Raw genomic sequence first — 61,874 nt, forward strand, 5'->3', positions numbered from 1 at the left:
TGAATTCTGGGCCCCCTGAAAGAAATGTGATCTGTTCCTTTTTTTATTAACTAAAGGTACTGCAGTTATGTCTTTAGCAGTTGGGTGCACTACGATGACAACCTTTCGCTGAAAAAATTTCAGCCTTAAGAAAAGGATTACTGCGATGCAATTTAATTAACCTCATTGACAAAACACTGATAAATTAAAATGCATGAGTTATTATATGTGCACTTTCCTCTGCTGCCTGATTCCCAAGCAACACCCAGAGGATTTTTAAATGATTTTTTTAACACTTAAACACTAAAATAGAACTATTGATTTTGTTATGGTGCCAAGTAGCACCCAGCTCACTGATGATATTTTGAAATTCAGCTGTGAAATGTGTTGAGCTGTGAGAAAAGTTTGGGATAGGGGTCGGTGCAATAAACCCTCAATCATTACAACTTTTGCCATTAAACAGAAAGTGTAACATTATAAATGGATAGAAAGGGTGACTGTGGATGGATTGTCTTGTGACAAGAGAGCAAACATTGTGGTTTCCTTTTTACAAGCTCAGTCTGCATTTGTGAACTACACAATTGTGTAACAAACTAGAAATAAGAGAAATCCATCAAATCTGTTATAAGGGGAGGATTGGGAAAATACACATTCTGAATATGAAATTCATTCTTCATTAGTGTGAAAGCAGAATTTACAGTAAACCTCATTTGACCTGAAAAGCCTCAAATCTCCCTTCATATCATATTGAGCATATTTTCATCCCAGGGAAACCACAAATTCAAGCTGCAACAGTTTCTAGCTTCAGTTTAAGTATTGACTAAACTGTCATGGTTCAGAAAATGTATTGACCGAGTAGTTTTGGGAGACAAAACTCTAAAACTCTACTTTATAAACCTCAAATTTCATAACATCGATCAAGAAATTGTAAAGAAAAAAAAAACATTACAGGACCAACAGACACCATGTTTATTTCAAATATTTATTTTCCAAGTCCAACTTTGAAGTGCTCTTTACATTTATTAAAAAAAACAAAATGTCTTATTATGCAAAAAATGGTATATACACACACACAATGCTTTTAACCAGAAAGGCACCATAACAACGTAAAAAAACAGGACATGGAGCGACTTGAGAAGTTGTGAAGTAATTCCAAAAAACATCAGCGACATAGTCAAAGACGTTTAAATTTCTCTCACAATGTAACAACCTTTATTTGAATGGTTAAAAAAGGCTAATAAGACAATAGTGGTGTTGTGATAGCTAATATATATATATATTATTTGTTACATAAATACAATAGTCATAATGTAGCACATTTTAAGTGTGCATTATGTACTCCCTTTTGTGGCTACAGACGGTCCACTACATGTGCAAGGGGAACAATGTGAGAACATCCTTAGTACAAAGTACAACTTCTGTCAAACTTGAAAAATGTATTCATAGAACATACACATTTGTAATAAATAAGTTTTAGTAAAACGTTCAGGTTTTATGTATAAGAAAACAGCTACATCCTTGTTACTGCTATAGATTCAAAATTGACTTAAAAAGGTGATATGGCTGTGATTGTCTGAGCATTAAGAGTATTTGTATGCTTGTGATTCACCATGATGGCAGGGCATTTGGTCTCTCACATACACTGCTAAAAACCAAAAGTGAAGCACGTTTCTCCAAACCTCACTCATTCCCTGGGGACACTCAGGATCCTAAGTCCAACCATGAGCAAAGTGACGGTGCCATACATCTTCACGAGTGCTGGTAAAGCTAGAAAGTGGCACTTGTGAGACGAATGAGAACTACCGGTCAGTTTTGAACTGGAAAAAAGGTAAACAGGCGAGGTAACTTCCTCCTAGGTTTTACTGGTATAAACACTCAGTGTAAAGATGGCAGCAGCACTCACCTTCCTCCTCTACTTCTTCTTCCTCTCACATTCAGAAGCTAATGCCCCATTAGGCTGTTGAATGAGGCGTGCACTTGTACCTTAGATCCATGCAACATTTTCTAACCAAAACCAAAAAATTATTGTGACATGATATCAAAAAGTTAAATAACCTTGTGGTTTAGGTGGCTTGGTCAACTGGGATTACAATATTGTAATCTTACTTATGTAAGCCATAAGGAACCTAGTGTCACCACCATTCTTCTGCCCATTTGGGGCACCTCTCTCAAGAAAAATCAAAGCACCTTATTTGGATCTCCTTCTGGATTCACCAACGGTCCCGCCCACAGTGCTGTAGGCTTTCTTTATGAGGTCCCATGGGAAGAACTGCATACAGTTTGGAGTTTGAAGTGATCATTTTCTTTTTCTCTTGTTCCTCATATGTCTGTCATTTGTTTAGGTCTATAGTGACATAAGATGTAGGTATGTAGCCTTCCTCCCCATTGTTCCTACGGACACGGGTCCAGCCGTCCCCTTTGTCCTCCTCTACCACAGCCAGCACCTCCCCCTCCTGCATAGCGATGGTCCCTTCACTGGCACCTAAAAGAGACACAAGCTTAATGGTAACAAATATCCCATTACTAGTGTTTGCATGCAAGACTAAACAGGACCACAGAAAATAAACCTTTGTCTCATGATACAGTACGATATTCCTTCCCTGCCTATTTGCTACACTTGTGTATTATAATATTGACATAACTACATGTAGTATTTGCTAATAAGAAGGCAAGCTGCTATATTTGAACTTTTGTGCATCAACAAATGACAAACTTGTTGACATATGCTCATATTCAGGTTAATTTCTACTAGAACATGTTTACATGCTTTTATGTTCAAAAACACAATGGCCCTCATTTATCAAACTAACGTAGGGCAGAAAAACGTGCGTACGACCATTTCCTGGCAAACTTCGGCATTTATCAATTTGGACGTGAGCGGGAGCTACGATCAAATCTCACGTCAGGTCTGAGATCGTGTACGCAAATTTCAGCCTGTGGATTTGAGGTGCAGCAAAATCTGGCTGAAAAATAGTTAACAAACCTCAGCTGCCATTAAGCATAAGCAGTCACATATTAAGAACCGATCAAAACAGATTCTTAAAACGAATGAAAAAAAATAAAAATTGTGGTTGGAGCAATTGATTGTAATCATGTGCGTCTGAAGGTACCATCCATGAATGATTACGCATTCATCAATCGCCAAAACTGCCACTCGATAAATGTACGGGTGATTTGTGATGCCAAGCTATCGCTTTTAAATGAATGAATGAATGAATGAATGAATGAATGAATGAATGTGTTGGCGCGCGGCTGCAGGAAGGCGCACTGCAGAGCCAAATTCATCTCCTCGGTTCGTGGCTACCCTCGATAAATTGCATTAAATCAAACAAGGTATCAGATGATTAACATTTTGGTATGGTTCTTCTAGGTGACAAAGGTTATCCTCTCACGGAATACCTAATAACCCCGCAGGCAAACCCTGCTACAGAGCGCAGGTTCAACAGTGCGCACACACGCACACGGGTCACAGTGGAGCGCTGCTTCGGGTTGACTGCCTCCGTTATTTTTTTCCATACAGCGTTTTCATGGGCCCCTTTTATTCCACTCTTAAGACTGACAAAAAGCACATCTTTATTTTGCTACATCTCAGATGTCAGGATGCCGATCTGTGTGTCGGAAAAGTTTCTTTTCGTACCAACATTTCTCCTCTCCATGTTTGACCTCAGTGGGCGAGGCCTCCGAACCAGGAATATTTAAGGGCGTAACATGTTAATGACGATCAAATTCAGCCACCGCATTTATCAAGGCCCGCTCATTCATACGCTAAGATTGGTCAGATACGAATGTTTCATAAATCACACGTGTGTCCTGTCCTACGACCAATTCTGCGCTCAGATCTTTTCACGCAAGATTGATAAATGAGGGCCATTATGTTTCTCATATTGTCTGTCTGGATATACCTGTGTTCACCCTCTGACAAATCAGAGCTGAATGTTTTTTTTCAGTGTTTATGTGGTCTTCAGCATCTGCGTTCTCTGCGTCTCTGCACTGCCATTGCAGTCAATTGCATAACTATATATATATATATATATATAGTATAGTTGTGACGTCACAACTGTACGGATATCCTGACAGCTCAGTTAAAAAGGCACAGTTTCTGAATATGGGCTGTGTGCATTTTTCTGTGGATTGAGCATTTTGATACTTTCACAGTATTTATATAGCACCTCGACCTGCTTTAAAAGTTTTAAAAAAAAGAAGAAAAAAAGACATGTAAATCTCACCTTTCAAAGTACGCTATGTTGTTACTGCCAAATAGCAGTCCCTAATCTAAGTGAACTAAAAAATAGTGTACACTTCTCCCACCGTGGGAATACAAAGATTCTTGAACTAAATAACATCATCAATACACCAACAGCAGTAAAGAACACTTCATAAGTCAAATTAAGAAAAGGCCACTTATTTTCAAAGTGATAGCTAAAGATTAGAGGAAACTGATGTCCTTTCATTAGACATATGATCAAGGACAATTTCTCACATATTCCAGTCAGCTAAGAAAGCCTGTGACATACCGGGGAAGGTGTACATGGCTGTGCATTTCCCAATAGGAGTAGTTAGTTCCTCGTCCTCAAAGTCATCATCAAACTCCGCGTAGATGGCCTGTGAGGCATCGGGAGTGCTTTCATCTGAGTGAGCTCCATCAGGGCTGGAGAGAAAAACATAGGTAACCTGTGCACAGCAGACAACACACGGTTGTGCCAAACACTGTCTATGAGTAGAGTTTAGTGTTACCTGAGTACATCAAGAGCTCCGTTGTTGTTGAATGTGTGAGTTTTAAAGCGCAACGTTTCCCCTCGACCTCCTGCCTCAGCCAGCCAAGTCTACATCAGAGCGCCCAAGTGAATGAGAGAAGGAGACAAAATATATTCAATACTGTTTAATTATGATGCATTTAATGGTAGATGAACCAAGTAGGGTTCATTTGTTAAGCCCAATATCACACAAAATGCCTCAATGGGCTCACCTCATAATGGTAAATGATGACCTTATAATATGAATAAACAACAAGGGTCTGGATTACCTCATACTTGTTGAGCTCTCCTCTGAGCCGCTCTATATTCTGGGACGTCTGGCTGATTTGGGATGCCAGACTAGCAGGGTCTCCCATTTGAGGATTTTTCTCATAAACATCTTTCATTTTCCCCAGGGCCTCACTGTAGAGAGGAGGGAGAGAGGGGAGGGGGGGAGACAAGGGAGGAAGGGGGGTGACTTTCAGTAGAACTAGGTTCCCTGCAGAGCTCAGGGCTGAGTAAACAATTCAAACACTCACACAGACACCAAAGAGTTATACACATTGTTGTGCACTGCATGAATATTATATCCACATTTCCACCAGAGGAGTTCTAACAGAGATGGTTATTAATACGCAGAAGGATAACCACATATACACACAAACACACACACCTCTGATCTACTTCCTTCTGCAGCTCTTTGCAAATTTCCTCTAGTTTCTGTTGTAACCTCTTTCTACGCTGCTCTGGAGGAAGATGGGCGAAGTCCTCTGTCACCGTAGGCTGCAAGAGTTCACAGGAAGGGGTGTGTTAACACTGAACTTAGCCTTAACAGTTTCATAACGACAGTAACCATGGGAAAAGAAACAGACAACTCAGGAAGAAACACAAGCCTGCGGTTTGAGTTCAGCTCAACGGGCAGTGTTTAACCGACCAAACGATACTTTCAAATCTCCTAGTGACACATTTGTTAGGCTTATTAATGTGAAGCCAGCTCACGTACACCAGTGAGCTGAACCCAAAACCAACAATATGAAGTAAAAACTTGTAAAAACTACAAGTTCAAGAAATAAAATCTTGGATGGAAAATTGTGACCCAAGTAAATGCAGCGATAATTAAGGCTATTCAGAAATTAATTTGCTTTTGTGCTACCAAGCATTCCTCCCTTATTCCACCACCAGGTGGCCACCTCTTCAATACAAACTCAGGAGGACAAGCCTTTTGCCACATAACATGATCATGGATGCTGCATGTTCAGTAGTTTAACAGAACTTTGTGATAGGAGATTATAATGAGATAAGCTCTTGTAATGGAAAGGTGGCCATTTGTATGTGTCAGGCAACTGAGACCCCCACACCAGCTTTGTTATCTATATTACCATGATCCTCTCTGGAGTTAACTTCTGAGGGAAGAAGAAACAGCATGTATATAGAAAAATCTCATTATATCTTTAAAAAGTGCTTCTTAATTTTCCACACTTCCAAATCTTTATAACATGTATACATATTAAGAACAGCAAAGGAGCCATTGTGAGATGTAAGATATGGAACACAGGATGATGAGTGGAGGTCTCCTGGAGCTCAAACCTTCTCCTCTGACTCACCGATCTCCTGAGTGTCCGGAAGGAAGAGATTCTCGGTTTGACTGTCTTATTGATCTCCTTCAAACAGTACGACAGGGGGTCCCGGCCAAACTTGGGGGAAGGGGGTCCATTAGCGGGCGAGGGGGCGGGGGGTGTGGAGAAAGGTGGCAGCGTGGAGGGAGAGAGCTGTGGTGGGGCGAGACCAAAGTACCAGCACCCGAGCATGAGGTATGCAGGCGGCGTACAGGATCGGGGAGAGGGGGATGGAAGGGCAGAAAAAGAGGGAAGACGGGGAAGACAAAGACAACAAGGTGACAAGGGAAAGAAAAAGACACCATCAACACCTTAAAGCACACCACAAAGCCAGGAAGACAACACTGGAGCAAACCCAGCACACAAGCCCAGAGAGCATGAGAGCGCAGACACATATCTGTCTCTTTGGCTCTCATCAACACACAGGTAAAAAAAAATAATACAAAATACAAAATGAAGACGGCAAAGAACCACAGCAGCCCGGCACCTGCAGTCCAACTGGTTATAAGGGGTAGAGTAAGCCTCAGTGAGGAACCGGGGAAGGCCAACTACACTAAACCAAGTTTTAACTGCTTAAAGAAAATGTTATATTTTACAGTCTGGCTCATGGTTGTTTTCATAGTTCTACCCATCATGGGTTATTATCATCAACAACTGTATAAAATATGGATGTAGTCTCTGTGACGTCACCCATATTCTGAAGAGCCATTGTAAAGTTCAATGTGGGTGGCTCTGGCCGTTGTCATCTTGGCAGCCCCTGACGCTTCCTAACTCCCAGCCAATCCAAAAAAGGGCAAAGACTTGGAGCATGGATGGAGCTGAGGCGGGCTGAAATAAGCCTACATTCTATGCTAGACAATTATGCAGAACTTTAATCCTTGACGTAATTTAAACAGGAGAGTGCAGATGTCATAAACTGGGAAATTAGATATAGAGGATAGCTATAGAGACCAAACCTGTTTAAAGGCTGTAAAGTTGGGTATTTTAACATGGGGTTCTATGGAGACCTAATCGCTCTTGGAGCCAGCCTCAGTTGGCCATTTGAGGAACCAAACTTCCATTTCAGCTTTTTAAGCCCCTCAGGATGCCGCTTGGTTATTAGATTTTTATCCCCAGCCTCATTGTAGATACATGGTGACACTGCAAACACACAACTTTACAGCTAATTTAATAAGGCATCACATCACATTCCAATCTTTAAACTACTTACTTGGGGGCGTGAGTTTCTACTCCCCAAATGGCTAAAGCTGCGTTCATTAATACTGACTGCCTATTAGTTAATGTATTTGCTATGCTCTAATGAGCTCGCTAGTTTATCATAAGAATCAGATTATTTTTCTATAGGTTGCAGCATTACTGTGTCTACAGTCATTTCTTTCCCCATATAATGACAATTTTAATGGCCAAAACTATGAAAATAAGACCCATTTTATAAAGAAAAAAATCTTTGAGCCAAATTGCATGTTCAACCTGTGTCATCATTTCAGTCTGACCTACAGTATATACACGTAGAGTGTTATTTGTGCATATAGATTTTTGTGGCTTAATGAATGCCCATATGACCTCTTAGAAAGAGGTTAACTTGAAACCATGCTGGAGTAAACTGAAGTCAAAGCTCTCAGTGTCAGCGGTATGTCTGTGTGAAAAGGTGGGCGTGGGATCTATTAGCTAAATTACACAGGAGGCTGATGTCTTCTAGTCTTCAATAGTAAATGTCTAAAACAGTCCTACAACCAGGTCCCTTGTGTAAATCCTGAGAACTGGACGTAGAGAACTATGATTATGTGAGCATCTACTGGGCATGTGCTACTTTTCTTGGGAGTTATGGGAATCTAAGTACAGGAGAGCAGCTAAGAGTGGGAATGTTTAGGGGCCAGACATAAACCAAATGTTCACTCAAGCCAATATAGTCAGCCTCCTATTCATACAGTTCTGCTGGCCTAATTGGGAGAGCATGACTGATGACACAGAGCAGTGTGCCACACACACACACACACAGAACAGGAAGAGTGCACAGCAGAGCACAGCCAGTAAGACATGCAGAGAGAAGCGAGGCGCTGAACAAGCAAACACTGTAGGGAAGAAAGAAGGGATCGTTTAATGCTGAGGCAAGGCAGGAGGAGGGTGGGGGGGGGGGCGTGAGCTGGTTAGTGCTCAGCTACTCATATCACCAGGTCAATTTTGGACCTGAGCAAGAATGCTCCTTTGAGATAAGATCGGTTCTATGCAATGTGGTGAGACTCTCTTGACCCAAATAGATTCTCTAAAATGTTGACATATAGATGTGTGGATGAACCTGATCCTATTTTTCTGACCTGACAAACCCTTTGTTATCCTGGTTGTTGATACAGAGATTTTATTGTGGCAAGAGACATAATGCTAGGTTCTGGGCAGTATAATAGAAGCCGTGTGTTTGTGGATGCCTGTAGAGGAAAATGCAATGTTGTTTGGGCCCCGTGCTGATGAAAGCACAAGCACAGCAGAATGCTGACTGCCAGCTGAACTATTGGAAACCACGCTGCAGGAGGAGGGAGTGTGTGTGTGTGTGTGTGTGTGGGGGGGGGGGGGGGGGGGGGTGCTTATTCATGCACAGTCAGGGGCAGAGTCATGCAAAGGACCTGTTCTAGAAGTGTCGAGGTGTGCGTGAGTTAACATATAATATAATGAAAGAGGTTCATGCTTCAGCTTTAGAGATGAGAAGGTTGAGTGTGTGTGTGTGTGTGTGTGTGTGTGTGTGTGTGTGTGTGTGTGTGTGTGTGTGTGTGTGTGTGTGTGTGTGTGTGTGTGTGTGTGTGTGTGTGTGTGTGTGTGTGTGTGTGTGTGTGTGTGTGTGTGTGTGTGTGTGTGTGTGTGTTTGTGTGTGTTTATGACCACAGATCCATCATGAATGCAGAGGGGATTTCCTGGCTGCTTCCTGCTGGCTCTCTGACTCTAACATTGAGGGTGTGCAAGGAGCTGCCCACTAATCTAACTGCCTGCCCACCTGCAGACTATCAAATCTACTGTAGTTGATCATTGATAGAAGGGGTGGCTAGTGCATTCAATGCACAATTACCCCAATGCAAATATTTTAGTGAGGGCATGTCTAATGTGGACTGTCTTACCTTACTCTTTTTGCTGAAAAGCCAAAAGTTTTTGCTCCTGTTCTTTCCCAGAAGTTCCATGGGGCCTTTAGGCGTGCCCAGGCTGCTGTCAGATGAGGCTCGGTTGATGCCCTGACTGTAGTCTTCAAACTCCACATCTCCAGGTCGTTCAAAGCCTGACTTATTCTGCTCTATTACAACCATGGAGTCCTACATTAAAAGGAATTATGAATGAGAGCAATCTAGAGTTATTTTCAAGCAGATGCACAGTTAAAACAAATGGGCTACATAAAGTCCTGCTGCACATTAAAATCCAATCCAGCATTTTTTTTTGAGACCAACTCACATTCTTCTCATTAACATTAGTCCCAGCTTTAGTCATGCCTTCTAGGCACTTGCCAATGATAGGCATCACATGCTTCTCTGTGTCTGAGAACAAAATGTAGCCTTGTGCCAACTTCCGCACTCTCCTCTCATCCAGATCCTGCAATTTCTAGTGAACACACAACAACAGTTGCTCAGACACTGCCATTATAGGGTGTAGGTAACAGGGTTGAGATCATACATAATACATAGTCCATAATACAATGTGTATCTCAATATCAAGCAAGAAGTTTAGTTATTTAGCAGTACTGATTGTATTTGTTAATGCTCTGATGAAAGCTTCGAAGACCAAAACTTAAGCATGTGAATGGGAAACTAAATGAACTGATTTGACTGTGGAGTTTATCTCTGGCTTTGAATCAATATAAATGCAACTTTTATTTCTGCTATTCAGAAATATAAGAATCTAAATGATCAGCAGAAATCTAAAATCAGTATGAATCGGATACGTGCAAGTTTTCCATTGTGCATGTAAAATAAAAAGTACTAAACATGATCAGAGTTCATTCACAAAATGTTAACAACACGGTTATATTTTTGCAAAAAACAGATATTATGACTGTACTGTATGTAACAACTCCAATAAACTTTGAGGGCAGTAACAGTGTCATGTTATTATAATTCACTTACATTGAAAATGAGTGGCATATCATTAAAATAGAACTGGTTTTGCTCCTTGTTGTACTTCTGAAGCTGAGCAGCGTAGTCATTCTTACACTCCTCTGCTACATGTGCTCTCATGTGAGCCTGCTGTTTGGCCTGGAAGCACAAAAACAGCAAATAGGTTAGACTAATGCATCCAATTTGACTTTTGATCATGGTTCATCATCATGGACTATCATTAAATAATCCTTAAAATAAAGATTATGTTACTTTTTCAACGTCTGCCTTCGTGGCATTGATGTCTTGATCAGTCTTCTCGGCATACTGTGCTGCACGCTCCGCTTCTCTCCATTCCCTTTCAAAGCGCTTTTTACTCTGGTGTGCAGAAAGAAAAGACAGATAGTGAGAAAAGGAGAGAGACCATGTACGGTTCAATCAACTCACTGATGCCTTTGCCTGAATGAAATATGGGGAGGTTTTACTAATTTGAGTAAAGCATTTATCATTGTCTTTCTCAAAAGACAGATAGTGAAGGGAACATCTCCGATTATAACTTAATGGGTCTTGAATTCATGATAGGACTCTAAAATGGGGAACTGCTTTACACTCTGTGCATTATTTTTTACTATGGAATAATGCATACCATATTGACCATTTGCTGATGTGTGTTTGTTTTTTTTCATATCTTTTCACATGTACACACAGGGATATATTTTTTTAACGGCTTTACTTATAACAATGTAATGAAACATGAGTAATGATGGATGCCTCTTCAGAAAAAATGTGTTATGGAAAATTCTGTGTCTAGGCTTACACCGTCGAGCTGCTTGTAGGTGCTCTCCAAACTCTGCTGGGCCTTCTTGGCCTCCATCAGATACTGCGGACATTCATAAAAATAGACCGAGTCAGAGGAGGGGAGGCGGGTCAGATGACAGAAAGAGAGACAGACACGTGCAGGGGGCAGACACTGAATCAGCAATGCACTCCAAAAAGCAACAAAACATAACAGACAAGAAAACAAATATCACTGTGTCTGTTTTGAGACATCACGTCTACAGCGAGAGCCTGTACACGGCTGCAGGGTTTTGCAATCCAATGGGACAGAGCCAATGCATTCCTCATAGAGAAATGGCACACCGCCGCTCAGACCGTGCCTCCCCCTGGAGACACTAAGGCTTCCTTCCTGCCACAACAGTGAGATCTCCACATCTCCACTACTTCTTTAAATCTCCCTCTCTTCTCCTCCCACCCTTCACACTCCTCCTCAGTAATGTGTGCCGTAGACTCCAAGCGCAACGATTCTTTGACGATTATTCGACTAGTCGATCGACAGAAGGTTAATCTGCAACTACTTTGATAATTGGCTAATCATTTAAGTTAGATTAATCAAATATTGTTGGGTTTTGAACTGCTAGTCAGACAAAAAAAGAACAGCTGAAGCCACCGTGGGCATTTATTTTCTAATGTTTTATAGACCAAAGGGATATAACAATATGTATGATAATTGGTAGATAAATCGATAATAAAAATAATATTAAGTAGCAGCCCTAATATACTCAATCACTGTAAAAAAGTGGTTGACAAGCTACAGATGAAAATGCTAAATAAAGAGTAGACAACTGTTGCAAAAGGAGCCTGAATGTAGTGTGTTTAAAGGAGACATGTCATGGTCATTTTCAGGTTCATACTTGTATTTTATAATTCTACTAGAACATGTTTAGAAGCTTTAATGTTCAAAAAAACACATTTGTTTTCTCATCCTCTGTCTGAAACGCTCCATTTTAGCACCTGTCTCGTGAAGCCCCCCTCCTGCCCTGATTGGTTGGCATGTCCTAGTCTTCTACATCTGCGCTCTTAGCATCTCTTCACCATCATTGCAGCCAGGAAATGACTGTCACAGCACTGTAGAAGCACTTTATACCTATATATGGTTAAGTTGTGACATCACAACCATACAAAAGTCCTGACAACTCTTTTTTAAAGGCACAATTTCTGAATACGGCTGTGTGCATTTCTCTGGATTGAGCATTTTGACTTTCACAGTATTAAAATAGCACCTCAACCTAAACCTGCTTTATGATTAATATATACCGTAAATAAGTATACACACGTGGAAATATCACTTTTTACAATATGGTACCTTTAAAGCTCAGTTTTTTAACTTCAACCAGCCTGACACAATGAACTTCTGGTCCGCTCACCGTCTTTCGTTCCTGCTTGAGCTCTTGCAGGTACTTGGTGAGATCGATGCAAATGTTCATCATCATGTTCTCAGCAATAAGCTCTCTCTGCCCCGCGTAGTCGTTCATCTCATTCAGCATGTCCAAAAAAGACTGGTAGCTGGACAACCTAACATTAAAGAAGAGAGAGGAAAGGGTGGAGAAAAAAAGAACACAGTGATGGGACCACTGATAAGATCGTGCACACACAGGCTCACAGAGAAGTCAGCAGTGGGCCAAGTCATAATAAGAAGCTCATGACTTCCTTATTCCTGCTTGCTTCTAGGGGAATTTAAATGGCTCCAACAGCAGTCCCTGAACTACACCACTACAACATGAATGACACTAATGTCAAGGTGATTCCTAACAGTTTGATATTATTTGCAGGTCAGCTCTGTTTTTGTTTGTTACTTCCCCTTAGTGGGAGCTTAAGAGCTATTACGGCCAGGGTGTGAATCCAAATTGACCCAGTAAGCACAATTTTAGCTGACATTGTACTTTAATGTCAGTCCTTAAAGAGAAGGTAAAAACTAGACCTCAAATCAATCAATTTTAACCTGTAATATGTCTTTGCACTTATTATGGGTTTATTTAGGCCTCGGCTCTCTTTACTTGTGTTTCTCCTATACTTTTTCTTTCTATATTGCATTGCTGAAGGAGCTTGAGACTCGAGAATTTCCCTGCAGACGACTGCTCTTGTAATTGTTGTGCATATGACAAATAAACCATCTTGAATCTTGAATCAAGTTCTCTTTGAAGATATGCTTTGCAAAGGCTCACCTGCATTCTGGTTCATCTTTGCCGCTACGTTTCAGGTTATATTTCTTTGAAAGGTTCCTGTGGACAGTGAAAGTGAATGGGTAGACAAATACTTAACACATTCTCAAAAAGGGAAAGGTGGATGATCAGCAGCTGAAGAAATCTCACTAAATTAAACTATTCTTATGCAATCACTGGCTGTTTTAGACAATAGAATTGAAAACAGCAGTCCTCTATGAACATATTAAAATAGCTTTTCTTCCTTCTTTCACTCTCTCTCTTTAACCACATCCTGTCTATCATGTGCCAGTCTGCTCCCACTTCCTCTCCTCTCCGGCAAAGCTCAGCACTACAACAGATGTGGGCCTGGAGACCGGGAGAGGACTGGGAGAGGGAGCAGCATGGACGAAGAGAGAAAGAGCGAGAGAGCGAGCACGCTGCAGCTGGAGAATGGGGCCAGTGTTTCAGAGACAAGTTAGATTCTGTCCCAAAGTAGTCATAAGACCCCACAAACATTTTCATAAACAGCCTTTTAACATGCACCCATGCAAACAGACAAACACACACTGACACAATCTGCTTCGAGAAGCAATGACAAGAACGAGGCCTACCTCAGTTGTTTGGCATAGTTTTGCTCAATCTCTGTCCTCTCCTTCACAAATTTCACATACTTCTCCACCAGCTCCATGCCAGACTGTGTGTGCTTCTCAATGATGTCATATTGGTCCTGGAGAAAGAAGCATGAGAGACAAATAAGGAAAAGATATTAAGCACTCTGCAGGAAATGGTACATGTTTTAACCTCTGGGTAATAACTGGGATGTTTCTCTCCGGTTGAGTTTGAGGTCATCTAAACGAATCTTGAATGCAGGCTAATAAACTAAACACATAGACATATGTTCCTGCATTTTGGATTCCCACGAATGCTCCACACATGAATACAACATCTTGGCAATGATGCCTAAACTTCTGCCTAAGTTTAAATCACAGGGCGTGTTTTTAAAGAGAGGGGACAGTTGAAGAACACGGGTCACGACAAGAGGCACAGGCAGGAAAAAGGAGGTGCTCCTCTGATAAACATCCTGAGAGCGATGTGGCATACTATGAATTGCATCAAATGAGCTTTAGTTAGTTTAAAATTCATAAACCCATCCGGCACAGTACAAGTCAATTTTTTGACTTTTCTTTTTCATGTTGTACAGTATGACAGAGAGCTGGAAATCAAATACCATGATATTATTGACCAAATACCTCAATATCAATATTGTAACAGTACCGAAGGGTTGACTATTTGTGCTCTCACAAAACATTTACACAATCAGATTTTTGATAAATAATAATAAGTAATGTGGATATGATGACTAAAGGCCTTTACACACCAGTGGCATGATGACTAAACGACACAAAAATGCAACATGCTCGCCTGCGAATATTCATCCCGGTTATGTGCTGGACCTGCCAGATCGAGTTTTTAATTGTGAAAGGTGGGCTCGTAAAATCGTAACATTTTGCCGTCATGAATTGGACTATGGAGCCTGGCTGTATTTTGTAGTGCAAAATCTTAGAAAATTGAAAAAAAGTTGCTTTATCGCTACATAATATTTTCCTTCTGTGTAAAACTCATGACAAAAATAACAGTTCCAAAAAATATATGAGCGTGCAAATTAATTGCAAACAAAAAACATCCCCAGTGTGTAAAGGCCTTAAGTGGGTAAATGCAAATAATAGAACAGCTAGAAAAGGCTGGTTCGTTCAGAAAACTACATCACTTTACTGTATTTTAATGTAATAAAACCAGAAAAAGACAGCACTAGTCTCATATCATGGTATCAGTATATTGATATATTGCCCAGCCCTAGTATGACGGAGGTATATTGTGTTTCTCTTCCTCTTCTGTTCCCTTCATGACACCTGCAGGCTCAGACAAGTCTTTTAAGAGTGCGAGATGATATCTAAGGCAATATTCTCTCACCCCACACTCAAAACAATTCCCCCAAGCTTTCTTTACTGCTGACTTAAGTATTGAGGAGGGGGGAAAGATGAAAGGGGATTACTAACAAGTTGGACCATGTTCTTTTTCTGTACCCTTCCTGCCCTTCAGTTAAAACAAAAGTAACATTAAGCTTAATCACAGAACACAGTTAAAGGTTAAGACAGAGGCCTGCAATCCATCACCGCAATAACATCTAACCAATAGGCAGTGTAAGGGCTTTAATTTGAGTCATTAATTACCGAGCAGAAGTAATGACAGTCAATACAGCCAACTTACAACTACAGAGTTTCCAATTTCCTGAGGTGCTTTTGTTAACAATAGATTTTCTTCTTAGATGTGGAAAATAATTGTCCTGCATTTGACTTGGGAGAGAGAAGAATAGCAGTAAAACAACCGAATGGCAGGGTTTTAGGGCACTGTTTTGTTCAAATGCAGCCCTCATAAAGTGTAAAAAGTGACTATTTATTTATTTGATGATGATTTAAGTGCGAGCAGTTGTCTGCATCCAGTCCAACCTCACCACATCAACAGAACAGGCTGCAATTATGTACAGTTACTATAAAACACACTGAATGTAGGATTAGATTCTTTACTGATGAAAAGTTAATGTGCTGCCCCTAACCCAAAACACTATTCAGTTCTACCCAGTAACCTCAAACACATGAAATAACCAAGCAGCAATGGCAGGAGAAATTGAAATACATTTGAAATGCATTTGAATCAGTAGGAACAAGAATAAGTATGGGGGCATAAAGAAGAACAGCTGGTAACATAAGCCCCTTTCACACATGCACTGCAAACCTTAAATTATCTAGACATGACTCGGAAGAGCTGTATGTGAGAACGTAAATGTTGGACCGGAGATTGAGCGGTGTGAACCCCTTCCAGCTTCCTCATACAAAATCTCATTGCGTGGAGTACCCCTCTAAGCAAGTGGGTGTGTTGATTATGTTTCTTGCTGAAAACACAAGAGAAATTGGGGAACTTCTGTAGGTAGTGGTTGACGCTAAAAACGGTCAAATTTGAGGAACGACAAGAGACTGGGTTGTTTATGACCAAATCACGAACAGGCTACGTGACCGGGATGTAATCTGTGTCATGTCCTGCCTCCTGCACACTTTACCCAGTGCCACCCCTCACCGAAACCGACCGGAGTATTTCCAGTAGGTGAAAATGCATCTCACACGGACAATCTCCTGACAGCTCATATGAGATAACAGCTATAAAGTAGGGCTGTGCTAAAACATATCAATACAGAACTTTATTGTGGCAGTTTTAAAAAAGCATCGCTAAGTCCAGAGATGGCAGCACACATCAAAATTCAAAAACACTCACTCAGGCATGTTAAGTTTAAATATGTAAGGATATTTCATTTGCATTAATTAACAACTAAAGATATGTGTGGGCCTGGATTTTAAGTTGTACGATCACTCTTTTACAGAATAATAAAGAACAGCTGTTGCAGTAAATTCTGTACAAGACTATTGTGATACGTAGCCTCTGTGTCATGATACATATTCTATCATGAGCTTGTAGGCAGTACCCTGCTCTACTATACAGTGCCTGATTGGTCAGAGCCAAACCTTGCATCAGGCTAACTGGGATGGCTGAAACATCTGAATTTTTTGAGTTCATGATATTGATCGTTAATTGCATTACTAATATGAGTGAAATTCCAAATTATGGAATTTCTATGATAGCAGAAATGGAAAGTTTTGCACTACACTCATCTCTTGATACAGCCCTTTTGCATAGATGAGTTTATTATTTGCATATTTCAGTTTCGGGATTGCTGATCAGTGTGTGCCGAAAAGGTCAACTGCTGTGGAAATTGTTCAGCAAACTGTCATGAGTGTAGCATCTGTGTGGGCTGGACAGCAGGGAGGTCACCAAAACAGTATTTTGTCTCCCCACTCCGTGTATCTGTCACTGTCCCATTCCAATATTTGCACTCCTGTATACAACAACACAGCTGCACAGTGCGTAGCTAAAAATGTTGATCAAATTTACCAGATTCTGCTAAGATATTCTAGACAACTGAACACCTCTGCATTAAGATAAATGCCCTGCATCACAGCTTTCCTTCAATGGTCTTTCAGAGGTATACCTGCCATAATGTCGAATCACTGTAGCTGTAACAAATAGATCTATCTGGGAGTGTCAGTCACTGTTCTGATACCTTTCTCTGTAAGGAATATTGCAAGGATGTTGTGTGGTGCCGGAAAAAAATGTTTCACCCATTGTTGAGTCTACAGTTTTCACACCAGGGAAGAAGCAACACATTTTACTGGATTGTTTTCCTATTATTTTTTGTTTCAATATTAAAATAAAATAAAACATTCAACAGGTTTATGAAATGATGGAAGTCGCTGAGTGAATGGAGCCTATCTATTTTCACCAAAATAAAAGATTTTGTTTTGTTTGTTCGTGATCACACTATCGGACCATCAGGGTATATTGATTTTGCAAAGATGCTATCAAACTACACATTAGAGTGTCTGTCACTTATCAAACACATCAGCCCCACAGTAATTCAATAGCTTTTCCAAAACAATCAGCATCTGTTGAGAAAGTGAATTGAGAAACAGACCTGAGCAGCAACTGTCAAACATATTCTGGGGTTATATACATACGTGAACATACACTGTATGTTTCTCAGGCTGAGAGCAGCATTGCTGGAAAAGAACGAGCCTTGGATGAACTTGTGTTCTTTATAAATGGCAGAAAAAGTAGCATCTGATGATCTCTATGAATCAACTGTGACTGCTTGATTCAAAACAAGAGTGCTCCAATTAGAGAAAAGCCAACCTCATTAAACTGGCTTAGATTGCTTTCAAGGACATAATCGTTGTCTCGTCAAACACCAGTGGCTGTCACACTACTGAGATTTATAACCATCAAAACAAAGCCGCAGTGAAAATTATCTTTATAAGTCTCCATAGACTGGGTTCGTACTTAGCTCATCAATCACAGTTTGAGTATGAAACTTGTTCTGACAACCTTCAAATGGTTATGACTTGAACTGAACAGCAAATGCCATGTTTCTGGTAAAACTATGGCTTGTATCCTGGATATTTCATTATTACTTCTCCTTCCTTCTCCTGTGCCTTTTGTGTCTGTGTAGCTTTTGACATAGTATAATGCATTCCTTAGGAGCACTAAGGAGCATTTTTCTCACCTCCCACATTTCACCATTTTAATTGGCTAAATAAGCTAAATATTGAAGTTCCGTGCTGGTAATTAGAAACTTCCAAACAAGGAGAGCCATAACCTATTTTTATGACAGAGATTTAGGCTAGGGTTGCGATAAAAGAATTCTACATCATGGTTCAAATATGAGGTCTTAAAGCTCTTATCTAAACCCTGAAAGCATCCAACATGTCCTTCACACTCCATCTTCAATTACTTCAAGTAATACCAGTGAACAAACAAGCATCAGCTAGTGAATGCCACATAACTCCAAAAGGAGTCATTCTGAAAGTCACTGACCTACAAGGATTGGGTGGATATTTCAGCCTTGAGTCACCCCGTCTTCTAGAAAATTAGGTGCCTGGCTCGACCAGAGCTGCCACACTGTAGTTCTCAGGATTGGCCTGGTAACACTCACTATCACAGCTTATGTGTAGACAGTGTTCTTGCACTCTGCAAACTTGTGCCTTAAAATAGCCATTGGATTAGCGACTATCAGGGGACAGATGCCATTGAGCTAACTTGGCCCCAAGGATGACTCTCCAACCAAACATTAACAGAATTATGCCTGCAGGGCTTTGTCTGACCCGAAAGGTGAGGCACTATATCGATCAAATAAACCTCCTGTACAAGAACTTTGAATGAAATGTGCTTCACATTTGACTGAAGAAAGAATACTGTTTTTGGCGTAATGCATTTCCAGTAAAACAACTGAATGCAATGAACAGGAAAGATAGAGCCGCTGATTAATACAGGGGTACGGATGTTTCTCTGACTCAATCAAAGTAGGGCAAAACTAATTAGGCTGTCCCACCAGCATGTAGGATGGAAAAGGGACAGGGGAAGAGGCCTAGGGGGAGACTCCATAATGAGGTCACAATCTCCCTACCCTCCTCTTTGCAATGCTCCATTTTACACAGGTTCCCTGAGAATGTGCCTGCCTGAGTGTTTGCAAATGTGAGGCTTTATCACCATGGTGCAGTGCTGCTGGCACATAAACTGTGATAGTCATCAAGGTAATGTGTTATATGGGGGGAATTTTCAGCATGGTTTGTTTAGATTCTGTAGTGTCACTACTGTTACCAGGAAATGGCTCAAGATTTACAAACTGTAGCACGCAAATACTGTATTTTTGGACCTACAAAAACAGCCCTTATATTTCGAAATGACCATCTGAAGCAGGTAATTTGAATTGCTATATTGGTCAACCAAATAAAAAAAAAACACGCCCTAAGGAATCAAATAATATACTGGGACCAACATTATTGGAAAATCAAGATCTCTTGAAAACCAGTTTGTTGAATAACTAATCCTGGCACTCAGGTGGACACATGAGGCACTTCATCTGTTCACAGTGATGCTTGTTGTCAAGGCAAATGACAGCATCTGATTGCATCGCTATGGAAGCAAGGAGTGTCAGACTGTAAACAGTGAGGCATCCCACTGGGCACAACCCACATCAGCACACTTAAAACTCAATTGCATATGCAGAATAAATAGTATCCCGACACTATTTCCAGCCTGGTATTAAAATTCATAATTAACATTGCTAAGAGTAGCCTATGTCCATGAAACTTTCCAGTCATGCAGGTCATGTGATATCCAGAACTTGGGCTCTATGTTGCTTTTGGTTTAGAACTTCCAAATATGATTTGTGTGTGAAATTGGGCAAAAACGGACTTTGCTTTACAATGCAATAAGTTCCCCGTGTGCACTGCAGGCATCCCACTATAAAAACAGCGGAATAAGATCCAAATATAGACCAGACACCACGATCGATGTGCAAACGTGGATCAAACATTAGACGCCTCTCTTTCCACAAGAGCAACATGTTGATAGTGAGCTTCGGCTAACACACTCTTTGTTTCAACTACTAAACGGACAGAAAAACCGTCCGAAAATGGAACCATGCTCGCGAATGCACTTTTGCAGCGTCTCGCCGCTTCTTCAGACATCAGATATCCCTCAGCGATACATCGTTTATGCGACTTTCCCGACCAACTCTAACAAAGAACTCGGATTATTTCCAACCCTGGCAACTTTTCCTCCCAAAGCAAGCCAGATGACGGACTCACCCAAAGCTCTGTGCCCCAGTCCATGTTCAGCTTGTCGGCCAAGCTGTCTCCCGAATACAAAGAACTTCTCCAAAGTTATCCCAGAGGCAGAGGACGGCCCTGCTGTGGCAACTGCAATCCCGAGATGATAAATCAGTCGTAACCACTCCGCACTGCGCGTTTGATTCCTTCAATAAATACTGTAAAGCAGCATCATAATTAGCTAATTAACTCGGGCTTGCAGGCGTTAGTCTAGTTTGTCCAAATATTTTTTTCATAGCGAAGGAAAAGAGGGATAAACTAGCTTTCATATCCGCGTCACTCCCAAATCCTAAGTCTTAAAGGGGCAGTGTACTGAACCACAAGCAACACTGGACATGGGGGCTGTGCTGCATCCTGACAGTGTTGTTTCCAATGAGATGTTTTAGTATAACCTGGTTTATAAGTGTCTCTGTGCTGCCCAGACACATCATCCTAAAAGTCATCATCAATCACCACTTCATCCTTGCAGCCTCAAAAAGTGATGCTGGCAGAATTATACAAGCCTTGAAGAGCAACAGGCGCTTCTTCAATCATTCAGTAATTCTCTGAAATAAAGACACTGGCAAAATAATCTTTGCAAAATCAGTCACAACTGTACTAGCTGTACAATTATATAAAATACATGTTTTAATGTGATAAACAAGATGATTACACTACAAAAATCAGGCATTGACAATAATCATAGCATTGTGAAAGCAACAAGAATGTGAAACCATAAAGATACTCATTGTAAAAGACACAGTAAGTCATTATGTTTCTAATACACACACACAACATATTGACACAGGTTATTGTGTGACTTTATGAAGAATTCAAAAACATCTAAAAAGCTAGATTATATGACAGCTGCACAATTAAAATACAAATGTTACAATACACCTACTTTGTCAGCAGCACTTCTTTGTAAACAAGTGCTCCTCATTAGTAATTTTCACATGTATTCCCTGGTGTAAACTAGAATCGTACCACATCAAAGTTAAAATGTAAATACAAGAAAAACTACATATCCATCTCACCTATTCAGCAAGTAATATATATCCTATGATTGCACCCCGTTAGACAGAGGAGCCATAGGGATACCTGAACCATCATTGGCTTCAGTTTTGTCAGGAACAAAACTATATTTTCGATATTTTTTCCTGCGGTTGTTGACAAAGAGGATGATGACGATGATGAGGGCGACGATCAATATAAGAAGCAACAACCAAATGACTGTTGGGGGGACTGCACTTCTTTTTTCTGTAAGACAAACAAGATAAAACAACGTAAATTGAAAGTGTACTTTTCACTTTTTGATGCCATGAATAGGGTCTTGTCTGCAACCTATGTATAGCAACATCAGTTACAACTTCAATGTATACATTTCCATGAGTGCTCTGCACATAGTCAATAATGATACCTTGAATCGCCAGTGTGACAGATCTTGTCACACTCCCAACTTTATTCGTGGCAACACAGATGTAAACACCAGCATTGGTAGACGTGGCTCCTGTGACGCTGATGCTCTTCTGGCTCCCCCTGTTGGTCTCCTTCAAGTTCACTGCAGTGGGGTAGCCACTCCAATGGATCGAAGGGAGAGGGTTGCCATCAGCAGGGCAGTCCAAAGTCACATTTCCACCCGGGTTCACCTGCTTATTTTCAGTTTCCACCTTGAACACAGGGGCATCTTTGTAGAGAAGGGTGAGGATTGAGAAGAAGAATATTCATAATCCTAAATCACTTAGATTCACTGTAAACAAAACAGCATAAAAAAGATTATTTTGGTGATTCCAAACAATACAACTTACACAAAACATTAAGATAAAGCGTGTGACTGGCTGTTCCATGTTTGTTGGTTGCTCTAACTAAGTAATCTCCACTATCATACTTTGTCCAGCGCTGTGGGGAAACCTCTTTATCATCTTTATACCAGGTGACGGTTGGTTCAGGTAATCCCTCTGGTTTACAGTGCAGATTACCATTCTCTTGCACCTCATAGCGATCACCACAAGCAAATGAAGGGCCATCTGTGAACATTGTATCAAAATACTTTTAGGAATAAATAATGGTGAAGGAAATATGAACTTATATACAATCAAGTAGGACTGATTCACTTACATTCGATTGTGATATCCACAGAGGTGTTGCTCAAGCCAAGGGCATTTCTAGCTACAGCTCTGTACTTTCCTGACTGACTCCTGGTGAGGGGCTCAGATGTATTGATCAGTTTTCCCTCATAGTACCACTGAACGTTGGGTTGAGGGTTCCCGTCAGCTTGACAGGGCAAACTCTCCATGCGAAACCCATGCTCCACACCAGCGTAACGGCCTGGACACGCTTTGAACAGCGGCTTATCTACGATTAAAGGTCAGCATACATTAATTAATACTTGATATTATAATCCCAAATCCCTTATATTCAGGGTAAGAAAAACAGCATACAAAGATTATTTTGGTGATTCCAAATAATAAAACTTACACAAAACATTAAGATGAAGCGTGTGATTGGCTGTTCCATGTTTGTTAGTTGCTTTAACTAAGTAATCTCCACTATCATACTTTGTCCAGCGCTGTGGGGAAACCTCTTTATCATCTTTATACCAGGTGACGGTTGGTTCAGGTAATCCCTCTGGTTTACATTGGAAATTACCATTCTCTTGCACCTCATAGCGATCATCACAAGCAAATGAAGGGCCATCTGTGAACATTGTATCAAAATACTTTTAGGAATAAATAATGGTGAAGGAAATATGAACTTATATACAATCAAGTAGGACTGATACACTCACATTCAATTGTGATATCCACAGAGGTGTTGCTCAAGCCAAGGGCATTTCTAGCTACAGCTGTGTACTTTCCTGACTGACTCCTGGTGAGGGGCTCAGATGCGCGGATCGGTTGTCCCTCATAGTACCATCGAACATTGGGTGGAGGTTTCCCATCAACTGGGCAGGGAAAGCTCTGCATGCTGAACTCATGCTCCACACCAGCGTAACGGCCTGGACACGCTTTGAACAGCGGCTTATCTACAATTAAAGGTCAGCATACATTCATTAAAACTCGATATTAAAGGGATGTATTTAGTAAGTAAAAATCCAATAGTGGACAACTCACAGTACACAACAGCCTTATAAGGTGATGAGGTTACAGTAGGGATGAGCTTTGGTCCATTTGGTCCTAGCTGCAGCTCAGCCTCGCATCTGAAAAGTGCTCCGTTGTAATCTCTCTCAGGAGTGAATATCAAGGTTGAGTTCACAGTTACTGGGACCTTTCTGGTGTCATTAAACCTTTGAGTGTGCACAGTTTCGTTGCCGCGGTACCACTTCACGTTCAGCTTCTCCACAGGAGCCACATCCTTGATGTCACATTTCAGCTGGTGCTCCTTGCCTTCACAAATCTGTGACCCATGAGTCACAGAAGAGACTGACACCGAGTCTGGAGTCTCTACAAATAATGCAGTTGAAATTAATTAGTAGGGAAAAAGTGTATGAGAAAACATCATAATATCTTCCATATTGAGTTTGCTTTTGTGGTACTGTAAGTGTACTTTAAAGAGTTTCTATAAGCAATAGACAGTGTATCAAACATTTTGTTGGAAAAGTATCTCAAGATGAAGACATAGTGGTCTGTAGACTTGTACTCACTATAAACAGTGACATCTATCATCTCAGAACACTGGGAACCATCATTTAGATTAATGTAGCATAAAGGTTTCATGGTCCAGTCTTTCAGTTTTTCAACTCTCCAGATGACATCCGGACCTGTAGACGTATTGGCTCCAACTGCAGCCTCCCAGCCCATCAGGGGAACATCTGCAGCTGATGTGCTGCAGTTAACTGAAACTGGATCCCCAAATCTCACCACGACTTCAGCAGGCGTCACTACTAAGGGGCAAGCTGCCATTCAAAAGTAAGCATATTTAAACAGAGCTTAATTTGCTGCACAAGAGATACATATTTCATATCTAAATGAATGTAAAGGACTTGAGACGTATACCTTTTGGTGTTGATGCCTCAGGGGTGGTCATCGCTGCAGGGGCTGCTGCTATGGTCATTTTGATGACTTGCACATGGATTTGTTTAGTTATGCTTCCCAGGCTGTTGGTAGCTGTGCAGTTGCAGGTTGTGCTGGTGGTTATTCGACTGATGTTGAGATTATTTGTGGTCTCTGAGATATTCAGTCCCTCACATGTCCAGTGAAAGAGAGGAGTAGGGTGTCCATCAGCTTCACAGTTCAGGGTGACATCATCACCCTCATTCACATAGACACCCTCTGTTTGGTTTTTGAGCTCAGGAGCATCTGAAATGCAAAGGAGGGCTTTTTATTTGCTCCAATATTGACATGATAGAGAATGACATTGAGGAAATTATTATTCTGTTCATCTGGAAACAACAGTGTTTACTCACAGTGTGCAAGAACAGTGTATTTGTCAGAAACAGCAGGAGGGGATCTATGTGGCCCAAAGTCCAGCTGAGCCTCACATATAAACTGAACTCCGTTTTCTGCTCTGCTGATGTTGACTGCCAGAATAGACGACACGGTTACTGGTGTTTTGGTTGTGCTGTTGAAAGTGTCTGTCCTGATGGTTTGATTGTCTTTGTACCACCTCACAGTGAGGTTTTGGACAGGAGCAACATCGGTATTGCACTGCAGCTCGTGCAGCGTCCCTTCCACTGCAGCTCCATGCTTTAAAGGAAACACGACGATTTCTGGATCCTCTATCAAAACAAAATTCAATATAGATTATGGTTTTTGCCCATTTATACCCATTATATAAAATTCATTTGAAATGACACTTACTGTACAAAGTGATTTCAAGTTCTTTGCTGCATTCTTGAGTGTCATTCAGCTTCATTTTGCACTCTGCCCTTACATTCCAGTCCGAAAGTGACACATTCCAGATGGTATAACTGTCCCCTTCCCTTGGAGAGTCCGTGTTTTCAACAGTCCAGTACATCCCATAATGATCATCATCAATGTTGCTGCAGTTCACCACCACCGACCCTCCAATTTTTTCTACAACCTCAGGGGGAACCAGGATGAGGTCAGTGGGGCAACTACTGTCTGCATCTGTTGCTAGACAAATGGTAATGTTTTTATTAGACTTTACAAGTGAATTGTGCTGCACTCTAGTGGTCAATGCATGTCAGTTTTACTTTGGACCTGTTGAATTTCAGCTCACAGTACTGTCTTGTTTCCAGTAAGAACAACTATACAGCATCTTTGGCAGAAATTCAGTAAAAGTCCCTAACAAACAGTGCGTATATACTGAATTACAGTTAATACAGTATTTATATATTTTCTGTTAACCATCTGTGCTGTGCTAAGACGATAATTGATCTAAAATTCTTCTTATACGTTTTAATTTCAAAATGGACTCCATCAACCACACCCACAATTGTGGTTTATATTAGTCAACCGTCAAAAATACTTTAGTGGAAGTTTTTACAACAAACATCCTAATGCGCACCTCTGCCATTTCAATTTTAAAAAAAGTTTTAATTACGTCTACAGAAGTTACACTTTTGTTAATTTGTTTCACTTAATTCTTTCAAAAAGTCAAAGGTCTTCAGCATGACAACTTCCACCTTTTTTTACAACATCCTTTAAATGATAGATAACAGCACCTAACTAAAAGGAATTAAAATATAATTAACAATTCATTCATTCAAAAGGTATCACTGAAAATAGTCGAGTTAACAAGTTAGAAAAGCACAGTATAATTGAAATGAAGTTGAAAAAACTTTTGTTACCAATTTACATAATCATTTAAGTTAGTATGTTGGTCAGCATTTTTCTTTTCTCAAAATATCCAGTATACAGTTGTCAGTTTCTTTTTCTAGTCTCCATCACTTGTAACACATGGGGCTATTGAAAATATACGCAAGCAAGAAATTACCCCACTATTTGAATGTTTTGTCCGTTGTGCCAGCACAAAATAATCTATCGCATTTAAGACCCCCACAGAGCTCCTGTAGAAGATCATCATCACTCACCGCACAGTGAAAACATGAGCATGAGGATGCCCAACATCCTGAGAGGCAGCATGGCGAGCATGCAGCAGGTAAGAGGTCGATGGAAGAGGTGAGGTGTATTTCAGGGTACTCCAGAGGACGTCCAGCTTTAGTACCTGGATAAAATTAATCCTGGCTCAGAGCTGGCCTCGGCCTGCTGCTGACAGTTTCACCAGCTTAGGGCGGTAAAAAGAAAAGTATACCAGGGGAAATTCAACGCCCTGTGTACAGGAAACTGCAAAACGGAAATATGACACCAAAACCACAGTTTGCTGTTTGTGGAACAGAGCTCCTGTCTGCCGATATTTTGTATATAATTTAATGGATCATTTTCTGAATAATTTTATAATCATCAAGAAGCAGTTACTTTGGCATAATTGTATTTATTATTTTTGAAAGGTACATTGCAAATTATAAAACATCAAATGTGGTCAGGAAATTGCAAAACAGAGACATTTCAACATAGTACATGTGAGTCATCATCCAGTGATTCATAGTCTATACACACGTTACTAACTGGCCTCTAATTAACATATACAAACATTATTTTATTAACAGACACACTGACTCAAACTATACAGGGATAAAACTGAAACATATTCTTTAAGGCCCTCTACACGTCTGCATCATTACGTTTCTTTCTCACACGTCAATAATGGAAATGTTATGTGGGTTTGATCATCATGGAGACTCGTTTGAGAGAGTAGGACCCTCCGTGGAACTCTGCCCAGTAGACCCCATCCTGGTAACGGCTGCGATAGTGTCCGCCACGATACCACACACCATTCAAGTTGGAGTGGGCACACATGTGGTACCACCAGCCTCCTTTTTGGTAATGAGCGCAGTTACCTAGCGACACAACAGAGGAACATGCTTGTCAACTGAAAAATGTCAAAATACCAACAGAGATGTAACAAACAGGACCGGGAGGAAAGAATACCTGTATAGCTGTCCTTGTCTCGATCCAGAGTGGTGAAGGCCTTGTTGTTGTGCCATGAGAGGGAATCCCCTGCGTTGCCGTGGTATTGTCCTAACCGCAGCCGGTACCAATCGCTCTCCGGTTCCAGGTGGAAGCTGTCATACTCAGCAAAAACATGCCGGCCCTGCCAGTCCTCCAGAGCCACTCGCAGCTTATATTGGGCCTGTTTAGTCAGCCAGTAGAGGTGTTCCAGGCCGAGCCAGTACTCTCCATCTAGGTTCCCAAAGCCTTGCTGCAATACACCAACAAACCGATTTAATCTGAGGAAAAATATTTATCTTGTGTTGTTCTTAAAAATATGGATCAGACATTGACGGTCCTCGGAGGATGTATCCTACTAGAACTTTGGTGATCTTCTGACTATTCATTTTTTAGAGAAACAAGTGCAGTTGCTGTTCAATAAGTGCCTTCTGCTTGCAGCTTTCTGCTCATCCAACCTCGTCCTTGAACTTCCTTGGGTCATGAGTAATACACATTCCATGGCCTAGTCATGTCCCGTAGCAATAATGGAGTATACAGCTAGCTATTTGGGAGAAGGCTATTTTCGTGGGGGAAAAAAAGCGTTTATTCCAAAAGTTACATCGTTGAGGCTTGAAATGTTTGAGTTTGGTACAACTTAATGTCTTAACTGAATGGCCTTTCTTTCCTCATTTGTTCTTTAATGTACTGTAGCAAGCGAAGGAGAGCAATCTGTACCCAGCATGCCGATAGATGCTCTAACAGTTAATAGGGGTCTCCTCTCAATACACTAGACAGTTTATACATAACACACTAAATATTTCCCGTTGAGCTCAAGAACTCAAACTCAGCACTACACTTCCTTGGGTCATCAGGAATACACCCGCCATGTGTAAAGTTGATGGGATGAAAATCAGACATATACAGACAGACACTCCTTCTATTATAGTTACAACTATTGGATGTATTGCCAAGACATTGATATTCATGTTCCCCTCAGGATGACCTTTACTAACAGTGGTGATCGCCTGACTTTTCACCTAGCACCCTCATCAGGTCAAAGTTTCAATTTGTCTAATACTTTGGTTTATGACTGAACACCTGCAGAACTTTGGGGCTAATTATCCAACGTCAGCATGCTAACACACTACACTAGGAATCACCTTATACTGCTCCCAAGTTCTGAAGAAGTTAACCGACCCATCCTGTCTCCTCTGGATGACCGTCCACCCTCCCTGAGCCCGACTCTGCTCACACCAGGCCTGCAGGAGCCGGTTGGCGCTCTGTGGACGGAGCAGGTAGATACCGCTGGTGGTCTCACCTGATTCCAGCACGTGCTGGCAGTCCCGCCATGGCCCTGAGATGGGAGAAAGAAATATATGGAACCAAATGATGGTGTCTGAACCACAATAGGAAATATGCAGATATATGTTACTGTTATATTTTGACCATAATGTATTGCTATGTCATGGCCAATAACTCTCACTTCGAATTAATTAGTCTGTGAAGCAAGACAGAGTCGAATCGAAACATAATACTTTAGATCCTATCAAGCAGTGATTACCTCCGCCAAGGAGATCATGTTTTCAGTTTGGTTTGTTTGCTTGTTTGCCAGCAGGATTACACAATACGGACTACTGGCCTGATTTGCATGAGACTTGGTGGAAACAGAAATAATACACTTTTTGTGAACATTCTCTCTCTCTCTCTCTGTCTCTGTCTCTCTCTCTCTCTCTCTCTCTCTCTCTCTCTCTCTATCTATCTATCTATCTCTCTCTCTCTCTCTGAGTGCCTTTCTAATTTTCATAGTACCTTTGAAATGGAGTTAATGGCTTGTGGGGATTTATTTTTTGTCAAACTCATTGCAACATTGATTTAAACTCAGTTATGGCAATCTAAGAAAACACTAGGGCGCTGGGTACGGATGGTTTTGATAATCCTCATTGGTTTCAGCTCCGGGAAGATCGGCTTATCTTTTTAGAGCTGAGGAATTTTCCCCCAAAAATGTTGTCTGTGGTGTCTTACATCCCACTGATAAGATGAACATAGGAATCTGCACGGAGAAAATGTATACATTGAGGAGAATCTCCCACACTTAAGTGATAATGCCTAAATCACTGACAGGCATTTGTATTATGTGCTCAGTCACATCCACACAGACAACATGTGGTCTTTCATCATGCCTTGTTTGAAATACTGCTGAAATCCTCTACTTTGTCATTTCAAACATTCCAGTTGTGCAAGTATACAGTAGCTGTGTCATTTAAAACTCCAACAAATCCTGTGTTTTCACAAGTTTTCTTCATTATAAAGCCCTCTCTGTTCTGATAAGAGCTGCTGGCTGTGTTTCACACTGTTTAGGCATTCTCAGAGAGATATGGCTCCTACCAGCAGGTCACTGACTCCTTCAACTTTCGCTTATCTAAGCAGCTAAATAACTCTGACAGAAGATTGATACGTCTATACACACAAGTCTAATTAAGCAGTTCTGCTAGAAGATATGCTTTACATTGATGTACCTGGAGTCTTTGTGATAGGAAAACTAACAAAAGGAGGGTCTGTAGGGGTGTTGGCTGTAGTGGTGGGAAGGGAAATAACTGTTTTTTCCTGCTGTGGAGGAAGAGCACTTTGGTCCCTTTGAACATCATTGGTCATTTCGTTGGCTTCAGAGCTGTAATTAGGATGCACATTAGACTGCCTTTTAGGTGGTTCGGGCGTCACCTGTCCAGGCCAACACAAAAACGACAAACCATTCTTAGTTCCCGTGTCAAAACAGAAAATAAATTTGCAACATGCAGACCAGCTTGTTTCCTACCACGGAGGCCTTTGTTGAGTCCCTGCACTGGCACTGCTTCTCCAGACGAGCAATAAACTGGTTCTGGGAACTCAGCGTGGAGGTGAGGGCTCCATATTTCTTCTCCAGGTCCCTGTAGTTACTGGACACCTGCAGCGCCTGACATGTTGCACCAGACATAAGGATTAATTTGATAACGAGAAGGATAAAATGTAGCTTTGCTGTGCTCTGCTCACCAGTGTTGTCGCATTTAGCAGGAGGTTCTCCACCCGTTGTTGCTCCAGAGCCTGGTCTTTCTTGTGTATAACTTCTTGTAGCAGCTGGGCATAGAGCTGGGTGATGCGTGAATTCATGCTTATGCTCTCTTTGCGCAGGGCTCTTACGTCCATGGCGAGGGACCCTTCCTTCTCCAGTTGGCCCCGGAGCTTCTCCAGCTGCTCCTGCTGCCGTCTGAGGTCCGCCCGCAGTGCTGCCACCTCTGACTGGTTAGTAGAAGCAGACTGTGTGTTCAAACACAGCGCACCAGTCAGTTTTTGCTGTGGAACAATGAAAGTGTAGGAGCAACGGCCTCCTTTTGTATCCGAAGATCTCGATGAACGTTTCTGGGTGCTCTCGCCATGGGCCCCTTCATTCCGTCCCCTGGCTCCTGGTATGTCCACACAGAGTGTTAAGAAAAGAGTCAGACCTATTGTCAGAGTCTTCTCCATGAATGTGTTAATTTTCGGAGGGCACCCTGGCAGCGGAGGAGAGGACATGATGGAAATTAACACACCAATAACAACACATTAATAACAAGTGATACTAAGACATAAACGTTGCATTCAGAGAAGCAGTTGGTTGTCGGTCTTAACTGTTCACCAGATGTTTCCTTGCAAAGTGATAGTAGCTACACACATTTCCCCCTGGCTGGAATTTATTAGCAGGTCAACACTGAAAAGACAACAGTCAACATCGACCAGCCAGAATAAACACATCTCCATCTCACGGTAAACAGAAGAGTTACCCCACACCTAGCCACAACAACCACGGTCAACACCATAAACATATGAATCCAAATAAGTCAATATGGACATCTGACACAGGAATCTCTTGCCCAGATTTCTCACTGGTACCAGAACCATATGTCTACATTTCAAACAAATACCTTTTTACTGAATTAAACATATTCCGGTATGATTTAACAAACTAATGAGTTATTTGTCTAAGTGCAATTTTTAAATGCCATAAACATTTCAGTCTGCATTAAAGTGGATTATATTGACTTACCGTAGCAGCTGAAAAGTGTTCAGGGTGTCTTTGTTCTCCTCTACTGTGTAGCTGAAGCTCCCAGGATGCACAAATGTAAAATAACGGCTAAAGCATTTTCAAAAAAATCACATGTTCAAAGACCAAAAAGAGTCACATGAACAAGCCTCTTCCTCCGAATTAAAATCGGACTGTGGTCCTCCGTAAATGTTGAAGTGAAGATGACGCAGCGAAATTTGGGTCACAAATGAATCTCAAGAAGCAAACACAAGAATGGCATCGCAAGTTTTGTCAGCAGCTACAGACTACCTCTTCTTCTGTGTCAGGATTTCTGGAGAGGGAGACTAATTACAAACTATCCAAATGACGCCGCCTCCCAGTACCTGCTGTTTAGCTGGATGTCTCCTCCCTCTGCCGTCAACCTGATATCCTGCCACAGACTCTATCCCATAAGGATCTGAACTAGTTGCAGTGGTTCACACTAATGTTTATTTTTATTGATGGTTTTGTGAATGGTTGTTGTGTCTATAAAATGTCTAAAAATAATGAGAAATGCCCAGAGCCCCAAGTGACGTTCACAAATGGCATCCTCATCATACGAGAAGTGAGAAGTGAAACAGTCAATGTTTGGGATTATTTTTTGTATGCTCCAAAACAATACTTAAAGTATCAAAATAGTTGCAGATTAACTTTCTGTTGTTCAGCTTATCAGTTAATCAACAACTTATTTCAGCTCTTTCATTTATACTTCCACCACATCACTTGTGCAGTTGGCATATGTTCTCCCTGCTAGTGTGTGTTGGCTCTAATCTGGGACTATCCTTTTGGTACGTTTTACTGTAATAGACAGCTCGGTTTCCTGAAAAATATACACATCGTAAACAATTGTACATTAGCTATAGATGTATAGGGACTAACATTTAACACTTAGACATTTACATGGCTTTATCTTTTATCTGACTTAAGTTGGGTGTAGCAGTTGTACAAGAAGTATTCATATTATTTACTTTATTAAAAATGGCAATGCCAATAAAAGATAACATGATATTGGAATATAATTACTAATACATGAGCATGTACATGTACGCTGCAAAAGCAACAGCTGGTTGAGGTAATGCTAATTTTACCTTTAATTTTGATTTTCTATGCTACTGCTGGTTACTTTAATCCATAACAATGCATCTTATTTTATAAACTGATCATATGTTTTACATGTAAAATCTTAATTTTTCAACGTAATTGTTGCAGTCAAATAATTGCAATGGAGTGAAAAGAGTGCAATATTGGAAGTAAAAAGGATCATAACATGTAAATATTTAAGTACATGTACCTCATAGTTATTTAGTTCAAATTCAAATAGCCTTAGTGTAGTCATAGCGAAGTGTGCCAACTACCCTCAAGTTGATCTTTAAAGGAGAATCAGACAAGTCTGCACCGGTCTGCACAAGCGTACAGTTTCTGATTCAGCTTTAGTTTGTTGTACATAACTGCAGCTGCTTTCTGTTGTATGGGATGACGTAGCAATCTTCCCCTTAAAAAACTTTGATGCATTAAATGTTGTGGGGTGGGATGTTCTTCCACTGCTGGTTACACCCGATCTGTGATATCAGTGCAGTTACAGGGTGGGGCGAAAGTGTGCAATCAAATAGGCCAAATTTATTTTGGCTATCTGAATTCTATCACAACTGCTTGCTGTTTGCATGTAATTCTGGTGTTACATCATAGTCTGTGGTCAGCAGTGTTGTCAGTAAACACTTTGAAATAACATATTTGATATTGCAGCAGTTGTCTTCCTGTAATAGGCTACAGACCTGTCAAAGATTAGACCCTTCAATGATGGGGTGTGTGAAGTGCATGTGACACCTAAAATTATATTCTTGTTTGTGGTTTCACAGCAGCTGGCAGTGCTGCATTGTTGCCACCCATTGGAGCTAATTACATATTGTGATTTCAATGTGTCCTCTTCTACCAAATAAAATCAATGTTTCTGTTTTTTTTTTTTTTTTGTTACAGTCCGTTACCACTCCTAAATAAAGTTAAAGAAAGACAGTTAAAATTAACATAGTATATTGCGCCTGTTTTAAGGAGTCCAATAGAAAATAACGGTGCATTTATACATTTTGTGCACACAAATAAGAATGCATTTATTTTGCCAGAAGGTTTACAAACACAAATGTATATATACATAAGTCCTACCTCGGGCATGGTTTACTGCAGTCTCTCTAGTGGCTGTGGACACAACGAGGAATGCAACAAAACGTGCTAACATTTCCGTAAAAATAATCTTTCACAATAAAGTAGCCACGCGAAAACAATCACAGCTGAACAAAAACAATCATATAACCATTGTTTTTTGTTGGTGACAGTTAAGATTTACAGTTCAACATTATTCACACGGAAAATACAGATGGTTACTCCATAAAAAGGACAAAGGCATAGATAATATGCATTACACCATGTAAAAATGTGTAAAAGAAATTTTAAATATGCTGTAGTTCATTATTGTCTGACCAATGGAACACATTAAAATGTTTTGTTTGATTGAATGATTGAAATATTTATTCCGAATATGTAAATAAAATTTAAACAGAAAACAAAAATAGCAATAATAATAATAATAAAGCGAAATGATCGCACCACTGCAGGTAGAAAAACACATATAAAAATGATTTAAGCACAAATATTAAATTTACAAATTCGAAAAGTTACTTTTTTAAGCGCACCCCTTCGCCATAATTAGTAGCATTAATTTATTTATAGTGTATATAATAAATACAATTATAATAAATGAATTATTAATACATAAGTGTTGAAATTAAGAATACTGTACTGTACAGTAAACACAGCGGATCACTTTCGCTAGGAACTATTTCGAGACACATAGGCAACACGGATATATTAGAGTGTGACACACATCGGTAGCACCATGTGGGAGACGACGTCGTTACTGGCGTTGGCTTCGTAGTTGAAACTCCGTTCGTGCTAACGGCTGTAGATAGCGTTTTGCGGTCATAATGAACGTGTTTTTTAGTAGAAGTACAATAATAGTGTAACAACAATTAATGTAACGCTGTTGTGTTGATTCAAGCAGCTCTAAAACATCCCGCTGAATAATGGGGAAATCAAAGGTGAGTAACGGCCTAGAGCTAGCGGGTTAGCCTAAACTAAAGACCTAACGCTATTATTCAAGATACTGTTATCATTGTTCCTGTGTGAAACTGTACCAAGTGTCAAATGTCTTTTTAAAACCAAATGCATCACAATTCATATATGGATGTTGTGCTTTCAGACAAAGAACCAGAAGAAATCCCGAACAACTGCCAACCATGTGGCCGAGGAGACTTACGGAGCCATCCCCCACTCCTTCGTGTTTAATCGGGGCCAGGTTGGGAAAAACGTGGGTCAGCTCATCCTCGACATGCGGAGGGTCATGGAGCCGTACACGGCAGAGTCTCTGAAGGTCTGTGTGTAAAACTGGGGCATCCTTTCTTCAGCACAAATGTGACAGATAACTGCTGGGCGAGGAGGCCATGTTGCTTACACGGCATCACTAAAATGTAGAGTAGGGGGTTTATTCGAACTTTTGAGTAAAATAGCAATGTTAATCAGTAACATGAAACGTCTTTGCCATATCATGATGTTTCACAGCCGCTGTGCCTGATCTGTTGTGTTTTTTTTAACAGGTCAGGAAAAACAACGTGCTGAAAGACTTCGTGGCTATAGCAGGGCCACTGGGAGTGACACACTTCATGATCTTCAGCAAGACTCCCAGCTCTGTCAACGTGGTACGCTCACATTCCGCCATCAACAAACAGATCTTAGTAGTGGATGACTTTCCAGTTGTTTTTGTTTTGCCAGCGCCACCGTCCAACCACACATTTCTTGTGCTTTCAGAGACTTGCCCGACTTCCCAAAGGACCAATGCTTCATTTCCGAGTGCTGAAGGTACAGATATGAACTTGTGGTTACGCTGCAATAGATAGCTGGGCTCAGATGATGACATTTTAATATTTGACTGTTAGTGATGCTTTCAAAGTAAACGCACTGATGAGCCCAAACTGCCTACGCTATTGTTGCCTCTTAATTCTTCCCAATCTTAAAAGGATTCTTTTGAACTGTTTTACAGTACTCTCTTGTCAAAGATGTGGTTTCATCTCTAAAGAAGCACAGAATGCACGAGCAGCAGTTCACTCATCACCCGCTACTCATCCTCAATAACTTTGGATCCGACGGCATGCATGTCAAACTCATGGCCACCATGTTTCAGAACATGTTTCCTTCAATTAATGTGCACAAGGTATGTACTTTAAGGCCAAATCTTGCGTTGTCCCTTTGGTTACCTCGAGATTCAAAGGCCTTGTTGGCATGATGAACGTATAGTCTTCTGAGATTTCCATTGAAGATTTATTAAAAGTAAACGCTTTCTGATTTCTGAATCTGAGCCATTTATCATCTTAACTGTTTAACTCTGAATTCTAGCAAAAACAAGGATATTGTTGTTTTCCAGGTGAGCCTCAACAATATCAAGAGGTGTGTGCTGCTGAATTTCAACCCAGAGACCCAGGAAATAGAATTTCGACACTAGTAAGTAATATTTTGCCATAAGCATTGTTTTCTCAGTTGAAAAATCGTCACAGCTGCATACATTCGCTCTTGGTTGTAGCTGCTCTTTGACAAAATACGAGAGGCTCAGATGATGACAGATTGTGATTTGACTGTTCAGTGATGCATCTTCAAAGTAAACGCACTGATGGGACCTCCACGCAATAACCACATCTCTTGTACAGTATATATTGCGTAGTTATCACGCTAACCTGCATTATCCCTTTCCCATCCTGCAGCAGCCTGAAGGTCGTCCCTGTGGGCATGAGCCGTGGAGTCAAGAAGCTGATGCAGGAGAAGTTCCCCAACATGAGCAAGTTCGAGGATATCAGCGAACTGATGATGAAGTAAGGTTCTTGTGGAGGTGCAAGGGCTGGATAATGAACTTCCCTGTCATTCAATACCAAATTTCCTTACCTTAGGAGTAAATCGGATCAGTTCCAGCGAGCCAGTAACAATTCAGTGTCCTTGTACCAAGATCTGAATTTGCTGTGGCTTTTTTTTTTTTTATTAAACATCATAGAGACATGCAGGGAAAACACTGGTACGCACCGAGGCAGGGTTCAGATTTGACCCTCATTCTTTTCGTTAAAATGGATCATTCAGGAACAACGGCAGTATTGCTGATGTGATGAACTATTTTGTGCTCTGTTGCGTCTCTCAGGGGGGCGAACCTTTCAGAGAGTGAAGCCGAACAAGACGGGGAGCACAACATAACCGAGCTACCACAGGTCTACTCTGGCCGAGGCAACATGGCATCCCAGCAGAGTGCTGTCCGTTTGACCGAGGTACGTGGCGCTCAGGGAGGTTAATTCTTTAAATAAATAATCTGAAAATGATGCACGGATGGCACCTGCATTTATGCACTGTGTTGTCCTCAGATTGGTCCCCGAATGACTCTGCAGCTGACAAAGATCCAAGAAGGCATGGGAGATGGGGATGTTCTTTATCACACCATGAGTGAGCGCACTCTTGTCCTTTATTCATTTACATTTCTGCTCGATGTATTCTGGTGTACATGATGACAAAATCATTATGAATTATGTGATTTTTCTCCAAAAGTAAACGCTTACTGATGCATCTAAAGATTACAGAGTTTGATACAGTGTATATACCTTATCTAAATGGTCTTTTAATGGGAAGTTATGTGCTGTGTTTGCAAGTCTCCAAAACGGAGGATGAAATACAGGAGATCCTGAAGAGGAAGGAGGCCCAGCTGAAAGAGAAGAAGGATCGCCGGAAAAAGCAGGAGCAGAATGTTGCTCAGAAGAAAGAGAAACGAGAAGAGAACAAGTAATTTGGCCTTGTAAAAATGTTCGCTGCTCTCTTTTTTTTTTATTTTTTTTTTCATTTGGTGGAAGTGTAAAATGGTTTGTTTTCCTCCTAACAGGAAAAAGAGCCTGGAAGGCATTAAGCGGAAACTTGCTGAGGCTGAAGAGGACAGTGAGGTGGAGGACCCCGGGGCACAGGACGATAAGCCGGCTGCTGTTGAATCTGATGATGAGGCAGAGTACTACAGACAGGCCGTAGGAGAGGAGCCAGACGAAGGTAAATATATCTATTTTGCCAGTAGTTCTTGGGTCTTGTTTGGAATTATTGTATTAACAAAGGCTTGTTTTCTGTTCAGACATGTTCCCCAGTACCATGAAGAGGCACGGCTCCGAGAGGAATCATGGGCCCGCCAAGAAGAGGAAACTGTCCCCAGGGAAACCATTTAGGAAAGACAGAGATGCTAAATCACCCAATAGAAGTGGCCCAGGAGGACATCACAGGGACAAAACGGGGAAAGGATGGAACAAATCCAGGGACGGGGAAAAAACATTTGGAAGGAAGCCTGGAGGGAAGGCATTCGGAGGAAAGAAACCAGGCGACAGGGAGAGAAAATTTGGCGGAAAGAAGAACTTTGATGGGAACAAAACATTCGGGGGAAAGAAAAACACAGACAAATCTTTCAAATCTAAAGGTCCGAAAAGCAAGCAGGCCTTCAAGAAGAAAGGCGCAGGAGCAAAGCAAGGCTTCAAACAGAGGAAGGGAAAAGGCTGATCCTCTTCTCTCTGGACCTGGACATTGAATGTGTTTATGTTTGACCACCAGATGGCAGCAAGTATAAGTTTGCCATCAATGCCTCAGCTTCGTGAGTGCTGTTCTGGTTGTTTGAGAGACAGTTTATTGCTGAAATCCGCACACGGACAGAGAACCAACTATATTTTTCACATTGTACAGATTCATTGAAATTGTACATGTTTAATAAATTGTTTAAAAATGATCTTGGTGAATTATTTTATTTAGTGTGCAGTAGGTTTCAGGGTGTGCTTTATCATTAATTTTCTGTAAAGCGTCTGTTTGTAATTTAACCACAAGGAACAAACACCGACCTGACGTTTGTCTAATTCAAGGAGTTCTTTGCGGGAACACATTAAGGCGTTTCCTTGGAATTTCAAGAATGCATAGACGGTATGATAATCCCCCTACCTGCACTTCCGGTTCAAGCCCTAGACACCTCATCCAGGGAATTTAACTTTCACTTGCTGATGCTCCTCAACTAATACTCCACCAATGTCTTCAAAGAAGGATTGACTTGTGAGTAGCGGTAAGAAGCCTATTAGCTCAGGTCATTGATAAAGAATATCTTAGACATCACACTATCAAAGTGATTTTCTGCAGGCATGTATTAATTAAAGGACAGGTAATAACCCACTAAGAAGTATTTTCTCTGATTGTATGTAACTATGCAGTGGCCATCTACATCTACAGACCGTGCTAGATGTCAGTCTGACCAAAATGAAAGTATCAGAAGCCCGAAATGTAACTTTTCTCATTTGTAATCGGCTACTCCGACGCGTTTTTCATTGGTTTGAAGTAGCCTATTAACATGCCTGGTATTTACAGAACTATTACATTTAAGGATTAGTTGACATAAATGTGTTTGGCAGGGACAAAATAATAAAAATAGAAATAGGGTTTTGGGAGGAAATAACCGGAAGCTCAAAGGATGTGGCTGAGGAACAAAGATAGGAAAACACTATTATTTCACTCTGTGTGTGCCGTTTGTATAAATCTTAAAATATATGGAACATCGTCGAAACAAGATGAGAGATATCTGTAACAGACATTCGGACAAAATAAACGCGGGTTTTTACAGTATTTTAGTAGTAGCATAATCTGCATCGATTATGAATAATACATTTCAGGTCCAAATGTGTAAATATGGAGCAGACTCGGGGGGGGGGGTAGGCCAGGCTATTTCTAAACTTTAAAATAGATAAATGTCAGATAAGCAGGCGTGCATGCCCCAATAGTACTTTCTGGTCATATTCAGTAGAAATAATGTCCTGATATGATCTATAAACTATGAACACGCCTACTCAATCAGATTGAACTGGAGGCTATTTATTGTCGCTTTGTTTTGCAAAAGCGTGGCACGACAGTCTTCGTGGTTTTGGTTCTTCAAATTGCGAAAATACACCCTGGGTAAGAGAGGAAGTGGCTGCAGGCTCTGGCTGCAAATCCTCCACATCTCACTCACATGTCTCCCTCAGATGAATATGACGGTTGAGAAGCTTCACGCGCTTTCTTTGAAGTTATCACACAGCACGGGGCACTGCACATCTGCCTTTTGGTGAGTGGAAGTTAACATGCCATTTTCTGCTTTTCTAAGTATCACATTGTAGGGTCATTAATGCTCTCTGATTAACTTCACATAGTTAACCATGTCTGCCTTTATGTATTTTATACCTGTCAAACTTATTGTGTCTTATTTCACAGTTGAACAAAGTTTCATTGTACACCCTGTATAATGACGATAAAGATCAAATCATTCATTCAGAAATCAAACTTGAACTATATTTAAATTTAAACAATATGTTCTCCCCCCGTCTGTGTGGGTTTTCTCCGGGTTCTGCGGTGTCCCCCCACAGTCCAAAGATATGCTCCTGTTAGGTTCATTGATGACTCTAAATTGTCCGTAGGTGCGAATGGTTGTCTCTGTTCGTCTCTATGTGCCCTGCGACCCTGACAGGGACAAGCGGTTGAAGATGAATGAATGCATGATTAAGACTTGTTCTCAAATTTAATGAATTAACATACTGTAATCTACAGATATTGGACGGTACAAACTGCGTGAAAGCAGCTGGATAACAAATTAACCTTCGGCTGAAGATGTTGCAGAATTTCTCCAACTGTGAGAGGTTTCAGGTGGCCCTGCTGCCCTCAATGTATGGAGTCGAGTTTATCGTGGCCCTGGCGGGAAACGTGTTTGCCCTGTGGCTTCTGGTGGGCAGAGAGAGAAGGAACTGGCACACTGGGGTTGTCCTGTCTTGTAACCTGGCTATCAGTGACCTTCTGTATGTCCTGACCCTGCCTTTGCTGATAGTCTACTACTCACTGGACAAACACTGGGTGTTTGGGGACTTTGCGTGTAAAATCGAGAGGTTTCTTTTCACCTGCAACCTATATGTTAGCATCTTCTTCATCATGGCAATAAGTGTAAACCGATGTGTGGCCCTTGCGTGTCCCTTTTTCACCCGATCTCATGTAGAGCCTGTCCATGTAAAGGTCATCAGTGTTATCATCTGGATCGTCGTAGGAGTCATTTCCTGCCCTGTGTTGAAATTTGCCTCAGTTTGCCGCAATAGGCACAGTAACAGGACTCTGTGCGTGTCCTTCTGTGACAAGAGTCCTGAGGATGAAAGCCCTGAAAGCCCTCACTTTACTTACAAAATGTTTCTTGCTGTGTTTGGGTGTCTTGTTCCCTTCCTGGTTACTTTCACTTCTTACTGTGTTGTGATTTCGGTGGTGTGGAAAAATGTCAGTATAACCACATTGGAGAAACGCAAGGTAGCCCTGTTGGTCACATCAGTGATTGTGCTGTATGCCATTTCCTTTGTGCCGTACCACATCTTCCAGATCTGTCACTTGTATCAGAGAATCCATAATCCTAACAACCCTGTTTGTTGGGTCTACGACATGTACCAGGTGTCCAAAGGACTGGCAACTCTGAACATGTGTATCCATCCAATCCTTTACATGGCTTTGTTTGACAGTATAAGAGTGGCTTGCTGTGGGAAGAGCCTAGAGGATAACAACAATAAATGCAAACAAGACCAAGCTGATGTTGTTCTCTAAATCTAAGAGTAGGCCACAGAATCTCCTCTCAGTGGTCACTCTTTGGAGAACAGTCATTGAGAAAGTTAGCTCTTTTAAATTTCTGTGTATTTTAATTCATGACTCTCTCACTTTTAAACCACATCTTGAATGTCTTGTCAAAAAACTGAGGCGCAACTTTTTATTTCAGAGACAAGTTTTGTTTTTCTTTTAATGTAAAAAAGAGACTTAGTGCTGTAACATTTTTGCCTGTGTTGGACTATGGGGATCTCTTGAATATGCATGCGCCTGCCAAGGCATTGCATATGCTCGATTCAGTTTTTCATGCCTCCCTTCGGTTCATCACAAATTGTAAGCCTCTGACTCACCCATGTGTGCTTTACTCCCGGGTAGGTTGGCCTGCATTGGCAACCCACAGACACACTCACTAGAGCATGTTTATAAGGCAATATTTGGCCTACTGCATTATCTATACGTACATTCATCAAAAGACAGATTGTCATTACTCCATGCGGTCAAAGGACTTTTATATGTTGTCTGTCCCCAGTGTTCGTACAGAGTGGAAAAGTGGCATTCCAGTGCTCGGCCCCCTCAGACTGAAACAGTTAACAGAATGTCCTTAAACATCATGAACTGCTTTTCCTTGAATCATTTTAGATACATTTTAAAAGTTTTAGAATCCAAATACCTCACTTGTCACCGCTTCTAAGATATATGATATGATTCTGACTGCCTCTTTGTGTTTGTTGTGATCGCTGTAATGTAATGTATTTTGTTCTTTCTGTCTGGAAGTTTTAACTGATGTTGCCAGGTTTCCCTTGAAAAGGAGATTCTTGATCTCATTGGGACTTAACCTGGTTAAATAGAGGTTAAATAAATAAAATAAAACAGGCGGATGATGAGGAATTAGAGCTGCTGATTGACAACTTTTCTGTAAAGTTTATCAATATCTCATGCTGTAAAACTTAAGCCACTTTTATACACTAGAGATCTTTCTCTATTCTATTTTGTTCTTCTTTTATTTCTGAAAGTTACTGTTCTTAATGCAAAACATTACAATCTGTAATAATGTTTTTTGTTAACATTGTTATGTGCCTAATTTTGTTCAATCGTCACTTTGATTCGCTTCCTGTCTGACTCAGTCTGCACTATTTTAGGTAGAAATGTTTGACTATATAATTGATATTTTATATCCACTGACTGAGTTTTAATTATGATCCCAAATCCAAACAAGCACAGTTGCTGTGTAATCACACATTGCAGATTAATCCTCACTTTTATAAATCATATAACAGATAGGATTGTCTTTAACAGCACAAACATAATCAGATTTAAGATTTTAATATGACACAACATAAAAAATAGAAAAAAAAGACAAATCAGTTTATTAAAAGGATTCAAGCTAGCACTCTTGGAGGAAATGTTTTTTTCGGGGTTTATGATGAAGCAATGCTGACTTGTGACTTCCTAATCCCTTCCAAGCCTGTGTGGACATTAGCAGATTTTTTCAGTTTCATTTGAAAGAGGAATGCAAGCAATCCAAAACAACAAAAGCATACATTATAGAAATGTAAAAAAAAAAAGTGTGCTGCTCTTATCCTTAAGTTATCACGAACCACAAACAATTTTTAAGTTTTGTTGTTGTTGTTTTTTTTAAAAAGCTGACAAGAAAAGCTGTTGTTTGTGGTCTGATGTATGCTGTCCTACAAAGTAAAAGCGTAGTTACTATCAACATTTTTAGTAAACAAAAAAATGGCTTTCGAGTTTGCTTAACCACCCAACAAATGGATATTTGGCACATTAACAAGGGATTATGGTTTACCATTAAATATTTTATCCAAATCAATCCTAACCTCCATACTTTAAGGTCCAAAATTGTGCAGGAAACATGTTATTAGTGATTTTGTAGTCACTGCACTTAGGCTTTGTGAGCAGCATGGGCATTCTGGGTCACTGTCACTTTACCTCTTTATCATCTATATCAGTTGTTCCTTAAACCTTGTACATGACGTTCCATCTCAGAAAATGTCAGGCTCTCTCAAGAACAATGTTAAAATACAGTATGAGCTAAACCTTCCTGTTCATCAGCTATGGACAGGAAGGTTTATTCCATCATGTCAGTGTTTTCAAACCAATCATTTTACCTCCGCTTACTACTGTATCTTACCGTCACAATTTAGCTTGTAACTCATGAACGTGACTACGTAACAGGCTGATATTGAAACAAAAATAAGACAGGGAATGCTAAACTTGTTTTAAATTACATTTCACAGATCTTAAAAGTTTAAATATTTTCTTAGTGTTATATTAATTTAGTAATAAATGTCTCCTCTTTAATTTGGAGATTCCTTCTAATACCACGAGAGAGAGCAGCTTGGGTACTACAATAATGGAAATAGTGATCTATATCATATATGATTACACATTATTTGTTAGCCTACAAACAGTAACATTTCGTTAGAAACCAATGATAAACAGAATACAGGACTCTTATTGTGAAGTTAAATAAACGTGGTGCTTTTATTGCGAAGTTAAAGTCCCGGAAGTGTTTACATCGGCGGCTCGACTCGCGCTTCTCCGCTCTTTACGGTCCTGAAGCTAAGCTAGCTGAGAGGATGCCGTCGATCGAATACGACGAGTGAGTCTTATTATAAAACATTTAGCACGTTCTGCTTGCATTTGCGGTCTTTTATTGCTCTAATATCGCTAATCAATCTCTCCTCTTTCAGCTCCAAGCCCAGCTGGGCAGACCAAGTCGAGGAGGAAGTAGATGAAGGTAAAGAGCTATCGTTAGTTAGCGTAGTTAGCTAATGCTAGCACATCTCTGGTTGTCTGCTTTCCGAAGGAGGAGGCCGGCTAGGCGGCTTCCACCTCCACGTGGTTGACGGGCGTAATAGTCAAAATAAAATATTTACTTACTTGTGTTGTTTTGGATATCTAATGTTTGAAATGCTTGGTTAGAAAGGTTTGAGTGACTGACATGAAAGGGCTCTTTTTATTGATGAAATATGTAATCGACATATGCTGAGGCTCTTGGACAGTGACGTAGGCAGTGTCATTCACTGGTAACGGTAAGCTAGCTAAAAGTTAGCCAGCTAGCTATGCTACTGACTTTAGTTAGACTTAAACGTAAAATGCAGTAGCTATTGTGCTGTTACCATGTCCTCACAAATGTACACACTTTAATTTGGACTTTAAGTGAACTCTGGGTAAATTCAGAACTGGATATGTGATCAATATACAGTATATATTGGATGGTCTGAGGCAGCTCCATTGACTGTGTTGACAGCATACAATTATCAAGTGTTGATGGACAAATTAACTTGTTCTATGTGGACCAACTGGATCCAAAGTATTTAACAATAGGGCAGGAAAAAAGTGTATTTTCCTTTCTGGCTTTTTTCCCCTTCTAAGTCTAACCTGAATATTCTTCTTTTGTCAGGCACCCTACCACCCCCCAAAGAAACCATCAAAGGAAACATAAAAACTATCACGGAATATAAAATAGATGATGATGGAAAGAAGTTCAAGGTAAGTTATATTCAGATATATGATTATGTTGCACTTTAAAGATGGTTCACAATGCTGGTTTGTATATGGATGCAATTCATGGGTGTAGTTCCTGTGGCAGCTCTTACACAGGCTTAGAAATTATTTTATTGTACTTTTACCTGCGTTATTAGACAGACATTGTGGTACAGAGGCATTTATTTATTCATCTTTCAAACATCAGGACCAAAGTAGTTAATCTCAAAAACCATATAGTCCAATATGCACTTCTAGGTATCTTTTGTCTTGCAAAACTGCAGAACCAATAGATATTGTCATTCATTGTTGTGTATATTATAGGTTTTCTGTCGCTCTTTAAAAACATGTTCATTGATAGATGTAACTACTTAGAAACAATGACAGGTTTAATGGACTGCATGCTTTACATATTAACTAGTACCCTGTAGCTCATGCAGGTTTGGGTATTTTGACTACAGGACGTAAAACATTTTGCTTCTGGGAAATTGATTATGCATTTGCTTATTTCGTCCTGTAGATTGTGCGGACCTTCAAGATCGAGACAAGAAAAGCCTCCAAAGCTGTTGCCAGGAGAAAGGTTTGCTTTTAATTTAGTTGCATTCACTTGGAAATGCACAAGACTTTGGGCAAAATCCGTGTACTATATTATATTATCTCATTTCAGAACTGGAAGAAATTTGGCAACTCAGAGTTTGACGCACCAGGTCCCAATGTTGCCACCACCACAGTCAGTGATGACGTCTACATGACTTTCATCTCCAGCAAGGAGGTGAGGTGACCTTTTTAAGTCCCAGTGAAATACGTCACAGTACAGAACAGTGATCTGTCATATTCTTGGTTCAGCTTGTGACCAAGTACCTAATTTTTACCTCTTGCAGGACTTGAACGCCCAAGACCAGGATGAGGATCCCATGAACAAACTGAAAGGACAGAAGATCGTGTCTTGTCGTATTTGCAAAGGCGACCATTGGACCACCCGCTGTCCATACAAGGACACCCTGGGCCCCATGCAGAAGGAGCTGGCTGAACAGCTTGGACTTTCCACCGGAGACAAGGACAAGCCTGCTGGCTCTGGTAAAACAGCACACCATTAACATATTTGGATTTTGTTGTTTGTTTTGTAATCTACACTACTCACTGCTAGACTTATGGTTGGCTGTTTCTAAAGTTATGACTGTTGTGGCCTGTTTTTCTTCTCTTTCACCAGCGGAGCCAGAGCCTGCACAACCTGCGCAGAGCAAGACTGGGAAGTATGTGCCGCCGAGCCTGAGGGATGGGGGCACGCGTAGAGGGGAGTCCATGCAGCCCAACCGGAGAGGTGGGTGTAAGTTAAACCCCCTCCTTATTCTTTGCACCCATTATTTACATGAGTCATTATACAGCAGGAGGAGCATTGCGCAGCATTAACAGTATATTTTTTCACCTACAGCTGATGACAATGCCACTATTCGTGTGACCAATCTGTCGGAGGACACCCGCGAGACAGACTTGCAGGAGCTCTTCAGACCATTCGGGTCCATCTCAAGGATCTATCTGGCAAAGGACAAGAATACTGGACAGTCAAAGGTCAGTGCTCATCTTAAGAATACTAAAACCTGCACATTTAATGTTTCCCCTTCAACTGTTTTTATATCCATTAACAAAATGTGCTTTTGAGTTAACTAGCAAACCGTGTCAAAAATTGTGGTATAGTTGACAGAGACCAGAAAAACAGCAAGTTCCACTTGTCTCATCCATCAACTTTGTTTCCTGCAGGGATTCGCGTTTATCAGTTTCCATCGTCGGGAGGATGCAGCCAGAGCCATCGCAGGAGTGTCAGGATTTGGATATGATCATCTTATTCTCAATGTTGAATGGGCCAAGTAAGTAGTTGTCAGTTTTGTAAATTAAGTTTTAAGGTACGTTGATTATTCTTGCTTCTAACCTTTTTTTTTTAATTCTCTCTGCAGACCGTCAAACAACTGAGGAATTCATCAAAATATATTCAAGGATGAAGCCAGATTTTATTGTTGTGATAAAACATGGCTGTTACTTAAATAAAGAGAATCGCAGTTGTCACAATCTTATTGTTTTCCTTCTAGTTTGCATAGCTTTAAATCTCCAGGCAGCTTTTATTCTGACTGAACCATCACTTCTTACAATTTTATCAAAGTTATACATTCATTGGTTTGATACTAGACCTATTACTTTGTTTAATGTTAAAACACGATTTTTGAATCTAGGGCCCTTTGTCAAAACTCTGCACACACTGTTAAATTTTTGGTTTGCTATCGAGTTGTTACAATTTGTCCACAGACACACTACTCGTTAGTTCTTGTTGCAGTAGTGTGTCTCAGGGCCATTTTGCCATGACACAAGGTGGCAAAAATATCTTGCATCTCTTTCCAAAGCAAACATGTCCTATTCTCTTCTAAAGGGTATTTTTACAAAAACGAATGAATAGCTCTTTCCACATGGGGCGGCTGTGGCTCAGTGAAAGAGTGGGTCGTCCTCCATTTGAGAGATCTGTTCGATCCCCGGTCCACGTGTCGAAGTGTCCTTGGGCAAGACACTGAACCCCGAATTGCTCCCTGTGTTGCGCATGGGTGTGTAAATGTGGTGTAACGGGTTAGATTAGATTTCATGTAGATGTCCACCGCCGTCTGGGTGAATGTGACTAGTGTGAAAGCGCCTTGAGTAGTCAAGACTATAGAGGTGCTATATAAGTACAAGTCCATTTACCACATGCCAACTGCAAATCACTAGTCTCATTTGTAGCACACTGCCTGATGTTTTTTCCCCTAGGGACTGTTTTGAAATAAGGGGCCAATATTGTTATAGACATACAGTATAAAATGCAACCAACTTGTACATCTTGCAGTTGACATGGCAAACCTGAACCCTATTTGGTGTTAAAGCTCTGCTTATATGGGTTACTGGTGTTACTGCTAGAAAGATGTACATGTAATTTATGAACTATTTTAATCTATTTCCCTTTTTTAATCAGTTCTCAGAGGTTGGTTGGAGCTGGAAATAAAACACTGTATACAACCACAACCTCGTGTAGTACAGGTGTTTTAGCACAATCACTCTGAATGCAGGCGATTGGTTAGTGAGGGTGGCATTTCATTGGCAGTGTAAAGCAAATACTATTTCATTTTATACTCTGAAAAAGTGAGATGTGCTAGTTGAAGTGTTAATGCGTTACTACACTGAGGGGTTACTAGTTATCTGTAGTTTCTATGTACTAAACCCATGCAGTATAACTTTGGGTAAGTGATGATTAAAGTAAATTATGATATATTATATAATATATATACACACCTAATGAGTGGCAAAGTAGCTGCATTGGTAGATTCCATACAAGCATTTCTCATACATGTCATATCCAAGTAATTTGAAGTTTTTTTTACCCTCAACATTAAAATCATCACTCCAGATGCAATTTTTCACAACTGAATTTAAGCCATCTAGATATGCGATTCTAGACATAACATTAACTGGAATTAACTTTATCATACTAGCTGTTGTATTATTGACTTACTTTTAGTGCTAATGTTACTTTCTAAATATGAAATTCACAAATCACTTTCATAAGAGCTTTATTTGAAATATTACACATATAAAACTACATACAATTTATCTCACTTAAGGTGAACATTTCTGAACATGATGAATAAAAGCACATTAAAACAATATGAAATGGCACTGCACAGAATGTCCATGGTGGCCACTTAGTGACACAGTTAAAAGCCAGCTTATTTAAAAAGGAAATGATTGCCTGATATTTCGGCATCAGGATTTGTGCTGTGAAGGAACCAGGGACTAATCAGACATCTCCATTTTCTCTTGTTTGACAGTCTCTGTGGAGGAGGAAGACAAGGTGAGGATTTCTGCATATTCAAGCATTTGATTTCCATCAGGAAAAGTAAAAATCAGATGGATGAGTCACCTGATGCTTGTTGTTCTTCCTTCATTCTCTGCATGACACACTTCATGAGCTCTATGCCTATGGCCCTGGAGAGTGGAGGGGGCACTGCATTTCCAACCTGGCAGATACAGGAAGAATCAATTACACGTTCTGACGGGTTGAAGTTTTAATAATGTTTGAATTGCTTGCATTTTCAGTAACCATACAGTGCAGTACTTGTTGGCGACTTAAGGACAGCAAAAATAACCCTGACAGCCTTGAAGTCAATAACAAAAACAGTAAGCTTTATATGTAGTCTGGATTTTACCTGTCTGTGTTTGTCCAGGATGTTTCCAAAGAAGCGGTAGGTGTCTGGGAATCCCTGAGATCGTGCACATTCCCTCACACTGACCACTCTGTGCTGCTCAGGATGCAGAACACGGCCCTGAAATAAAAATGCTCAGATTAAGATTCAAAAGGCAGGAAAGTCTGTTACAGCCTTAAAGGCATCAATTCAATTGCTGTCCCGTTATATATCCTTCTCATCAAACCTAAAGTCAATTGATTTGATTCCACATTATACATTTCAAGAATCTTCTGATATCTGGCTTAGCTGAACACTTAATAACCAGTGGACTCCCTGACAGATTCCAATTTGTTTTTTTTAATAGAAACAAGACACAAGGAGGGATATTTTGCAGTATAGTCTGAAGAGTTGGCTCCAAGCACATTTGTGTCAGTTTTTTTACTTTGGCTCAATATTTAAAAAGCTGATGTACCTGCTTGCCCATGGGTTCAGGGTTTGTGACAGTTGTGCTGAAGAAGCCGTCCCACTCCAGTCTGCCGTAGAGCCCGGCCCAGTGATTGTGGCGGTTCCCAGTGTGGGGAAGACACCAGGGGATCAGGGTGTTAAACTGCCTGTCTGCAGGCTCGCATGGCTTCCCTAAAACCACAAACATAAATCAGAGATGCCTCCACACTAGAAATGTAAGCTCTGACATTATTCAAAGGAGAAAACTAGACCAACATACCTCCTGCACAAGTGCAAACACCTCTGAGTGCACCGGTGCTGCTGCGTCCATTCTTTTTATCAGAGTGTGAGTAACGCAGTTTCTTGGTCATGGTGCCATCTTTCAGCCGAACCTCGAAGTTGGGCAGATCCCTCCAGTCAGAGCCTGGAGCCAAGGGGATGTGACGCATCCGACCTTCAACCAGAGCACTCATGTCCTGAGGATACACATCTTATGTTATAAACTTAGTTTTTACTTTCTTTCCCCAATTAGAGAAGTGACAATGCAATCCTACATTAACAAAATTAAAATTACTTCCAAGACAGCTCACCTTGCAGATATGATCTCTGAGGATTGGCTGATACTGTGTGCCTCTGATCTGTCTCTGGAACCAAGACTGGGGCTCCCCATTGTAGGAAATCTCCAACGAAGCTGCACCATTGCGAATCTCTGGCAGGTCAGACATGGTGTCTCTGACAGTGATGGTTCTGTAGATTCCACCGTTACCTCTGTTGAAGACAGAAAACTCAGTCTAGTGTACGGACGCTTATGAAGTGATGAAAGGCTATTTGATGGGCTTTACAGGTGTTATCTAGAATTACAGACCAATAAAAAATACAGTACAATGTGTTTACATTACATACCGTGTGACATTGCTGACATATTTCTTTTCATCCACTACCACACTCAGAGAGCAAGCTCTGGGAGCAAACACATGAAGAGGCTCAGGATAACGTGGCAGCTTCTCTCCAGGAGCAGCAGCCAGGATGATTGCCCTGCGTCGGGTCTGGGCAACACCATACTGACCAGCCTGAGGAGGAGGGCAACACTGAGCATGTTAGTGATCTAATAAAATTAACTTCAGTAATCATTAAAAAAAAAAAAAAAAAGGGGCATGTATGGCCTTTCCTGCAAGTTATGTGGGTCACTGGTTTAACTACTCATAAGCCAATAAAACTTTTGACAGGGGGTTGCAGGAGGGGTTTCTTTGTTGTAAAGTAAAGAGTGTCATTTAATAACTTGCCAGTCACACCCACCTGAAGGACACCAAAAGTACACTGGTATCCCATGCGCACAAGACAGCGAAGAGTAAGCTTCAGAACCATGGAGCTTTTGAATGAGACGAAGTTCCTCACATTCTCAAGCAGGAAGAACTTGGGTCTGTAGTAATCACAGTAACTGCAAGAGGGGAAAACTTATTTTAAATGTATGGACTGTGGAGATTTATTGGGAACATGATGCTCAATACTACAGGAAACTTGCAACAACGGTCAAGATATCTGCTGTTACACTGACCTGAGATAGGAGACCACGAGTGAGTTCTTGAATTTGGAATAAGTGCGAGAGTTGAAGCGGTTCATCCCACTGAACCCTTGGCAAGGAGGTCCTCCACACAGCATCTCCACGTCACCCTTCTGAGGCAGCTTCTGGCCCAGAGAATTTGTCTTCTCTCCAGACATTACCAACTTCAGCAAGACGTTACAGTCCTCGGTGAACACTGTGGTGCCAGGGTTGTTGAGCCTGAAGGCCTGTGCCGCAGGCTCCCACATCTCTATGGCCCACAGAGTCTCAGTCATACCTAAACAGACAAGAAGTTATGTTTTCAGCATTGTAGCATAGAAAAAAAAAAAAAAGCAGCTGTCCATACGTCTATGCATGTCAACATTTGTTGATCTGATTCAATTCAATTTTATTTATAGTGACGAATCATAACAAAGTTATCTCAGGACACTTTACAGAGTAGGTAAAGACCACACTCAATGACTTATTTATGATTTACATAGAGCCAACAATTCCTCTGTAGAGTACGGTGGCAACGAAAACCTCTCCGATAACATATTTCATGAGTGGCATGGAGCAAGCATTTACCAGCCTGGTGGAAGCCTTCAGAAAGTCCACCGCAGCCTGAGAACACATCCAGCGTGCGATATTTGGGCACTTTAAGGGTCTGTGGTTCATTCTGAGAGTCCTGAGGTTCCTGTTTAGCTGCAGCCTTTCCTTTCCCTTTACCTTGAAGAGAATAATAAGGTAATTGGATTAGGATTTCAGTTAGCCCACAACCAATTTCAGATAAATTGAAAACATGTCTGCATTTTCACCTTTTCCTTTGCCCTTTCCTTTGCCTTTATGGACAGCTGAGCGAGCATGATTTGGAGGGTCTTCAAAGCTTTTTGATTTTGCATTATAGGCCTGTGAGGAATATGGGCGAGAAATATGAGTAAGAAGAGATAGCATGGATTCTTGAAAATATATACATTAATCCAATTTAGCTCAACATTTGATCTATTAATACTTCCGTTTGCATATTAGACAATTATCAGGAGACTGGTTTTATTTTCCTCCCTATGTAGGATCATACAATACCAACATGCTAGCAGTGGGGTAGCAGATCAAAGATGTACCATTTTACTGATCAACTGCATAGCAGTTTCCCTCAAGATAAACAGTTTTACCTTATCTTACAGAATCTGAAATGACTCCAGAATCAAAGTATTAACAACTCTACCTCCAAGAAATAGAAGCGGTCGGGTCCACCACTGGAATAGTCCTGGACTGATTCATTCAGGTCTTCTGCATATTCTACTTGACAGCGGCCAAGCACTTCAGTCATGCTGACAGTCACTTCTTCGTCGCTCCAGTATAGCTGATTGATGTCTGTGTGGTAACTGGCTTTAACACCTTTGTGAGTGTTCTCAGGCCTGGGAGAGGAGGCAAAAGTCAGTTCATTTTCAAGAAGCAAAAACCTGAATGATAACCAATTTAACTGTTATGTCTTTTACCTGTAAAACTTGAAGATCCGCAGTTTGACTTCTGAGATGTCGGGTTTTCCATTGCTACGTCTGTGACAGAAGATCTCCTTGATGCGTCCAACACGGAACGGCTCTGGAGCATCCAGGTTTGACCCCTTGATATAGTCTGAGGACTTTCTGTAATATTCTGGATACAAGTCCTCATCCACATCCTCTTTCCTATGAGAGCGCTTCACTGGACTGGCAGGCTTCACACTGTGAGCCAGGAACAGAGGCAGTGAATCTCGTACATTTTCTTCATTGTCCAAGTTTGAGCAAAATGAGTAATTTTTAAACCACTTCACTCACCTGAAATTAAAAGAGTCTGGGTGCAGGTAGACACTGTCTCCCACCTTGAATTGCTCCCCCTGATAGCAGGCCAGAGCATACAGAGCCTTGGAGTCATGGTCTTTGTCTGCCAGGAGTTCAAATGCACGGGGTGTTTCCTGTTCCTCCCTCTCTTTAGTCCTAGTACAGCTTAGACAGAACCTGAAAGGAGAGGGGAGCATGTTCACAACAAGGTTAAACTAGAATCACTGCCTTGAAGTTGTATACCAACATCAGTTTATAGGACAAAAATGCATTTTCTGATGTCAGAGAGCTTGACCTTTGAGCTTCAAAATCTAATCAGTTCATCCTTGAGTCCAAGTGAAGGTTTGTGCCAAATTTGAAGAAAATATCTCCAAGATATGGGATCAAGAACAGGATGGATGAACAACCTCAAAACATAATGTCTTCCATGGCTACAAGTACAAATGTATGTGGATGGTGCTTACTTAAACTTGCAGTCTTCTGAAGAAGTGGTCTTGGGAGGCGTTTCAAAGCGGGCATACTCTGTGTTGTACCAGAATTGATAGAAAAAACTCTTTCCGTCATCCTCAATCACCTTGATTTCTTTGTCCATGCCACCCTAAAAACAAAAGTAACTATGGGATCAGGAAAATGTAAAACAAAATTAAAATTTCCCTGCTGTCAAGTTTACTTACCTCCATAAACCAGTTGTTAGATGGGGCCTTGTACATGACGTCAACTTTGCCTTGCACGTAATTGAGCAGCATGTCTTCACACTCATCCACAATGACGAGCTCCAGCGGATCAGAAGACTCTCCCAGCACTGTTTGAGTCCCACGAAGGAACCAGTGGGCATGAAACATTTTTCCATTGTTGTCCTCCCACAGTGATGCAATCCTGAGAATGCACAAGTTATTAGATTTATACAAGCCACCGTGACAAATGTTTACCTAAAAATGTGATATCTAAAAGGATCATACTTTGCCAAATACAGAGGCATTGTTGGATCCTCTGATGAAACTGAGACACAGTCTCCCACCTCCAGCTCTTCATCGTTCACACAGACCTTCCTGTAGTACTGCTTCTTTCCCTCAGTCTGAAGGGGATAAATACATTGTATATATGTATACACAAACGGATGGATCTTCATACATGACAGAAAAATTTGATTCGAAAAAAACCCTCACCTGAACAGTCTCTCCAATCCATGTCAGTTTGCACTGGGTCTGCTTCTTCCTCTTAGCTTGAGAGACCTTTTTGGTCTTTAACACTGGAACATCTTCCTCTTCAATGGTCTCATCATCTTCAGCCTCCTTTACTGCGAGGTTTGGGCATCTAAACAGAGAGATGTATGTTGGCAACAGATACAATTACGGATTAATGACAAGTACCAGGGCCTTAATTCTTGAAAGTTTCTGTGACATTAAACATTTGTCTGCATTAAGGTGTGTGCAAGGTTCAGGTGTTAATTAAACATCAAGAAATTAAAGTGAGAGACTCCGACCAAAAGTATACATTCACATTGCAGATTAAAGACATTTAAGATTAAATTGCTCAGAAGACATGCTTACCTTCTCTGCTTACAAGCCTGCTTGCTTTTGCCGCTTCCACCAAATTTGATCATGTCCTTGCAAGCTGTACACTTTCCACAATCAGGAGATTGGCAAACCTGACGGCAAAAAGATATAGATATATATTTCAACTGATAAGTATTAAAGAAGAAGCAAATCCAACACATGTAAGAAATTGCTGAATTAGAGTTTTGAACACGGGGCTTTACTTTCATAGCCACTCACCTCACAAACACCACAGCGCTGTCTTTTACTTGCACCACCATCATTATCATTCTGCTCTATCTGATCAGAGAAGAAGGTATCAAAGATCTGGTACACCAGCGTGGTAGTGGTCGCCTTAGTTGGTCCCTTATTGTCCTTTTCGATCTTTGTTGGGTGACGGATGGCCTGTCTTCTGGCAGCTCTCCTGTCAATAGAATAAAGTTTGTGTTCAGAAGAAGCGGTCCATTTGGCTTGGCACAAATACCTGATGAAATGTGGAGCGATGGCATTGTGAAGCCCCTGGCTGTCAACACACCACAGCATCAGGCCATGCAACATAAGAAACAAGCAGACTAAATGGACACAGTGAGGATGTAAAGTGCAGAGTTCCCGTTAGACGTAACTGGCCAATAAAACACGATGGCCTTCACAGAAAGGTACACTTAAGGTTTAGAGTGTGTTTTGATCTCATCAACATGTTTTTTTACTGAAAGCTATAAATAAGCTTTGCTGTAAGACTCCTTATGATTCTTCCAGGTAATTTTATACAGAAACTCAACACCATTTAGAACACTGAGTTTAGTCTTGTTAAATGACACTATGAGGAGAACCGTAGCCTACAGAAAGCCCAGATACAATGTTACTGTAATTTTAATACATTCAGACAATTCAGAGAATTGTCAAGTTGGGCCAACATTCTTACAGCATCGTCCTCACGGACTACTGCATTTTAGCTATCCCACATTTAAAATTGCAAGTGTAAAGCCCTTGGGAGATACTCCTGAAGTTCAAGATTATGACTGATTTTCCTTAAGAAAATACTTCTGCATGAAAATCAAGTTAAAACTGAAAAACTACTTCCCTCGTCTACCATTAACCTTCTTGGGGTCACTCCAGCCGACTGGACCCAATATGTTATGTTTGTTTTTCACTGTCGTGTATACATGACATAACTACTGGAAGAGAGTTTACATCACAGCAATGTAGAACTACATGGAAAGCAATCTTATTATTATTAATATTAATTATTATTAATATTTTAACTATAATACAATTTCATGATTGTTAAGTTTCTTACAGAGGGGCGAGTCTTTTTTAACCTATACATACAAACAGATAAATAATTAGTTTTCTTTTTTTTAATCCTCAATTTGAAGAAAAATCTGTTGTGACCGAGTCAATATAACTTATGGAAACTCATCCACAGACGGTTGTTTTGTGACCAGAACTCAAATATGCCAGTTAAAGTAAAACAAACCACAATGTAAAGCCAAAAAATAAAGCAAATAAAATTCTAGCGTGAACTCTGGTATAATGTTCTTTTTGTCCATATACCTTCTAAATGCTTCACACTAAACACACCACCATACAAGCTAAGGATGCATTCAGAAGGCCTACCTACCAGTACAGCAGCATGCTGCGTTAGGAAATGTCAAAGGAATGTTAGACATTAGGGATAACAAAGAACAGAAATACAGGAAGATAAGCAAAAAAAAATAAAGTGGATAACTTCAAAATCATGAAGCATTTGTGGTGTAAAGGAGCTTCTGCTAGAAAAACTGGGTGAAGCTGAGAATGAGGAGTTTTCATTTTAGTTAAATATATAGCATGTACATGGCTCATGTTATTTTTCAATTTGACCTAAAGTAGCTATGAAAAGCATACTTTTATGAATGGTACAATAACATTAAGAAGGATCCAGAGTCTAATCATCTTTTAGACATACCTCTTCCCTAGAGTGACGCCTGCAAGCTTGATCAGGTCTCTCATGCAAGGAGTAACAATGATGGGCTGTTCGTCCGAGTCGCCAGCCTCATCGTAGCTCTCCACCTGCTCAACCACAAACTGGGCGTGGCGCAGCAGTGTGTCTTCAGTGAAGCAGTTGAAGTTTAGTCCTGCGGGAGGTACAGTTGTCTGAGGGCAGGAGAAGCATAAGCTGGTCAGTGTGCGGGGACATGAGTTACAGTACATTGCCTTTCTCAGAAATGTTATGCTCACAAAACGCCTCATTTATTAAACCAGTCTAATTTCTATAAACACCCTATTAGTATTATGCGCAGAATTTCATATTGATAAATAAAATCTTGGCTCAACAATTTATGCATTCTTCATAGTTTATGCAGTTTGTCTTGTATTAATTACTCATTTAGTCTGTAAAGTGTTAAAGATGATGAAAATTCCATTGCTAGATGACAGAGCCACTTCTAATTGTATCTTAATTGTCCACTCTCCCTGAGAATAAAAAAATAAATGTTTTGACATTTACTTACTTAGGATTGAAAGACAAGTTAAATGGTAGACTTTGTCAGGTAGCATTGGTTGTACCAGCAGTGACTAATGTTATAACTTTAATATATAATTTCTGGATATATTCACGTAAATATGGCATTTTTCTTAGTGCCCAAATGCATAACTTGGCAGAAACAGTTGTGATCAACCAAGTAGACAAGTTTTCACCTCAATCTTGTTGAGAAGGTCCTCATAAGAAGCATCAGGATTCTTCTGGAGGAATTCCACCACAATCTTGCTCATATAGATCTTCTCCTGCATCACTGCAAAAATGGGTGCGTACTCCTCGCTGGACTGCATCAGGATGTAATCAGCAAAAGCTGGATAATGAAGATAGATCACCATTAGAAAGTCATACAGGTTCAAAATAATTAAAATTTGGAGAAGGGAACTTTGCTACCTGTAGTGAAACCAATTAATGCTTTTTCACCACCATCAAAACCAGTGATCCACCAGGAATTGATAGGTCCAAGCTTCTTGGCAGGAACACCACCTGGGAAGAAAAGAAGAAAAAAAACACATGTAAACATCTGCCTGGTTGTAATGGCTAAGAAACAAAAACATTTACAAAATTAAGTTTCCATTCTAGGGATGTGGGATTTCATACCATCCAAGCAAGGATTGTCATCATAGATGGGTTTGACAACACAACTAAAGTAGAGCTCCACGTTCTTCTCGATCAGCCCAGAGTCAAATGGACAAAGGTGGCCACGCTTGTCATACACACTGCAAGACATAAGGGGTAATAATTGACTATGGTGCTGCAATACAAAAGCTTGGAACACTTGAATAAGTACGGGACATGCTCGTTTCTCTGAACTAGGCCAAAAAGCCAGATGATGGAGAATCCTCCTCTATCCTCATCTTACCTGAAGTTTGTAATCTTGTGCTGTGGTAGATCATCATAGCTCTCAAATCCATCCTCATTCGAGTCAAACAGTGAGAGCCGCTCATCTGTTAACATTTCTGGTTCATCCAGCTGAAAATGAAAAACGCCGCATTGTTTCAGGTTTCACATTCTTCTGGTCAATTGAAGTAATGACATTTAAAAACAAAGTACATTGATAAAACAATACAACATTATAACAAAATAATGTAACCATCACAAAGAACTGATATTAAAGCAACCACTTGAGAGACAACAAATTCTCACTGCAGTATCAGGATCTCCTTGAAAGAACTTGAGGTCAGAGTCATCCAAGTATTGCCTGCAGTCTGTACATTTGGGGGATGGTGTCTGAAGAGAATAATAATAAATAATAAATAAAAGATTACAAAGGTTGTGTCAGTACAAATCATGGATGCGTATAAAAATCTTTAGTTATGACACTTCATTTAACAACAATTCATTACCTTTGCAGCAGCAACCGGCTTAGTAATCTCACTCGATTTTTCTGGAGCAGCACTGCATAAAGAAATGCATTAGTAAGCTTACTTATGTGAACATCATCACCATCATTAATGTTCAGAGGGCAAAGACTTACTTCTCATCTGATTCCACTTTCAGACGCTTCTCCTCCCGAGTCTACGACAGATTTGAAAGTATGGACAGTGTTAAACCAGACCTTTAGACAACAACTTTTAATTTTGATTAAACATCACTGGTACATTAAAAATGTTTCACCTCCTCAACATCAGCTTCCTCTTTCTTCTCCTCATTGTCTCCATTAACAGCTTCTCCATTCAAGTCTTCAGATTTGCGCTTTTGACTGCAAGACATCTTTACTTTAATACAACAATACAAACACTTGCACATGAAAAACAATTTTTTAGTTGGTGAAATAAGTACGAGGTACAATATAAAACTCCTACTCACACTTTAGAGAACATTGACATGATGGTTGGCTGTTTTCCAGCATTTCTTGTGAGCCTGGTACTAGCCGGAGACTCTTCAAAAAACACAAAAAAACCCCATTAAAAACACGACATTTTTCCTGTACTATTGTTTTAAATTATTTAATTTGTGGGTCAGGCTCATTTCCATCTTGAAAGGCAACAGTTGCATAACAAATATTTCTCAAACTTACTTTTAGTGTCAGAATTTGTTTTGCTCTTGCGTCCGCCCTTCCCTTTGGAAGCAGTTGGTGACTTGACAGCCTCCTCTTCATCCTGTACGTCCATCGTTACATCATCACTGGTCTCGTCTTTGTGGGAACCATTCGTGAAGCCATTTGTCTTTCCAATCTGTTCCACACCGTCAACATGTGAGCCATTTTCAAGATGAAGCTCCTTTCCCAGCAAGGCCTTTACTTTAGAGAGGTAGACCTCCTGAGGAAATACATGACATACATCACATGTCATAGGAGAAAGAAGCAGTGAAATCATGGGGCAAGTATTGATTTGGATAGCCTTAAGAATCACTAACCATTGACATCTCTGAATTGTTCATCTTTTCTTTTAAGCTGGTCAGCTGGTCCTGAGCGTCAACATGCAGGAAGTCCTGCACCAACTTGAGCTTCTCTTTCACATGATCCTGGGATGGCATTTTAAGAGAAAACAATTGTATATAAAAGATTCTTAAAAACCCACCACTACTTTTCAAAAGATTGTTTAACTTAACACTGATGAGAATCAAACATAAACAGTAAATGCATGATACATATTTAAAAATAACAGTAATACCATAAAATATATGGCTAGATTTTTAAGTGTTGACAGATAGTATTGCCCTAAAATGATCTCATAACAGAATCAGATAGGTCAAAATAGTAAAAAAGAATAAAAGTTACTTGACTTTAGTACACCTAATAAATCCTTGAGGATACACATTTTCTCGGTATGTCAATCTGTAATCCGATATCTCATCTCGAATCACAGCTTTATTGATGTCGGCCATCACACACTTAACATAAAAAAAACTCCTCTACTTGAGGACATTCAAGACTTGAACTGACCATATATCTTCATGACACCATAGGGAGTGATAAGCCTAATGTTTGATAAAATACATCTAAATGAGTTTGATAACATGCAGGTCATCCAAGGAGCAACCATGGGACTTGTTTTCTAGAAGGCATCGCATGTGCAATCCAATTTAAGAGTGGAGGCGCTTCCCTTTAAAGGTGACAGTGGCGTTCAATTCTGTCCCTGGAGCCCCAAACTTAACAGTCCTTAGCTAGAACAATTAAGTGACTATAGCATTGAACAATTAAGTGAGCATAGCATTGAACAGACACAGACAGAACCCACCTCGTCTGAAAACTCGTCCTCATCCAGCACCTGCAGCCTGCGAACAACGAACGAACATGTCAAACATCGCTACGTTGAGGTTAATCTTGGAGCACATTCCCTACCAATGTTGGAGACAATGTGACAGCGAGCTATCTGGAAACACTGGTAGCAGGAAAACTTCTTGAGTGGCGCCAAATCTCACGGCACGCCGCTCCATCCATTGACAGGCTTAGCTGCTAAGTGGCTATCGTTACCAGAATGCTAACTGTGTATGCGGCATCAGCACTCACTGTCAATTGACAACAAGCTAACGCTAGCTGCAGCTGCTAGTACAAACCAAAGGTAAATGGGGACAGCTAGGGAAAGTCCCGAGTAGCTAGTTACACGGGTTTTTATTCTGGTTGTGGTTCAAGACTACAAGCAGCAGGTTATCACGACATTATTAGCAAACAAAAAAACAAACAAACGTCAACGTACCTTTTCCTGACATCCTCTGGCAGAGACAGGGAAGTCCTGGATGGCATGGTCAACGGCTAGCTCAAACGCGTGAGATAAAAACAGATAAAATCGCTTTAAAATCCTTTAAGACAATGTTAAAACTGCCGTTGGCGTCTCCACAGTGACTGCCTGTCGCGTGCTGCTTCGTGCAATGGATGCTATAAAGCAATTCGGGCGCGCGGGCCGTCTTTTCGCGCGGAAACCCGGGTGTTGTGGACCGTACCACTATAGTGATCTACGGGTAAAACACTTTCTATACGGGACATAGTTATATCCCCGCTGAATCCATAGTTTGAATGCGAAACACATATAGTTTTAACATATATATTATAAACCACAATTACAATTGTCACGTGGTTATAATTTTTAAATATATATTTTTTTCTTGAAATAAACAACTAACTCGAATCACCCATACTGTTGGCCAGATGTTGTGACCAACTGCCCAGGCGGAAGCAATCTGTATGTTGTTCAAAGTAATTGTTTTTAAAGAATTTGGTTGATAATGGTATAATACTTGTCTGTCAACTGTTTTAACAAAGAGGGTCGTTTGTTTACATATAATATAATACTTTTTAAATCAGAGTATAACATTCCTGTGTTTCCTCGAGAATATACAATTGTCTTTGATGCAGTTCCTTCAGGTATTACAATTCTACTTTCATCTGCAATCAGAGATATTATCCAGCAAACCTCTCTACCAGAACTTTATATAGAAAACGCAGTTCCCCTTTTGAGTATAAAAACAAATAATAGATGTTTAAGGGAATTAATACAAAGATGCACAAATAGTAAACCTGCTTCTATATTTTTCTGGAGTAAGCAGTATTTTGATATGAAATGGGAAAAAACATAGTTATTACCCATGAAGTTGTTGTTTTTTTTAATCTCAGATAAGGTGCGAGAGGTGTCTCTGAAATTACTGCACAGATGTTATTCACATACATGATCCTGTTGATTCTGTAATTGTAAGATTTATGTTAAATGTTGATCCTCTCTGCTCCTTTTGTCACATCACAGATGAAACAACACAACATCTTTTTTGGTAATGCTCTTTTAGTCAAACACTGTGGTATGAAATGACCCTCTTTTTAAACAGAAGGTTAGGTATACAACTCAAACTCAAAACTGATTTTATTTTCTTTTGGCATTTCTGAAAATATATTTCCTGTCAAGAAGTTGTTTGTTATTAATATTTTCTTATTATTAGCTAAATTCTATATACATACCACCACATTTGCAAACCAGAAACCTCATTTTATTGTTTTCATTTCTTACTTTAACTCCTACCTGGACTCACAAGCATTG

At 40.5% G+C, this 61,874-nt stretch overlaps 7 protein-coding genes across 12 annotated transcripts; 3 read left to right on the forward strand and 4 right to left on the reverse strand.

Moving 5' to 3' along the window:
* Positions 1-1,042: 1,042 nt before the first annotated feature.
* Positions 1,043-20,899, reverse strand: trip10a (thyroid hormone receptor interactor 10a). Of its 2 annotated transcripts, XM_083930809.1 has the most exons (15): positions 20,633-20,899; positions 13,988-14,103; positions 13,398-13,454; positions 12,600-12,747; positions 11,213-11,275; positions 10,669-10,773; positions 10,426-10,554; positions 9,758-9,904; positions 9,433-9,621; positions 6,317-6,481; positions 5,386-5,495; positions 5,003-5,135; positions 4,714-4,802; positions 4,494-4,627; positions 1,043-2,461 (listed from the first exon to the last, which is right to left on the reverse strand). In XM_083930809.1, exons 1-15 carry the CDS (start codon positions 20,654-20,656, stop codon positions 2,310-2,312), a joined length of 1,761 nt encoding a protein of 586 aa, XP_083786935.1. In that variant the 5' UTR covers positions 20,657-20,899; the 3' UTR covers positions 1,043-2,309. The 2 variants fall into 2 exon arrangements, with proteins under 2 accessions (XP_083786935.1, XP_083786936.1); XM_083930810.1 differs by lacking the exon at positions 6,317-6,481.
* Positions 20,900-21,257: 358 nt separating this feature from the next.
* On the reverse strand, positions 21,258-26,817 carry LOC310959730 (hemicentin-2). Of its 2 annotated transcripts, none has more exons than XM_083931190.1 (12): positions 26,628-26,817; positions 25,432-25,701; positions 25,038-25,349; positions 24,628-24,930; positions 24,276-24,527; positions 23,746-24,075; positions 23,421-23,657; positions 23,111-23,329; positions 22,751-22,987; positions 22,441-22,659; positions 22,053-22,319; positions 21,258-21,892 (listed from the first exon to the last, which is right to left on the reverse strand). In XM_083931190.1, the coding sequence occupies exons 1-12, from the start codon at positions 26,686-26,688 to the stop codon at positions 21,693-21,695; spliced, it is 2,907 nt and encodes a 968-aa protein (XP_083787316.1). In that variant the 5' UTR covers positions 26,689-26,817; the 3' UTR covers positions 21,258-21,692. The 2 variants fall into 2 exon arrangements, with proteins under 2 accessions (XP_083787316.1, XP_083787315.1); XM_083931189.1 differs by having other exon boundaries at positions 25,432-25,707.
* A 492-nt stretch (positions 26,818-27,309) lies between these two features.
* Positions 27,310-31,083, reverse strand: angptl6 (angiopoietin-like 6; the record flags this gene model as incomplete). The annotated part of the gene is made up of 6 exons (XM_083931761.1): positions 27,310-27,494; positions 27,586-27,856; positions 28,746-28,939; positions 30,102-30,303; positions 30,398-30,535; positions 30,613-31,083. The coding sequence occupies 6 exons, from the start codon at positions 31,081-31,083 to the stop codon at positions 27,310-27,312; spliced, it is 1,461 nt and encodes a 486-aa protein (XP_083787887.1).
* Positions 31,084-34,556: 3,473 nt separating this feature from the next.
* On the forward strand, positions 34,557-38,489 carry ppan (peter pan homolog). The gene is made up of 12 exons (XM_083931572.1): positions 34,557-34,749; positions 34,911-35,081; positions 35,305-35,406; positions 35,516-35,566; positions 35,748-35,918; positions 36,129-36,205; positions 36,463-36,570; positions 36,888-37,011; positions 37,105-37,183; positions 37,387-37,516; positions 37,614-37,771; positions 37,851-38,489. Exons 1-12 carry the CDS (start codon positions 34,735-34,737, stop codon positions 38,264-38,266), a joined length of 1,602 nt encoding a protein of 533 aa, XP_083787698.1. The 5' UTR covers positions 34,557-34,734; the 3' UTR covers positions 38,267-38,489.
* A 1,265-nt stretch (positions 38,490-39,754) lies between these two features.
* eif3g (eukaryotic translation initiation factor 3, subunit G) lies at positions 39,755-46,915 on the forward strand (the record flags this gene model as incomplete). 4 transcript variants are annotated; one of them, XM_083931727.1, is made up of 10 exons in its annotated part: positions 43,900-43,964; positions 44,056-44,102; positions 44,769-44,857; positions 45,372-45,431; positions 45,519-45,623; positions 45,733-45,928; positions 46,062-46,178; positions 46,284-46,420; positions 46,610-46,716; positions 46,804-46,915. In XM_083931727.1, the coding sequence occupies exons 1-10, from the start codon at positions 43,942-43,944 to the stop codon at positions 46,817-46,819; spliced, it is 897 nt and encodes a 298-aa protein (XP_083787853.1). In that variant the 5' UTR covers positions 43,900-43,941. The 4 variants fall into 4 exon arrangements, with proteins under 4 accessions (XP_083787852.1, XP_083787853.1, XP_083787854.1 ...); XM_083931728.1 differs by having other exon boundaries at positions 46,062-46,172; XM_083931726.1 differs by lacking the exons at positions 43,900-43,964; positions 46,804-46,915 and adding an exon at positions 39,755-39,842 and having other exon boundaries at positions 46,062-46,172; positions 46,610-46,720.
* Positions 39,757-41,467, forward strand: p2ry11 (purinergic receptor P2Y11). The gene is made up of 2 exons (XM_083931725.1): positions 39,757-39,842; positions 40,322-41,467. The coding sequence occupies exon 2, from the start codon at positions 40,382-40,384 to the stop codon at positions 41,345-41,347; it is 966 nt and encodes a 321-aa protein (XP_083787851.1). The 5' UTR covers positions 39,757-39,842; positions 40,322-40,381; the 3' UTR covers positions 41,348-41,467.
* Positions 46,916-48,514: 1,599 nt separating the features above from the next.
* dnmt1 (DNA (cytosine-5-)-methyltransferase 1) lies at positions 48,515-60,671 on the reverse strand. Its single transcript, XM_083931964.1, has 34 exons — positions 60,546-60,671; positions 60,087-60,123; positions 59,263-59,370; positions 58,925-59,165; positions 58,714-58,786; positions 58,522-58,606; positions 58,382-58,422; positions 58,251-58,302; positions 58,051-58,134; positions 57,767-57,876; positions 57,505-57,623; positions 57,298-57,390; positions 57,066-57,217; positions 56,335-56,522; positions 54,630-54,813; positions 54,405-54,502; positions 54,021-54,168; positions 53,814-53,929; positions 53,529-53,730; positions 53,319-53,452; positions 52,852-53,031; positions 52,534-52,758; positions 52,260-52,452; positions 51,853-51,943; positions 51,623-51,763; positions 51,050-51,332; positions 50,791-50,932; positions 50,398-50,564; positions 50,085-50,262; positions 49,775-49,970; positions 49,523-49,686; positions 49,072-49,188; positions 48,786-48,882; positions 48,515-48,696 (listed from the first exon to the last, which is right to left on the reverse strand). Exons 1-34 carry the CDS (start codon positions 60,590-60,592, stop codon positions 48,659-48,661), a joined length of 4,524 nt encoding a protein of 1,507 aa, XP_083788090.1. The 5' UTR covers positions 60,593-60,671; the 3' UTR covers positions 48,515-48,658.
* Between the last annotated feature and the right edge of the window lie 1,203 nt (positions 60,672-61,874).

The sequence above is a fragment of the Echiichthys vipera genome, assembly GCF_963691815.1.
Source record: "Echiichthys vipera genome assembly, chromosome: 17".
Classification (NCBI taxonomy): domain Eukaryota; kingdom Metazoa; phylum Chordata; class Actinopteri; order Perciformes; family Trachinidae; genus Echiichthys; species Echiichthys vipera.

Bases quoted from the DNA above. Each gene is read 5' to 3' on its own strand.
- trip10a (XM_083930809.1), bottom strand. From the start codon at position 20,656: ATGGACTGGGGCACAGAGCTTTGG. The intron at 9,622-9,757 runs GTGAGTTGGTCT...CTTTTAATGTAG, and splicing joins CTAATGTTAATGAGAAGAAT to GACTCCATGGTTGTAATAGA. The intron at 6,482-9,432 runs GTAAGACAGTCC...GCCCCACCACAG, and splicing joins TTTTCAGCAAAAAGAGTAAG to CTCTCTCCCTCCACGCTGCC.
- LOC310959730 (XM_083931189.1), bottom strand. From the start codon at position 26,688: ATGCTCGCCATGCTGCCTCTCAGGATGTTGGGCATCCTCATGCTCATG. The intron at 24,931-25,037 runs GTGAGTAAACAC...TTTGCATTTCAG, and splicing joins ATACACTGTTCTTGCACACT to ATGCTCCTGAGCTCAAAAAC. The intron at 24,528-24,627 runs GTATACGTCTCA...TTTGAATGGCAG, and splicing joins TGAGGCATCAACACCAAAAG to CTTGCCCCTTAGTAGTGACG.
- ppan (XM_083931572.1), top strand. The intron at 36,206-36,462 runs GTAAGTAATATT...CCCATCCTGCAG, and splicing joins GAAATAGAATTTCGACACTA to CAGCCTGAAGGTCGTCCCTG. The intron at 37,184-37,386 runs GTGAGCGCACTC...TGTGTTTGCAAG, and splicing joins TGTTCTTTATCACACCATGA to TCTCCAAAACGGAGGATGAA.
- p2ry11 (XM_083931725.1), top strand. From the start codon at position 40,382: ATGTTGCAGAATTTCTCCAACTGTGAGAGGTTTCAGGTGGCCCTGCTG.
- dnmt1 (XM_083931964.1), bottom strand. From the start codon at position 60,592: ATGCCATCCAGGACTTCCCTGTCTCTGCCAGAGGATGTCAGGAAAAG. The intron at 60,124-60,545 runs GTACGTTGACGT...CGTTGTTCGCAG, and splicing joins CCAGAGGATGTCAGGAAAAG to GCTGCAGGTGCTGGATGAGG. The intron at 54,169-54,404 runs GTAAGCATGTCT...CTCTCTGTTTAG, and splicing joins CAGGCTTGTAAGCAGAGAAG to ATGCCCAAACCTCGCAGTAA.